The sequence below is a fragment of the Sipha flava genome, unplaced genomic scaffold, assembly GCF_003268045.1.
Source record: "Sipha flava isolate LNK unplaced genomic scaffold, YSA_version1 49429_pilon_pilon, whole genome shotgun sequence".
NCBI lineage: Eukaryota > Metazoa > Arthropoda > Insecta > Hemiptera > Aphididae > Sipha > Sipha flava.
Genome location: NW_020273329.1, coordinates 1 through 54,235, shown reverse-complemented (window position 1 = coordinate 54,235; position 54,235 = coordinate 1). Strand labels below are relative to the sequence as shown.

The following is a 54,235-nucleotide window of genomic DNA, read 5'->3' as shown; positions in this document are numbered from 1 at the left end:
CCTCTTCCAGATGTTGACCCCTTATATATTAATAAAGTTAAAAAAAAATATGAATAAAATGAATAATTATGTATGCATTTTATTTGCTAGTTAATTAACATAAAAAAAAGTTCAGTAGAGCACCAGTTATTTATACTAATTGAGATCAATTTTATATGATTTTATTAAAATAAAATTAGTTAAATTACATATTAACATACTAAATATTCCACTTGTCTTTAAGAATAGCCTAAATTGTATCATATCACACATTTTTTTTAAACAATAAATGTGCATGCTTTATATCAATCAATAATTCGATTTTAGTTGATAAGAGAGAAAGGCAAGAAAATCATTCAGAATTCAAAAACACTAATTGTAAGGGAGTTATTGATTTATTGTATTTTATATTAATACTTGAATATTATATATATAGTATATAGTATATAAACTAAGGACACTAAGGGCATTCCAAGATATGATTTTTTTTTTCTTCATCTACCATAAACACAGTAATGTGGAATTAGATCTATATATTTACTTCCATATGATTAATTAATATAATATTGATTTTAAAAACTTATTGGAATCTGCCCCTTACAATCTAATTTTCTGCTTTTTTACTTAATACCAACACCAATACTTAATATCATAATAGTAAACTTAACATATCAGAAAATTAAACTTAGTTTATTTGTATGTTTCTAATTGATGTGGTTCAATTTTTTAAAACTTTGGAAGCCAAAATAAAAATAGTGGGAAAGACAATTAAAAAAAGACTTTATGATGAACTAAAATCATTAGGGCATGAATTAATTAGATCGATATGTGGGAAATAGATAATTATAAATTTTTAAGTTATCCATATGATAGAGGCAGACAATTATGATGTATAGAAAATATGAAAAATAAAAATTGTTGACTAGTTTACAGGTGGCATCCATACAATATAAGTTATAAACGATTAATTTTTGTTATATCTAGAATTAACCAAATAAACATAAATATTAAGATAAGAAAAATAATTGCAAATGTACTATACACTAAAAATATGCTTGAAGATAAACCATGTTGAGTATACCACTCACTCCAGCTAATTTAATAATTTTATAATTGAAATACAATTAATCTAACATCTACTTACTACAGGAAAATGTAATTCATTAAATCTAAAAATTGCATAATATACACACAATTTACATATATTACATAAATACATAAAATAAAAGCCTATGTGATGATTTAATGTACAGAGGAATATTTTTAATTCTTTGATATTTTCCACCATTATTTTTCTTAAAATGTGTACTATTTTAACTTTTTTTTTTCTTATTACTAATTTTAAGGAAATTTGTTTGTCATAAATAATATCCAAGAACTAATTTTTTATTATAAATCACATATTATATTCGAACTAAGGAGGTTGAAACAGGGAAGAGTAAAGAGTGTTTGCCCAACTACGAAACCAATATAGTTAATACAAGAAGAGAATTACAAAATTAATTTCATAATTACATGGAACACTCGACTGTATAAATAATAGCTACTCTACTGTATTATATAATATACAATGCAATTTTTATTATTATGTAATAGTCAATATCTTGGTAATTATTAGGAGTTTTAAAATAATTTACTTCTAAACTTTCTAGGTTTTACTGTTATATATTGTGTTAAAATTTTGATGTTTTTAACTGCCTCCCTTATTTGATAAAACACTATCACATTTTGATTTTCAAATAGCAACATCTATTTTTAATAATGAAAATTTATAAACTTATTGAAAAAAATAATTTTAATATTTACAGTATTTAATTTAAGTAATTTTTTTGAGACTTATTAAACATATAAATATTCATTCAATTTCTGTTTATAAGCAATTTATCAAACCCAACAATAAAAATTAAATTTTATCTAAATTGAATAGTAAAATTAATATTCAAGCAGTAAGAGTGATTATGAATATGAATGTTGAATGGAAAATAGAAAGAGAAAAACTAAAAAGAGATGATTGGATACAATTGAGAATGATATGAGGGCTGTTGATGTTTGTGTAGGGGATGCAGAAAATCAAGATGAGTGGAGGTTTAAGACAAAGGTGACCAACCCCAAATAGTTGGGAGAAAACATTTATAAGTTTAATTACAGAATACATTTTTAAGTAAATACTAAATAATGAATATTATTTTAAATATAAAACTAATTATTTCAATACAAATTTTTTAGTAATGTTTTTATGTTGTATTTAAGTTAACAATTTAATTAAAAATATACATAAGCACTTCTATCTAATGAGCATTATTATGTATAGGAGTTAGATTTTATACATTGCCAAAAACTGTATTTTTAATTAATTGTATTTGTATAATTTTTAAGTTTAATCTAAAATTAATAAATTGGAATATTATTGATAAATAATAATCGTGGTTAAAATATTTTAATTTTATGTCAGTGGCAATTATTAGAATTAGTATAATAAATTAAAAATAACAGTCAACTCTATGACTTAACAGCTCAATTTGACCAATAATTAATGAAAATTTATATTGTTTGCTATTGGTACATATCTGACAACTTTACAAATTAATATGAAATAAAATAAACATATTTCTATATTATATTTAAATTTTTAAATAAACAGAATCAATTTAGTATAAACATTTTTTATATAAAATAATATAAATAATTATAATTTTTTTTTTTTTTTTTAATTGCATTCTGATAAAAAAAAATGTGCAATCATGTGTAATTTCCTCCACACAAGTTGCTCATTACCAACGATTTCCGACTTGTTGATCGGGCGCATACTAATTTTGTGGTTTTGAGTGGGGGATGTGTGGCGGTGACCAGTTTTGGTCAGAGGAAAGTTTCGTTCATTTAATTTTTATTAATTTATCTAGGGTGGTGAAGAAAATTTTAAGTGTTATTATTTTTTATTAGTTATACCTTACTTAAATCTTGCAAACATTTGCATAACAAAATTTGTTTATAATCTAGTAAAAAATTATTGATAACCAATGTGTTCATTGCCTTTGATAATTTAATACTAAATTACTGTTTATAATTTGGAAGTTTATCAACACATAATAGTTTTGAAATAAAATGCATAAATCATACATTATACAAAAATTATATATCAGAATAAAATATGTAATTATCAATAGAAAGTCGGTTAAGCACAATGAACAAAGAAATCTGAGAGTATAGCCCCTCAGATTGATAAGATAAGGCTCAGTTCCCCAAAGTACTTGTTAAAAAAATTAAAATATAAGTCTGATAAAGGTTATTTGCCTGAGAGCTATCCTAATTCTTTTATTCTTGTTATTTATTTGTGTAATCAAAATAAATTATCTATTTTACCTTTTTTTTTTTAGTATACATAGATTGAATTGTAATTATTTATTTTTTATGAAAAGAATGAGAGAGACATCATAACAATTAAAACAAGAATAATTAAAGCGTTTTCATATTATGATTACATTTATATTCCATTTTGTTCTTTTAGGGCTCATATAATTCTGATTAATAGTCTCCTATTATTTTCCTTAAGTATGGTTTAAATCAGTTCAATAATATGTTTGATACTATTTTATAAGATGTGTTTTATATATATATATAAATGATGATAAATGATAACAAAAATGTTAATTAAAATTATTGTTAAAATGATAATAGATGTTTTATATATATTATTTATATAGTAGAAATTCCTTAGAGTTCAGTAAAAAAAATTGCGAAAAAAATTAAATAAATATTATCCAGATAAAAAAAATAATGTTCAGAATTGTTGTGAAAATTTTAATGTTAATAAATCACAAACAGATTATTCAATTTAATACTATAAACATTAAATTTTTTTTCAATATATTCATAGATTTTTTTTTATTGAAAATAGCTGTTGCCATTTGATAATCAAAACATGATAGTATTTTATCAAATGAGGGTCAAAATTATCAAAATTATAACACATTGTAAAACAGTAAAACCTGGAAAGTTTAAATATAATTATTTTGAAATTCCTTATACTTATCATTATTGACTGGTTTATAACAAAAAAAATTAACCTGTATAAAATATATTTGGAACAAAAATTTTTAAAGTCAGAAAATGTAATCAATAATTTTAATTATTTATGTATTTATGTATCACCTTTGTACTACGACGACCACTAGTACTTTCATTATTAGTACTGTTACGGCCAGGTTTTCCAATTTTTCGTCTCTTTCGTTTAGTATAACTTTCTTCGTAATCATAATCAGAATCTGCATCTGGTTCTTCAAATCCTTCTATTTCTTGCATTTCAAATTCATCATAATACCATTCCTGAAACAAAAATAATTAATATACTACACCATACTTGTATATTATACCAAGTTAAATAATAATTATTTATGTTTATAGTTAATAATTAATTTTTTTTACTTTTAACTATGAATAAATATAAATAAAAATTGGAATAAAAATAAAAATTTTCAGGTATTTCCTTTCAATACATTCATGATAAAAACTATTTGATTCCTTAGTATTTTTATTCATCTTGATCAAGCCTATAAATTAAATTTGTTACCTACATCATCATTATTAAATACTAAGTAATTACTATTTGATCATGAGTATTTATAAAATAATATCAATGTAAAACTTAGTTAATAGGTTAGTACTCACAGGGATGGTTAAGATACTTGAAAAATGTATCTAGATACAAGACACTATTTTTTTTAAAAAAAATTACTATTTAAGTATTAAAATAATTGTATTTCAATAATGTTTATTTTCAATAAAATAAAAAAACAAACATTATGAGGTGCAGTGATAATAATAATAATAATGGTTCGGCCTATTATCTTTTTAAATTATTACTTTATTTTAAAAGTAAAAAATTATTTTGAAAAAATATTAAATTTTGGAACATTTTATCACATAACCTAGAACATGTTGTGTATAAAGCTAGCACAAGAAAACATTCTTTCTATTAGTGCTGAAGAACACAAAATTGTATAGTACCGAATAAATAATTTTTCCTAATTTAGCTTTAAAAACGTCTCTAGTTCTTTAAACTTAATTTAGTGCTTACATTAATCAACCAAGTAAATTACATTATATAAATTTAAAATTTTATTTTATTTTTTCTTAGAAAATAATTTATTTTCATCTGTATCCTTACATACATAAAGAAAATGAAAAAAAATACAAGATACAACACACAAATGTTAAGATACAAGGTACAAAATAAAAATGTATCCAAGATACTGCCGATCCCTGGGTACTCACAGATACTTTAGTATTGGAGCTATTTTGGTTGGTTTGATCATCTTTGGATACTATAGTGTTTGTTCCAAGGCTATCTTTACTATCTTCATTATTTGAAATAGCATTTTGGCTGTCTCCAGTATTCAAATCAATATTAAAAGAATTAGTTCCATCACCTGAATCACCTCCACTTGTTAATCCTTTAAGAAATGAATTTAAGAATTATGTCAATGATTACATGAGTAGGCTAAATCAAAAGTCACAAGTTCCAAAAATCACCTTTTTCAGAAAACAACAAGGAAAGGTACCGTAACATTAAATAAAACTAAAATACATGATTATTGTATAATTTATGTCGAAAAAACACAATTCTTTCATAAAAAATGATTTTTGTTGTTTAAATATATTTTTTTTTGAGTTAAGTTTCAAGTTCTGAAATAAGTGATTTCTGAAACATGTGAATTTTGACTTTAGCCTACTCACATTTAATTTTAATTATAATAGACTTACCAGATTCCTTACGTCTTGTTGAATTAAATAATGAAGAGTTTACTGAACTGTTATTACAAGTATTTAACAAATATTGTCTCCTCTTTTTCTTCCATCTTTTGGAAGGATATGTATAAACTTGTCCATTATTTAGACCAGGCATACGTTGTCTTTCATGCATTAAGAGACTTGAATGGGTTTGGGCTACACCTGAAAATATTTAAATATAAATTCAAGATAAATCAATAACAATGCAATAGTATTGCAGAATAAAAAAATATTTTTAATAAATGATACCTGTTTGTGTATCCAAAAAAGGCATTCTTAATCGTCGCTCTATACATAATCTTGTATTATAATTTACAGAATTTTCAACAGCTTCTCGGTAGGATAGATCATTGATAAAACTAAAATAAAAAAATATAACATTAATAGGAAGTTGAGATTTTAAACTTTTTTTTATTATTACTACAATGGTAAATTTGATGATATCTATATATTACAATTATTACAGGTTTCTATGTAATATATATTTTGGATAAAAAAACAAACATGACAAATATATATTATATAATGGTAATTTAGGGAATGATGTACGGATAGAATACAAAAGTCTTTCAACTGCCAAGTAAAATCTCAATCAACAATTACTATTTTTATGGGGAATGATTCCCAACTCCAATGCCAAAATGACGCCAATAAAACTATATTTGAGTTGAATTCAACACTTAATCAAAACTCTGGAATTTATGATTTGAATGAAAGTATTAAAAAGTTTACCCAAATATAAATTAACAAAAAACATCAACTTCTACTATTTGAGAAAGAGATTGTTTTTTTGGAACATAAAATGGTAGAATAATTTAGTAATACTTAAAAATATGAGAAATATTTTCATAAGAATGACTATGTACTGGTTTATACATTATAGATTAATCAAATAGTATTGTATATATCAGAAATTATCTCAAATGTAAACATATCCATCAAATAGTAACTACCAAAGTAGTTATGCTGTTTTTATTAAAGAGTAGTTAAAATGTAAGCAAAATAGGTAACGATAGCATTCTATATACCGTGATCGAATTATGTATTATAGTATGTTCAACAAGAGAACATGCCTGTTTTGTGCATGTAGAATAATGATCGAACTGTCACCAAGATCTCATTTTCCACTCTTAGCTACCAAATCGTTCTGAATACAACTAATCAGTAAACAACCACTTGATTATATTATTAGGTCAATAATAAATTATTGATAGTCATTATCAAAATGGTTTCAATGGGGAGATGTATAGCTAGAAACGGACAGGGAATGTGCATAAATGAACTAATTTTGGTCGCGCAGCTATGTCACTGGACAAAGTATAGTAAGAATATCTATTTAATCAAAAGCAACTGAAACCATGAAGGTTAATTTCTTCGCTTGAATCCATCGGACTACGTGGAAAAACATAACAAAAAAAAAAAAAAAATGGGAATAAGAGGGAAGATGGCGGAGGGTTAAAGTGTTAAATACTTACCAGGAGACGCTCTTGACGAAATTGGGTTTGATATCGGGGATTGCCATGGTTCGGTGCACTGGCTACAACCGCGCTCGGCGACGGTCGGCAGAAACTCGCGTAGAGCGACGTGATGACGGCAATAACAGTAATGGCCGCGGGACGACGAATTTAATAATTGACGATCCGTGTGTTGTTATGCATACGTTAACTACATGAGAGGACGCGGAATGGCAGCGAGACCAACAATAGACGAGGAGGACAAAAAGAATCGACACAAACACGCACACAAACACACATACACACACGCGCGCGCGCCCACACACACAATTGATATGGAGTGTAAAACGTTACACGGGAACCAGTAGACGCGAACGAACGGAAAACGGGACGACGGGCCGACGGCGGCCGGATGCGCAGCGCGCGGACACAGTGAACATTGGACGGTCCGGTGGTGCCGGATGGAGAGCGACGGTGACGCGCGGCCCGAGTGGTTCGGTGAACGAAAAGTCGATGGGGACGGCGGCGACGCGTCCGCAAACACCGTCGTCGTGCACGAAACGTTTTCCTAGCGCGTCCGCGTCTACGGTTCGGGCGCCGATCGATCGGCGGCGGGGATTGACCGGTGTACCAACCTGACGACAACGGGACGTTCACCGTCAACGGGGACGGCGGGCGTCCTCCAACCAACTCCGAACGGTTTCCTCACGCACACCTCCACGCGCGAAGCTGCTGTAAACTCCTCGAACGTTGCTGCGTGTCAGCGCGCTTAGGTACGTAGCTACACGTACAACGTTTCGTTTAACATCGCCGCCGATGTTCTCAACAGCGCCTACGTTGCGCACGAACATTATTTGAACGGAACGTGCGCTCGTTAACTACACCGGTGGCCACAATCGAATTGTTTTCATAATCCAGTTATGCGTGTCTAATCGAAATATTCTCATAATATCACTGGAAATATTCAATTTATGTAGTATTTGTTGTTACTCGAATAGGTTTATATTATTATAATCGAGATATCAATGGAAATATTCACGCGGAATTTTTAATTCATGTAATGACTCGGAATAATATTAGTTATTAGTCGGGCAGAAGGCTTGTAGCACTTACATATTTGTTTCGCGCAATCACAAAAATAACAGAATACGAAACAAATTCGTAACATACTCGTTTCACAAAGCTAGTCTTGAAATTTTATTTTACATAATAACGCACATTTCGAGTTCTTTTGTTTTAATGGCGTATTATTTATTCCATTTTATACTTTTAGATTTTTATTTCAAATAATTTATCATTTCATCAATACTTTTCTGCCGACGTTCTTGTTTTATCTTATATACGACCAAAATATTGTCGGATTACAAATAATTTTAAATTTTATTATTATAATATGCAGACTTGGGTAGTATTCAGAATATTTTTTAAGCATTTCGAATACTTTTTAAAAACTTTTTTTGAAAGTATTCAACAAAGTATTTTGAATACTTTTAACGAGTATTCTGAATACTGTATTTCGAATACCGTTAAATCATCTCTTTTTTAAATGATATTATTAATTCTCTGTCGTATCTTGTATAAGCTAATATCAGGTATTTATTATTGTTGTACAGTGGCGTATTTGGGGGGGGGGGCGATGAGGGCAATCGCTCCCCTCTCCGAGAATGTTTAGACCAAGACAATTTTTATATAAGTAATGAGTATTTTATTAAGAAACAAAAATTATGATTTAATTTATAGTATTACTACATTTGAAAACGTTTCAAATTTTACACTAATTTAAATAACGCAAAACGCTAAATTTTTCATTAAGTTTTAACTGGCAATAACGGTAAACGGAAATTTTTTTAAACGTTTAAATTTGTATAACGTTTAAACGCTTAAATTGAATAACGTTTAAATTATTAATAGCGTTAAACGCTCAATAGCTTATAACGTTTATATGTCCCATAACGATAAATAATATATATTATTTTGATTGAATATTCAGTCCATACTTAGTGAAAAATTAGATAAAACACAAGCGAAACTTTCAAAACACAGATAAGTGTTAAAAAAGAACTACACAAAAGACCATTCTAAGTAGATCCGGCAATAGATTAAAAAAAAAAAAAACCACAAATATTAAAGATTCACCAGATATAAATATTACTAAAAATTTTACTTGTAAATTTTGAGCCTGAATTAAGGAAAAAATTTGAGTCCCCCCCCCAGAAGTAAGTTTAAATACGCCCCTGTTGTTGTAAACTATAAACTATAACAGTTATGTAAAATAAAAATTCAATAAAATAACATATACCTATTTAGTCTACAATTTCAAATATTTCTGTTGAGTGGACATTTATTATTTTTATAAAATGAAAACTAGAAGTATTTTAAAAGTATTCTGAATACTTTTGAAGTATTCTAAATAATGTATTTGGAGTACAATTTGTATAATGTATTTGAATATATATTCGGAATACTATTTTTTGTAAGTATTCGAATATTTATTCTAAATACTTTTAAAAAGTATTTTACCCAAATCCATATTATTAATATGGTTGTTGACTTTTCGCAGACGCATGTTTTTCCTAGTTAATACATATTCGGGATCGGTGATTAATTTTATTTATAAACATTAAACACGTAAATTAAATCATATATTTTCCGATAGGACGATTCCATAAACGATATCAAAAAATTTCATCGCACTGACTTGTGTTCGTAAATAATTTAATATTATGGTAATTTATTTTTAGTTTTCCTGTCTGCATGCCTGCGTCTATTAGTAATTCATGTCAACTTTTTATCTTCGTGCACTGTTTTAACATTAAAATGTCTAATGATAAGGAGTCATTTAAGGCCTCTTTCACACGAAGCCACCATAGCAGCGCTACCATGGTCGTGCCACCAAAAGATATTAATAATTAAATTGAGGGTTTTACATTTGGTAGCGCCACAGAGTTGACCGCGCCGTTCTAATATTTTCGAGCAACCAGACATGCTTAACGCACGACCAAAATAGTCGCAACACCATTTAAATTATACTGTTTTTAATTTAAAAACGCGTAATCTCTTCATTCGATCAACTGCCAGTGTCGCGTTTGTAGGTGATTACTGACATTTTCAAATTTTTTTTATCATGAATAACTTTGACACAGAAAAGTTCATTATAGAAATTGAAAATCTAATGAAATTAATTGAATTAATTAATTGAAAAAATTAATGTTACGACTAATTTTTCGACAAGTGAAATACATTCCCTCATATTTGTTTATTGACCCATAAAATCTTTTTGAAGCAGTTCCAGTAAACTTTTTGTAGAACGGTCAGATAATAATGGGTATATCCAAAACTTCCTTTTTTTTCCGTTTATGTGTTACTTTATTGCACAAATATGCTACATATGCCAGCTCTTCGACTTCCATTTCGATACTGAACTGAATTTAAATTTTACGATTATAATGACGAATAAAAACTATTGTAAGCGAGTCTGGAAGCATAAATAATGGCGATACTTTTTTGGTGGTGTTGCTATGGTGGTTTCGTATAAAAGAGGCCTAACAGTCGGTTAAAGAGTTATTTAAGAGATATAATTTACAAGCCCTAAAGTATTTATCATTTACTTAAATTAATTTATCAAGTCATAGTAAAAACATGTATTATTATATTATTATAGATATTTTATAAATAATATCTATGCATCACTTTGATATTATCTCGTCAGTACACGAAACGTTTATTTACAGTATGGTATGTTCTTGATAACGAAGTATTATGTAACATTAATAATCAAATCAGTGTTTTCAGTACTATAACTATTATATTTTATGATTCCAACGAACAGCTTCATGGTTTATCTGTACATTACGAAAGCAATGGTATACCGATAAAGCAACAATAGTATAACAATATTAATTATATATTACGCCATACTATCTAATCGGTATACGTGATCCCTAAGCCCATTTCACACGTAGGTACCCGACTACTGTTTAAACGGCATCCAGTTTCATAATGTAGTTCCACACCCATAAGCTACCTATAGTATTTATTTAGTCGCTGTTAGTAAATTTAGCCAGATGAGTGTTAGATTAATTCAAGTGATTAACTACGGAACGTGAACAAGTCGTAGTATTATTTTTATTGTATCGATGTCTAAAAAAAAAAGAAGGGCAAAAAGACTTGAATGAGTTCATCCAATTAACCAAAAATGGAACAAGTGCAAACAGTGGCGGATTACACATTTTTTCGCCACGGGGCAGTTTTTTTTGACGCCCCCCCATTACTCAATTAGTATATATAAAATAAAATATTTCAACTTTAAATGGACAGATCGTCAAACTTTTGACTGCAATTGTGACCTATAAGGATAGTTTTTCTTAAAAAGGTTTTCAAAATACGACTGTCAGTAACTAATAATAAACAATAGAAATATTATACATAATACATTAAACATTTATAAATTTATGTATACATATATATTTTATTAAAACCTTGTACTAGATACATTTTTTTTCTGGCTTTTGTTGAAGCAAACTTGTCAATTATTTCATAAAATTTGATGGTTTTTACGAGCTCTGCTTTAATATGTAATATGGCGTAAGCATTTAGCAACTCTTTATTTAATTTAGATCTTAAATAGTTTTTAATGCGTTTTAACGCAGAAAATGACCTCTCTGTAGAACAGTTACTTGCTGGAATACTTAAAAACATTCTGGTTGCAATTTCTATGTATGGAAAAACCTTTTTAATTTTATTTTCAATAATAAATTGTTGCATTTCAAGTATAGTCATGGGTTCAGTTTTTGATTTTGATATTAAATAGCTTTTAAAATGGAGACATTCATTTGCAAAAAAAACTAGGTAGGACATTTGTATACTTTTTATGCAGATAATTAGCACAATTTGTTAGTTCAACAGAATTTGATTTAATTAAGTTAAACAAAAACCCAAAATTATTATTTATTTCATCGTATGCAATATTTCTTCTTTTTAATTCAGATATTAAGCGATCAACAATTTCTATATAAGTATTTACTCGAAATTTAGTTTTGGAATCTTGAACTATTTCATTTTTGCTTGTTTCATCATGAGCAAGTTTTCTTTTCTTTTTTCTACTTTCATCATACTCTTTAACATTTGATAATAATAATGATTTTTTTTCATATTGTTCAAACATATTTGTACTTCTCAATCAGTGACATAGATACAATTTTTTTCTGGGAGGATGTTCAAGAGTTAGTTTTTAAGTATTCTTAGTATATCTTAAAACGAGGTTATATGTAATAATATTACATTTAAAATGGTATTATTATTATGTCCCGTATTTAATGAAAATTATTTTGTTACTAAATTTTTAATATATACCTAATCATAGTAAAATCAAAATATTTTACTATTATATGTAAATATTAATAAATAATAATTATATATCATTAAAAAACTCTGGGGGGGTGGAAACTCCTTACACCCTCCTCGTAACTACGCCACTGTTCTCAATTGTTTGACATTATTAATCAACGAACTATATAAATTTGACACGGGCATTAAATCTATTGAAATGGATTGAAGTTTCTTGTTTATAAGGTTAAATCGTTCAAGTACATCACCCCAGAATAAAACTAAAATTGCAGTTTCCAAATTGATTAAATGCAGATCGTCCTTTTGCTTCATTTTTGGTTATAGCTTTTTCAGATGTAGACTCTTTAATGTTGATAAGAGATGTTATTATAGAATCCCAATTTTTTACAAGGCTGAAACACATATCATACCTAGCAGACCAACGAGTATCCAATTTTCTTTTAAGAGTGACATTTGTTAATGTGTGAGAAATTAAAGTTGCTCAACGGTTTGTAAAAGAAGAAAAAAATACATAAATATTTTGCATTAGACAAAAAAATGCTGTGGATTCTTGAGAACTATCAGCAGCACACTCACCAACCAGGTTTAAGGAGTGAGCAGAGCAAGGTCCGTATTCTGCCAATGGAGAAACTTCTATAATTCTTGCTTATAGATACCAACGTCGCGCATAATGCGCAAAATAGAAAAATTTCAATATGAGAAAAACGGTATAGACTAGGGATGGACAAAACATTAATGATTGGGGTCAATACATAAACATTTGATTTTGTTAAATCGATATTAATATAGATGTTTCTTTTATAAATTCATACGTGCCAACCACGATTTAAGATGTATAGGTTAGTCAACCTCACCTATAGTAAATGGTTTCCATAATGGTATGCGTCGTATATAACTAAACATCAGTTGTTCAGCATAATGTAATGGGCTTCCATATATCATATAGTATATTGTGCTTATATTCATGTAATAGTTGGTTACCGGTATATTTAAAATACGGGTAATGATAATGTAACATTATATTTTTTTTATAATCTAAATGCCGGTCTACATAACAAGAAACACTATGTAATAAAAATGTATGAATGAAAAAAGGTAATAAAAATAATCAGGAATACTGGGTATTAAAAATGTACTAATTACGAATAACAAGGGCAATTAAGCACTAAAACAACGAAGGCAACAGTCCACGAAACCATAAAGTCATAAACTTATTTCTGGAAATTACCAAAACAACGGGAGCAGTATCTCTATGACGTCAATGGAGCAATATAAAAGAGGGACCGAAACAACCAAAATTCAGATGAGTTCTATTCACGGATCTAAAAGCAACTTTACGTCACTCGGTATCAGAATTTTGTTAACATTTTGAATTATAGAATAAACGTATTAAATGTATTAAAACGTTAAAGTCTCATTTCTCATCAATTAAAAACAAACACATCTTCGACTGCACAATTTGAAATCAGCTCGGTGTCACAAAACAGTTGTGAGGTTGACCGACAGCATTGTCGGTGCTAATAGTTTTAAACAATATATTTTTAAAAGTTGATAATATAAAACAATAATATGGCTGAATAATAATCATGAAGAAGAGGTATATTTAATCTTTAAGATAATAATATTATCATAAAATAAAGTATTTAACTACATTAATGATAGCATGGTTAGGCATATCCATCATTTCAATAACCATATCGATACATTCGTACACGAATCAGCTACACGGTGTATGAGTATCAGAGTTAAGAATTAAAAACTCATTTTTTTTTTTTAAATTTTTTTCCCCACATATTTTATAAGTTAAATTAACATATATACGTACATATTTCTGTATTTTTATATACATAAAATCCGCTTCCTATTTATTACGTATTAGTTTTAATAATATATCATATTAATTTTATACTACTACTCGATTTTCTTCACTGGCAGTGTTTACATGTATTCAATTTTACGTGATTTTTTTTAGTTGCGAAGTTTACATGAACCAATTCCATATAATTAACGATCATATAACAAAAATTAAATTCTGAGATTCTATTTTAGAAATATTCGTCACTTGACAATTTGAGATAAGACAATAGTACGTGTATTAATAGATTGAAAACTAGGAATTCCAAATACGGATATCGAACGCATATTTGATAAACACAACTACATATAGGGGCCAAAAAATTTTGGCCCCCTTTTAGAAATATGTTTGGTTACGTGTCTACCCCTAGGCACGGCCCTGTATGCAGGTACTTAGGTTTAGGAATTTTCCTTTTATAATAATTTTTTTACAACTGATCTCCCTCTCCATACAAAAGATACATATACGCCACTGTAATTACATTGAACATATGTATGTGTAGTATACTATAATACTCGATACTTCTAATTGTATGAGGAGTAAAATATTGAGCATACATCTTGTTATTGCTGATATTATCTATGATACACTCTGTGTGCATGGAGTATAATTATTTATTTTTCATTTTTATTTTTTATTTATTCTTTTACATTCATGGTAGATATTTTGGAATTTCAGTAATATGAAGCAGCTGATTACTTTATCATTGTTTATCACAGGCTACATAGTGTTGTCACTACGTGTTATCAATATATGTATGATTTGCCGTATAAAATTAAAATTGTTTTTAAACTTTTAAATATTTTTAATAATCAATATTTATTCTGTTATTGATGTTTACCATACTCTGATCGTTGATTGCAATCTCAATTCGTTGATTATTAACTTAATAGTTTCGTGAAAATCGAAAACGTATTTAAATCTTCGCAATGGCTATTCACAGGAAAGATTTTATGCTTTTATTAAAACCTTACTACTGGGTTAACATTATTCTTACTTTTTCGTATGTTTTTTGTAAAAAAACAAACTTTATATGTCAATACATTTTTGCACCAACTGAGAAAACTTGCGAATTAGATGTTGTAAGTAACATTTTCGTTAAATAATTAAATATTGATTGCATTTTGTAAATTGTTTTTTCATATCATTCACTTCACTTATTGTTTGCAGAAAGAATTAGAAATATTACTTTTTCTGATGATTGTTGTTATGATACGTACAAGAAAAGCTGGTAGTGTTACTATGTTAGCTTATTTGTCATCCAGTTTCTTGTATACGAAAGGTGCAAATTTGTTATTATGGTTCTATGCAGATGTTCGTTTTGGATTATTATTCACCGCTCTTGTTATTGGTAAGTTTATTCAGTTATTCATTATTTTATTTTCAAAGATTAATTAAATACTATTAGAAATCTATCTTAGTTTATTTTCAAATAAATTACACTAAAATCAAATAATTTTTAGTATATTTATATCTAATATATTTTTATAATTTATGCAGTATGATTTATAAGTTTAATGAATTTAAAGTAATAATAAATTATTTTTGCAATTATGTTATTTGTTAGTTATAATAATTATCAACAAAGATTATCTGATTAATTTCAACAAATTATAAATTATTATTTTAAAGATGAAAAAATTGATAGATATGAGCATTACATAGATTACTTAATTATTTACATAAAACAAATTTATTTTATAAAAACTCAACTTTTTCAAAATTTATTGGTAACAGTCTTAGTCTTAATATTTAAAATTCAATTTTGATTTGGTAAATAATTATATAATTAAATCATAATACACTTCTTATATTTATCTTAAGATAAGTCATACCCGCATGTGTTGTCTCCGTCTGACATACGTACAACATAGCAAATTTGTGTTCAGTGATTCAAATGTAGTGAAGTTAGCTTTAATATTAGAGTAAACTGACTTATAATCAAACTTTAAGGGAAGAATATTATCTGTGTTTTGTTGTTCGGTTTTTTTCCGATATTTTATTTATTAGCATGTTATGAATATGTAAAATATAAAAATTAAAAAAACATCATATTTCAGTACATAATTAAATTATCGGAAATAAATTATCAACAAAACACAGACAATTTTCTTCCATTAAAGTTTGAATATAGGTCAGGTTACTCTAATATTAAAGCCAACATTACTACATTTGAATCAATGAATGCAAATTTGCTATGTTGTATGTATGGCAGGTGGAGACACACATGAGGGTGTGATGTCCTCTTAAATTATTATTATATTGTTTTATATTGATTATTTAACGTACTAATTTTGGTTGTGAAGTACAAAATGAAACATAAATAAATCATAAATAATATATACTTCATAGGTATATTATAGGTATACCAACTGCATCTTTTTACATAATAGTAAAAACCTTTTATAATTACATCAATTACATTCACTTATTAAAAAAATTATTGTTTTATTTATAGTTATAAGCTTATTGATACCAGAACCAACATATTCAGGCCCAGAAAATGTGTTGTACTTTAGATCATTAGCAACACTGGAAGAAGCTTTAAAAGAAAACAAGCAGCACACAGTATGGCTTGTGTGTTTTTATACTGTTTGGAATCCTATGTGTTCTAACTTTGCTCCTATATTTTCACAATTATCTGTCGAGTATATATCAAATTTAATAAAAAACAAAATATATTAGCTTTATATACATTGTGTAGTACATTTATGTACTATTGACTAAATTTTATAATGTTTAAATATTTTGTATGCATTTTAGATATGAAACAAAATATCTTAAATTTGGTAAAATAGATGTAAGCCGATATCCTGATGCTGCTAAGAAGTATAATATTAGTGATGCATCTTTAAGTCGACAGTTACCAACTGTAATTATGTTTCAAAATGGAGTTGAAGTATTTAGAAGACCAACATATGACAGCAAAGGAAAAGTTTATAAGTTTTTTTTCACAGAAGTATGCATTTTTTTTTTTTTTAAGTACATTTAATTGAAAATTAAATAAAAATATTTTATATTGTAGCCTAATTTCAAAGCAGCTTTTGATTTGAACAATGTGTATAATCAATGCAAATTGTCAGAAAAGAAAAGAAATTGTGATCAAGGAGAAAAATCTAAAACACAAAAAAAAGATAAGAATGCGTAAATCACTTTTTGGAGAGAAAGGAATTCTAAAATATTAGTTTTTTGTGTTTGTGTTATGGTTTTATTATCAGTATTGTATGGATGACACTAATGTTAATCTAAGATATGTGAATGAACACATTTTTTTTCAACTACACTTTTTATATGTAAAAGTTATGTATTGAATGTTGTGAGCTGTAATTTTTGAAGCATTTTTTTAATGCAGTCTAAATCTGTATAAATAGATAGCCTGCAAATTAGAATTATTGTTGTCAGGGTTAAAATAATATTCGCCTACTTATTAGTCATAAGCAGGGCTCATAATTTTTAGCACTTACATATTTTTTTTGAGAGGTCCTAGAAATACCTATGTGAGTTATAGATTTGTTTTAGATAACTAAGAAGTTTTTTTTTCTTGAAAAAAGACTTAAAAAAAGCAAAATAGCACTTATACTTTGAAATATGCAAAAATATGCAACATAAAATTTCTTATTTAAGTCTTTTTCAGTTCTGTAGCATTTAAAACATTTTTTCTTAATAATAACAAGTAATTACAGTAGTATTAATTTTTTATATTTGTAATCAACTCATGTTAATTAACTAATTCTTCTTATTTTGGTTTAAATTATATATTTATTTGTATCATACAGTGACACAATCAGAATTCCAATAATTAAAGTTTAAATTTTTTTTTTATATATGATAGGTTTTTTTTTTAATAATAAATAAAAATTGTTTATTTTTCATATTATATTTATTTTGCATATTTTTGTATTTTTAGTGTATATTCAAGCGCTTATATGAATATTTTTAAGAGCATATTATTGAGCTTATAACTACTTTTTTTTAGTGCTATAAGTTATGAGCCCTGGTCATAAGCATTTAATACATTTAAATTATACTAAAAATTAAGTAATAAAAATCTTATTTTAAAATTGATTTATTTTCAACAAACATATTTAAAAGACTTAGAAGATTTTATTTTACTTTTACTTTTACTTTGTGTAAAAGCTATCAAGATTTAAAATCAGTAATTTGAATATTTGAACTTTTTTTTATAAAACAAAAAATTATAAACATTTTAAATAAAAAATATATCTAGTATTCATATTAATAATATTTAATAGGTAATAAAATCTCAAATAATTTGCATAAGACTACATATTATACATATATAATAATAATTATTACTATTATAATAGTTTCTACAAGATATTTATTAACTGTATTTTTTTCATTATGGATTAACAAAATAAATTATTAATATTATTTTTACTTTTTTTATTTGTAGTATATATATATATATTTAGTTTTTTCTTAGGTATATAATGCTAATTTTAATTAAATGTAATTCTTATAATATTATATCCTGTTATGAACACAAATCATTTCAATTTATATAGACATAAGATACAAATTTAAATAAAGGTAAATCTAGAAATAACAAAAATGTTCTACAGTGTCACAAAATCACCATAAATAATATTAGTACTTTATTGAACATATTATTCAGTAATGAAGTTTTCACGTCCACTACCAAAGATCTTTTTAATTGGTTTAATTTATTTTATATTACAACATAAAATAATTAGAACAGATTTGTAAAATTGTATTATTTTGACTTGTTATTAATTACTGACTAAGAATATAATTACAACTATAATTTATTAATACTTATTGTTACTTAACCTAGTTTTAAATAGATTACTTTTTACTTACATTAATTTACTTACTTTTTGTAATTTCATTAAGTTTTAATTCAAATTTAGTTTTAAAATCAGACACACACGTTTCGTTAGCCATTGCTAAAGACGAACTAATATAAGCTCACAAAAATACTAGTTCATATAGTATCAGTACAATATTTTACCATTTAGATAAGGTGTATTTTGTGTACCTTTAATATAACGAGTTGATAAAATACAATAACACCGATAAATTAACAAGATACGCGTGGTCATCTATAATCGTTATAAAATTGTATTTAATGTAAGCAAACATATTTAAGACTCTACGGTTTTGCTCTTACGATAAAATTCTGTATACTGTTTTGGTGGTTTTGCCCAAATGAGGTTGGTCATAACTAGTTTGCTCTGTCAAAAGCCGAAATATGACATTTTGCCCAAGGATTGTGGGCAGTTCGCGTTTTGTCCGGGCATTTCTGAGGTTTGCCCGATTTCGACTTTTGCCCGTAACATATATATATGTATATATAAAATATTACTTTATTTAGTACATTCAATATAATATATATAAAATAAAACAAATTTCATGATATTAATTATATCTATCTATACAAAATATAACTAAACATTTATATTCCATGCTAGATCAACTAAACATTTTATTCTTGAAGGGGTTTAATCTAATATAATAAAACTGAAGAAGGTATGGGCTATGAAGGAGTAATAATTTCTGTATTTGTCCCTTTTTAGATTTAAAACATATTTTTCTACATTTCTCAGTACAACAGTTTATTGTGAATTGAGATGACCATAGCATATTATGCCTCTTTATCATATATTTTGATTTCGTAACCGAGAATAGTTTGTATAAATATTTTAATTTATGAAAAATGCTAAATGTTAAAAGTGATTTTATAAAATGTAAGATATAGTTTAAAAAAATAATAGATCATACCAATTGATATTTTTATTAAAATCACCAACTCTTAAAATTTTAGAGTTGAACATCAAAAAAAAAAAAAAAAAACTGATGTAAAGTCTTTCAATTTTTAAAACAAAAATAACTAGCTTATTTAGAGCCTGTATGCAACTTTCAAATGATTAAATACAAAAATCATATGACAAATATGTTTTTAAAAAATAGAATGATCCAAACAACGTATTGTATAGGTAAAATAAGTATATTATTGTGATGTAGAATGATTATGTCCATTTTTTTCTCAGTTTTACTGTGAATTTTAGAATACTATAATAATGATAAAATATATTTTTTTAAGTTTATGCGTCTTGTAATCAATTTTAGTGGTCGAGATAAGTGAGTCGTTTAAATTTTTTGTCTTACATTTAATGTTTTTACATAAGAAAAAAAGTGGACATACAAATTATTTAAATATAACGTACTCCAGATAATATCATAAATTGCCAATCTTAATGCTAACAATTAAAAAGTATGCACATTACGATTCAATGCGATGATTAATTAGTTTTTATATTCATGTGTATACATCAATCACTAATGTTATGTATGACGATGGATATATTTATGATACTCGAAAATTATATAATATATAATTTGGCAGTACATGTGTTTGGTTCAATGGTAGGAATGTAGGCTCGGCGATGGTCACCTTTCTTCTTCGCCTGAGGGGGGAATCTGTACCCCTCCCCTTTTGTATACGCCCCAGTCATACCTTTTGATCCAGGATCGCGGTACGATAATAAATAAGCAAAAAACGAACACAATCTGGGTAAAGAATGATTGAACGTGTATTACGTATGTATAAAAATATAGATATTACAACAACGGATACGCGCTTTCGGTATACCGAGTATATTCGTCGATCACGATACGATGTGTCGGGACTGGTAAGTTCGTTTTAACGGTACGCAAATTTACGGGAACGACGCGGCGGTCACGCATCACCCTCGCCCTCGCCCTCCTCCATGTTGATCTCCACACCCACCTCCTCGTAGTCCTTCTCCAGGGCGGCCAGGTCCTCGCGCGCCTCCGAGAACTCGCCCTCTTCCATTCCCTCGCCCACGTACCAGTGGACGAACGCGCGCTTCGAGTACATCAGGTCGAACTTGTGGTCGAGCCGGGCCCACGCCTCAGCTATAGCTGTCGTGTTGGACAGCATGCACACGGCCCGCTGCACCTTGGCCAGGTCGCCACCCGGTACCACGGTGGGCGGCTGGTAGTTGATGCCCACCTTGAACCCGGTCGGGCACCAGTCGACGAAAACGATAGTGCGCTTCGTCTTGATAGTGGCGATCGCGGCGTTCACGTCCTTGGGCACCACATCGCCGCGGTACAGCATGCAGCACGCCATGTACTTGCCGTGCCGCGGGTCGCACTTGACCATCTGGTTGGCCGGCTCGAAGCACGCGTTCGTGATCTCGGCCACAGACAGCTGCTCGTGGTACGCTTTCTCCGCGGATATGACCGGTGCGTACGTGGCCAACGGAAAGTGGATCCGCGGGAATGGCACCAGGTTCGTCTGGAACTCGGTCAGGTCGACGTTCAGTGCGCCATCGAACCGCAGCGATGCCGTGATGGACGACACGATCTGCGCCATCAGCCGGTTCAAATTCGTGTACGTGGGCCTCTCGATGTCCAGGTTCCGACGGCATATGTCATAGATCGCCTCGTTGTCCACCATGAACGCGCAGTCCGAGTTCTCCAGCGTAGTGTGCGTGGTCAGGATAGAGTTGTACGGCTCCACAACCGCCGTGGACACCTGTTAGCGAGAGGGACGAATTTTTTTTTATTATTTCCATTTGAAATACTTTTACAGAGGTTGTGTTTATTGCAGCGCGTTTTCCAAAATTCGGTAACATCTCGATTTGTCTTAACGAGACACTATTACGGAGTATATATTTCAACGGTCGTGTTACAAAAGAATCATGAAAGGTACGTGCATGTTTTACAAACATAACGGTATTATCAAATCAGCGCCTACATATTTATACGTGCTCATTACGATGATAGGCGAATGATCTTTACGAGGCAAATATGTAAAAAAAAATCATCATTTATACTCATATACCAATTGGAATGTTTTAATTATAAACACTAGACAAACATTTAATGATTTCAATAGTATGCGCGTCGAAGAAATACTGAGACAAACGAAGTCTTTACGGAACACCTCGCGCTTGTATGAATAATGTGTCGGCGAAAATTAACGATTGTTGGTTCTTCACACTTTTAGTTTAAGCCCGTAATGGGCGCTTTCTGTGCCGTTGATAAAGCAGGGGGAGAGTATTGCCGGCACCGGTTGCACGACTTGTACACCGAACGGACTAATAATGGGTGACACCGCACTCACTTGAGGCGCCGGGTAAACGGCGAATTGCAGTTTGCTCTTTTTCCCGTAGTCCGCGGTCAGCCGTTCCATGAGTAACGAAGCGAATCCGGAACCAGTGCCGCCGCCGAACGAGTGGAATATCAGGAACCCTTGGAGTCCGGTGCACTGGTCCGCGAGCTTTCTGATCCTGTCCAGCACCAGATCGACGATCTCTTTGCCGATGGTGTAGTGGCCACGAGCGTAGTTGTTGGCCGCGTCTTCTTTGCCCGTGACCAGCTGCTCCGGATGAAATAGTTGTCTGTAAGTGCCGGTTCGCACTTCATCTGTAACAAGTAGTGCGGTGTCATTTTTGTTTCGATTTGTTTTGTGATATGGTGAAATTACATACATACAATTTAAACTAACGCATGGGGGTTGAAAATAATCCGTTTTTTACAGACAGTTAATTATATACAATAAGTAAAATCAATGACTGTACATATACATGTGTGTAACATAAAATAAGAAATAAGAATCGCATGATGAAGTAAGTCATCCAGCTGAAATGAAACCATCCATGATTATTTATTTATTTAATCAATATTATTTTAACTAATTCAATAGGCTTTTTGAAACGGCGTGGTGTGTTGTCGGGAAGAGTACGTGATAATAAATGAGAGACTAAAGCGTTAGGACGATGTTGCAGTTTGGAGAAAGAGCTATTATAAAATACATTATAGCAAATTGGCCAACTGTTGCTAATTTTAAATCTATTTGTAAAGTTATTCAAATGTTTATAAAATGATAATTTCCGATGGTTCACTGTACATACTCGTATAATTATTGTTATATACTTTAATAATATTTAAAATGGAGTAAGTTTCCGAATTTCTTTCGAACTTTATGTCTCGGGATTTTTAAACTTAGTAAAGTACTCATATATCAGGGGTGGATCTAGGGGGAGGTTCAGGGGGTCAACTAAACCACAGTTAATATTTTTTTGACATAATTGGCCTCTTGGAAATTTTATTCTCTTTTTAGACCTTGATTTGGATTCTTGAACAGTTGGCCCATTGGAGTTACTTGAAAAAATGAATGCCATGTATATTCAAAATTTAAAATTTTTCAATTCATAATCTATATTTTAAGTTATATCGTTTTAGGAGAAAGTTAAGTAAATCATATATTATTCCGTACGTTTGTTACGCTGATAAAATTAGATTATATTTATTAATCCTAAATAAGTCATTATCGGTGATATCACTAATTCTAAAATGTAATATAAATATACTAATGCACTTTTATGAGCATATTGTGTTTTTTTTCTTTTTTTACAAGGTATTTATTTCTAATTCAGTTTCATCCCTAATAAATGACCTCTTGAAATGACTTGACCCACAGTTCTCCGACTCTGAATCCGCCCCTGTCGTATATCATTGTATTTAAACGACTCAAATAATTTTGTATCGTAAAATTTAACAACAATAACTTATTCCAACCAAATGTTTTGTGTTATGAATAAATGCTAAATGTATTAAGAAAAATACTTACCCACGACAGTCGGTTCGAGATCAACGAACACGGCCCTTGGCACGTGTTTACCGGCGCCGGTTTCGCTGAAGAACGTGTTGAAACTGTCATCGCCGCAACCCACTGACTTGTCGGAAGGCATCTGTCCGTCCGGTTGAATGCCATGTTCCAAGCAGTAAAGCTCCCAACAGGCGTTGCCGATTTGTACTCCAGCTTGACCGATATGTACAGATATACATTCACGCTAATAAAACAAAGCAAATACAATAATTAGCAATGATAATATTGTTATGTCCAACCGTTTGATAGTGACAATAATTATTACATTTCGAAACCATAAGGGAATTCTGAAATTATTATTATCTAATTAGTATTAATATTTAGTTCATTATATAAACACTTACCATATTGAAAATAAATCAGAACGATTTCAATGATATTTCAATAATATAACTGAATACTGAATAGTTAGTATTAACACATATGTGAGATAAATCGGAATATATTTTTAGTCAATGTAAAATATCATTAAACAAAAATGGTTGCCGAGGAAATTATATTATATACCTACGTATATATATACGTATATTACGTATGTATTTTATGTACATATTTGTATATAGAAAGGCGAACAAAATAAAATAGCATTAATGATTTTCATGTAATTAGCTCGTTCTAAATAATTAATAAAAATGTCGAGTAGTGTAATTTATTGAAAGTAATACATTTGTTATAGTAGGTATATAATAGAAAAATTAATAATAATAAAAAATAAAATTGATACTTCAAATTCAATATTCCAGGCTAAGCATTTGTTCATTTATTATATTTATTTAACTATTTTTATACATAAACTATTAGTTTCTTTATTTACATATTAAAAAAATTAGAATACCTATTAAGTTGATAAAAATAAAAATATAAGTTTTTCGAGTATACGATATTAAAATATTACTTTTAAAAAAAATGTAATGCCATTGATTAAATATACAATATATTGTATATTTAATCAATGGTAATGCTCAACAATTTGTTTTCTTTAGGATAATCCATCAGAGCTTCAAACCATAATGATTTTTTGTAGTTAATTATTTTAGTTCATCTACTATTTTATTCGGTTTTAAAAGCTGAATAATATTGATCTTATAGTTTATAGTTTTTTAAAAGCAGTTTTTAAAGTAATAAAACTGGTTAATTTTGTTATTTTAAAAAATATATATTTTTTATAACAATTTTATACCTCAGACAATTCATTGTCATAATTATGAAATAATTAATTAGAAAATTCAACTATCGTGAAATATTCTTAAAATAAGTTCATAATTTATATATTTATAATATATTAATATACAATAAATAATATTATACACATTTTTAAGTTTTTATTACAATATTGAATATAGAAACATACATAATGAACAACATTACTGCAATATTTATTATCGAGTAAGATAAAAAAGAAAAACCATATTAATTCAAAATGCTGAACAAAATTCACAAATATTTGATACAATTTAAGATAACACCATCGTCCATTAAAAACGGTATTGTAACAATAAACAATGTGGTTTCTAGTTGTCATTAATCGTGTTCACATATTATCTACAGTAGTGTGGGGTTACAACCAGTAATCCCACTTAATTGTTCAATTTTTATCTTGCGAATTATTTTATATTTATCTAATAATTTTTACCTGTCTTTGTCAAACAAAACAGGCTGACCAACTTAACAAAATGTATAAAAACTAAAATTAAATATTAATTATATTTCGTAATTAAAAATGTATTTATTTCCGTTCGAGAACGAAAAATATTTTTTCTGGTTAACTACTTCGTTTTGTTCTATAAAATTAGTAATTGTGGTTCCATTTTTGTTTTCGTTCATACACATTTTCCAATAAAACCGGTTATAATAAAAAAAAAAAAAGGTTTAACCGATTTGAAGCCCTGTAATCCAAACAATTCACCATTTTTCACCAAGTAACCTATATTTATGTATATATATATTTAGTAGAAAAAAAGTTGATTTCTAGGACAAAAATAAATATACGAATACTGTACATTTAATATACATTAACGTACATATACATATATGTACATACGTTACATAAACGTATTTTACAGCCGTATAATCTATGTACATCGTACTTTAAACAAATATTGATATATCAGAAATATTTTTTTACTATGGAGAAAAATATTTAAATATTATACTTATATTTTTGTATAAAATTATTTCTATTATAAATCCATATCTTATGCTGTTAATTTTATATAAAACTCATTGAAAGATATTGTTCTCTTTACAGGCTTTTTATCGTATTCTGGGCCATTTAACCAAGAATATAGAACATATTTGATGCAATCGTGGAATCAAAAATTAATTCAAAAGAATATTCTAAAATCTCCTAATTTAAACGTGACAGATGAATTCGCCGATGCCTTAACGATAAGTGAATGGAATCTCCTGGGGCTGCTGAATGACGAACTATCAACTCAAAACGATGTAATTGTTACAAAATCGTCAAAATGTACTATTATGATTCATCTGCAAAACCAAGGGATATCTTGGATTAAAAATAAAGAAGCAATAAACGATATAAGAATTACTTTTTTCGATGATAAATATGTTAGAAATCATCTTGAAAACTGTGTATTAATGGAAAAACCGTTACTAATCCAAGATATATTACAAGATGTAGATCCAGTTATAAATAATATTTTGGAGAAAAACTATTATAAAGTTGGTAGAACTCTGAAAGTGTTATTTGGAGATAAAGAAATTGACGTAAGCGAACATTTTCGTCTATATTTCAGTTCAAAACTTGGTAATCCATCATATCCACCGGAGCTCTATGCTCGATGTGTAGTGATCAACTTTACTGTGACTATGAATGGTTTAGTAGATCAATTATTGAGTAGAGTGATCGAAACTGAGAAAAGAGAATTAGAACAAGAGCGTATAGAATTGATCACAGAAGTGATTTCTCAAAAACAAAAAATGCAAAAGTTAGAACATGATTTTTTAGTAAAATTAACCATTGTAAAAGAATCATTAGTAGACGATGAAACAGTTTTATACACGTTAAATAAAACGAAAGATACGTCTATGAATGTTAGTGAAAAATTAGAGGTGAGACACAAATCAAAATTGGTTTGATGCGTGAAAATTATCGTTCGATAGCAACTCGTGGATCTGTGTTATAATTTTTAATTGTAGAAATTGGAATGGTCAATCCTATGTATCAGAACTCTTTGCAACAGTTGTTAGAACAATTTAATTTGTCGTTATCAGGCCCAAACCTTTTGATTGGATGACCGACATTTGTTGGATGAATTTAACTGCATTACAAGTTCTTCCGCCGTTCGATGAAATATTAACGATGATAGAAAAAAATGGCCCTGCGTGAAAAAATTGGTATGAAAGTAGTAGTCCAGAAATAGAAATAATGTCAAATAATTCGCATACTATTAGTGTGTTCGAAAAATTATTGGTTATAAGAGCGTGGTATCCAGATAGAACTTTAAACCAAGCATTTACTTACGTCGGGGAATCGTTGGAATTACAGTTTGTCGAAACGATGATGTTTGACATCGAAGAAATGTATCTGGAATCCCGAAGTGATACGCCATTGATATGTTTTTTAAGCATGGGTTCATATCCTAGCGATCTTATAGAGAAAACTGCCAAAAAAAATGGAAATCCCATTCAATTCCGTAACTATGGACCAGGGTCAAGAAGTACACGCCGAGAGATTTATAAAGAATTAACGTATAAAGAATCGATGTAAGTAATCGGCGAGATTTAAATTAATTATTCTAGAAAATACTAATATTCTAATATTTATATATGTTCATTTAGGGAGGATGGATATTACTTCAAAATTGCCATTTATGTTTGAAATTTATTTAAGAAACATATGCATTTATATATAATAGTGTTTCACCGTCAAATCAATCGAGCTTTAGGATTTGGATAACTACAGAAGTTCATCCGAAATTCTCGATATCATTTCTACAAATATCTGTGCATTTTACGTACGAGCTACCAGAAAGTATTCATTTACATCCACAAAAAAAATATTATAAATCAATTACACAAATATATTTTATTTATAAGCTGCTAAAAAACTGTTTACTGATAAATAACTATGAACCGAAAGTTAATGAGTATAATTAATATAGTTTCATAGATTTTTAAGGATTACGAGCTGGTTTAATGAGAACATATAACAACATGGGAGAAGAAACGTTGGGTAATTCAAATACACTTTAATACAGATTAATACTTTACATAATTTCTTTTCTTCATTCAGTCGTACAAGATTGTAGAAAATTTGGGCCCATCGGATGGAATATTCCCTATGAGTTCAACACATCGGATTGGTACTCGTCAACTTTGTACTTATAAAATATTGTTGACGATGTGAATGTCAATTCTCAAATTGACTATCAGGTAAACCATAAATTTTATTGAAATTGTATTGTTATTATATGACTGTAGAGGTATTTTTTTTTTTACTTTTAAGTTTTTTTCTCCCATATAAAAAAAAATTGGCATTAAAAATATTACATGTCTTGTACAATAATCATTGTTAAAACGGTATCATAGGTAAATGACAGCCGAAGTACATTATGGTGGCCGTGTAACCGATGACTATGACCGACGATTATTAAACAATTTTATCGAACTTTGGTTTACTGACAGTATTTTTGACGAAGCGTTTTGTTTTTATAAAGGATACAACATATTAAATTATGAAGTATTGTCAAACTATTTGTCAGTAGTCGAAGAAATGCCATTTAAGGATCCACCTCAGTCGTGTGGACTTCATCCAAACACCGACATTACGTAAGTTTAAAACTGTAATATTAATAATAATAATAATAGTTTTATTATTAATGATAAGGTTTATTAGAATTATAATTGAATACATTTACATTTATTGCATAGATATCAAAGTAATATTGCTCAAGAACTGTTTGATACTTTAACATTGATTCAACCAAAGGGATCTAGTGGTGGAAGTGAAGTGACAAGGGAAAAAATGGTCTACAACATGTCTAAAGAATTGTTAGATAAACTTCCGCTTGTTTTTAATATGTTTGGAATCAAAAGAAAAAAAATATTCATAATAATATTTTATATCTTTGGATCAAAGGTTGTATATTTGAATAAAATTTTGGATTGAATATGATGGGTCCTACGCAACCCATGAACATATTCTTAGGCCAAGAAGTCGACCGTAATCAAAAAGTTATTGAAATAGTTAAAAGTACCTTGGAAGACCTTTTATTGGCAATTGACGGAATAATAATAATGAACGAAGTAATTATTAAAATTAATTTATATTTATTTTAAGTAATTAATAGTTATTAATTACTTCAATAGTTTTTGTATGATTACTATAAAACAATCATCGAATATCATACTTCAACCTATGTGACTGAAAAGCTTAATACATAAATTGCATATGTAACATAAAATACATATACATATTATTGTACATTATTTGGTTTTAACCTATTAATTTTAATATATATTTATAATCAATGGCGTACATTTAATTTTGCTCGGGGGGGGGGGGGGGGTTAGTAAAAATAATCGTTATCTTTTTTTTTTCGTTGCACAGGTAAATAACTGATATAAATAGATATTGTTTTATAGAACTTTTTTACCAATTTACAATTTATTTTTACATTACAGTAAAGTAATAGCTATTGGAATATAAAAACAGTATAGTTAACAAAACTTTTCAAACATCTATCAATATAATTATTAATTATCATAATATTTGTATAGTTGTATATTTTAAGTTCAAAGTGTAATAATGAAACTACGAATATATTACACGTCATCAATAATAAAACAATTTTCTTTATTTTTTTTGGCCCTGAGGGGGAGGGAGGATTTGAACCCGGATCATTTTTTTGTCTTATAAATTTTTTTTCTATTTAAAAATTTGACCAAATTAGAGTAAGTCAAAATTTGAACTAAAAAATATTAATCTATCCAAATATGTAAAATAAAATTAGTGTTCCCATTTAAAAAAATATAAGTTGTATTGCGCATACGCACACCATAAATGTTAAAAATTTGAAAATTATGAATATATATGTATTTAAGTACCCCCTAGGCCCTCTAAAATATTCACTTCAATACAAGATCATCTACCTTCGACATTTAATGTTACCTTAAATCGTGATCACACTGTATACAATGTATGTGTATTATACATATTCTAACACGAGATAGATTTCTTATTTTAGTTTTATTGAGACGTTTTCGTGTGTCTCTGAAAATGTATTTGAAATTAATAACAAATTTAAATATTTTAATCGAAATTGAATCAATCTAAAGCCAAAATATATTTTATTATAGAGTAAATACCATAATTAAATGGATGGAGATTAGTTGATTCAAAAAAAATGTACAAAATTATAATAATTCACCCTACTAAAATGTGTATAAATTTACTAATATATATAAAGTTAGATATCTAGATTAAATTCGCTTTCTACTTTAATATAGTAAAGTAATAATAGTAAACAGTATTCTATAAATTATGTCTATAACTTTTTTTTACAGATAAATTAAAAATATGATAGTGTTTATTGAAATTCAGTAAGACAGTACTATTTAATGTTTATAAAGTGCACTACAACGGTTGTTGAAAACGAATACAAATATAGTTTATTTCTTATCATATAAATGCTAGGTACAAATATTCGACATTTTACAACTGAAATTAAATTACACAAAAATCAATGTAACTACAAGAGTAATTTAACACAATAATGTACAGTAAATAATATTTAGTAATTGTTAATTGTTTAAATAAATGTATTTTTCATAAATTATTAAAATAGGGAAATTATACAAATTACAATGTTTAAATTAAAGCTATAACACACAAAATTATAAACAATTCTAGTTAATGTACATAAAAAAAATAATTTTTTTTTAAAGTATCGGTAAACAATATATTTTTTTTATTTAAGATTAATATACATTAATTCTATACACGTAACTGTTGGAATAAAGAAGCTATAAAAAAAATTAGAATGCCACGTTGAAATGCAATATCAAAACTATTTTAATCATAGAAATGGATTCCGCACGTCACGATTATGAATTTTTATATAGTTTCTGCTTTTAACTTACGTACAACAATTAAGCAAAAATATTGAAATATTTTTTACAATATATTTATATTAACCGCAAGTATAAAACGTTTTCGGCGTTGGAGGTTTAACGTGGAATTTTCTATTTACGTCCGTGCTTTATGGATCTGTGTCTAAAAATTAAATCGAATTATTAGTTAGCATCATAGCGAAAATATCCATGTTATATTTCCTATCAAGGTCTGTTAGGCACCTCTAAAATTTCGAGTTTACGAATTTTTTCCAACAGCAAAGAAACGCTTATTTTGTTTTTACTACAAAAATCAATCGTACACGTGTGTAACCAACGTGCCGTATGTATGTATACCGCACCGTACGGCTCGCGGATAGATCTATATTTAACACATTGAACAATAACCGCGTAAAGCGGCTGAGGACTGACTGATCAACAATCCTTAAATGTAAAATAAAATGTAGCGTTTCGAGTTGTGCAACGACAAAAACTGTAGGCGTTGAAAAAAACAAAAGCTAATGAAAAATACTGTTGCAAACGTAACAATTTTCGTTTGACGCGCCCTACGTGTAACGCAGACTATTGTCTCGGGCGCCGGGCTTCGGGTAAGGTAGGCAAGTCGCGACGCCTGTAGTCGTTTAACGTGTGTGTCACGGTATGGGCCACGGGATTGTGACGAGCGCAGTATGTCATGTTTCTCATTTTTTTCGTTGCCGACATCACGTCCGTTCTGTCCAGCCGATGAGACCAGTTGCCGATGATGCCGTCCGAGCTTTCGGAGAACGAGTGCTTGTGGAAGCTCCTGATCTTGTTTACCAGACCGTTCCCCCCCATCAACAGCTTGGCGCGCCTCTCGTCGCGGGACATCGGCGGAGGACGCGCCACGGCGGTCCCCGCACCATACGAGGACGATTTAGATTTGGCGGACGCCTCTGCCAGTTCTAGGGACAGCCTTGCAGCCGATTCCGTGTCGATGGTTATGCTGACCGGGTTCAACGACGACGACCGTAACTGCTGTGAGGTCAACCGCACCGGTGACCGCGGATCGTACACGTTGATGGTGGTCTTGGACACGTCGCACAGGTAGCTTTCGTTCACGTTGACGGTCAGATAGAAGTATTTTACGTCCCGGCCTTTGTGCTTGGTTTGCAGCAGTTCACCTTGGCTCATGTCGTCGATGATTATGAAGTTGGTGGCATTATCGGTGCGGGCAACGGGGCCGAACGCGTCCGCGGTGTTCGGTTGGTTGCAGCGGTCGCGGTGAATCGAGTCCACCCTGTTCACTTCATCGCGTTGAGCGGCCTGATCGCACAAATGTAAACGTATTAGTATTTCGTTCATGTGCAGCACACATGCGAGTGCTTTACTAATACTTACATTCGTACTGAAGTCGAAGTTTGCGAGAAAGTTTTCTATGTCGTCGTAATCCATGTCGTCATCGAAATAAGTGTATGTCGGAGTTGTAAATGTATGTTGACCAATAACGTTATCGTTCACTGCCGACGAATATTCATCGTTTAACACCGACAGATGTCCATCATTTAACTCGGGTAGCGTTCTTAGCTCCCTGTCAACAACAGCGGCCACTTGATCAATTATATCGCTCAACACGCTGATCTCGTAGTCATCGATACCTGCCCAGCACATTGATTTCAACGCCATCGATGCCGATAAAGAATTTTGGGTACACATGTTGTTATCACTGAAAAATTAATAAATATTGTAATCACATACACTTACTTAAAGGATATACAAAAATAAAATATTAAATGCATATACTTAATAAATACAAGATACGTACTAATTTATGAACGAATGAAAAATATGTTAACATTTAGTACCTACTATATGTTTCCATTAATAGTTTTTCATTTTTTTTTTTTTTTTTTTTGTTAAACCTAATATATCCCACACAGCATTTGTCAATCATAACGATTGTATTAATGTTTTACTTTGATTGGAATTAAAATATTTAAAATTAAAACTTTATCCAACGTTATAAAATTATTTAATTTAAGATTCCGAACGGATCTATTTTTATGTTATAATTGAAATATTGAATAAGACTTAATTAATTTTAGATAAAAAATATTTAAATATAATACAAATTTTAAATTGTATAATTCTTAATATTTAACATTTATTAACTTACAAAGATTAATTTTGAAAATCAAACATTAACTTTATATTTATACTAATTGTTTAATTTTAATTTTGTGTTCATTGAAAATCAAATATTTTATATTCAATTTAAATATAATTATACATATCGTATGCGGCGTATATATATATTATACCTCTTTACTGCAGAGCAAGTTTTCGCATTAGCAAGCCTATATTATTACTATAATATTGGAAAGACCATGATATTATCAATATAGTGCTCGGCCTTGGACCGACACATTTATATTTTCGTTCATATATGTTAATTGTATAATGCTTAAAGCAGACAGCAGTACACGCTACACACACACACACAGATACATCGTAATCGCGCATGTCTGTTTAATTCCCTGTATTAAAACCACGTTTAAAGATATATCTTTAATCGTGATTAAAACCATCAAATTATTACATTTCAAAATAATACGATTTATTTCTGCACAATAATCAGTTATACAGTGACGAACTGACGACGCTGTTAAATTTTGTTAGTGTTATATTCAATATTGAATAGACGAAGTCTATTTTTATGTTTTGTCACAAAATTATTATTATTATTTGGAAATTACGTAGTACGATTAATATCGTTGCGTTGGATTACCGATTAGCCGATTAATTGATATAATAAAAAACTATAATAAGATTGTGCTTTTACATCAATACACAATACACATATTACTATATTATCACTCCTACAGTCCTACAAACAGAGCTCTCTGCTCATTATTTTGTAGACCAGTGAATAGTACTGACTTACATGTCACATTATTGTTACACTCGTCAAGTCTCATTGCTCGTCAAATCTCGTCAAAACTCGTCAAATCACAAGCACAGCTACGTAACCACGACGTACACGGGTAAGTATACCTTTATAGTTCTGATATTTAATTTTTCTGGAGTCTGGTTATTATTCTGGAGTATTGATTTATCAATAACTAATAACTAGCTAATCTAATTTTTATAAAATAATTTGTTTATTTTGGTAAAATATTAAAATTAGCCAATCTACGTATTTGTTGAATATTTTTATTTTATTTGTAGGTATAATAGGTAGGTAGTACTTGACTATTTTATAAATTATTATTCATAATTTACTATCAAATATTCTGGTTTTTAATATAATATACTGGTATCTTTATTTATATAAACTATATACCTACCTAATTTATAACATTTTATGTGTAGGTATACATCACATTTAAATTGTTGTACCTATCTGATAATTTAAATTTCTAAAATATTAAATTAATTTTTATAAATATGGCTCATAGACAACATTTTAGCAAGTCAACAAAACGTAGGAGATTTATTGAAGAGGTTTGTGTAGTTGATCTTTTTAGAGATAGTTCCACAGAAAGTCCAATACTTTCAGAAGTTTTATCCATAGCATCTACCTCATCTCACGTTAACATATCATACACAAATGATCATTCACAGTCAATTATACCTAAATCTAGTTCTTGTAATGATACTGATGATTTTTATATTTCTGATGAATATGAATTACTAGATAGTCCATCTGATAGTGATATAGGTAGTACTACTGAAGAAGTATTAGATAATATAGAGTATTCAGGTTTTAATTTTTGTAATAGTGATGCTGAATCAATGTTAAAAGCTTTAGCTCAGTGGGCAGTCAGCCATAATATTACAAATGTTGCCTTATCAGCATTATTAAAGAGCCTAAAATCACATAAATGTTTTGATAAATTTCCAATTGATGCTCATACAATTTTAAAAACTAATTCAAATAATAATTCTACGCATATTCAATTAGTTCAGCCTGGAAATTATTATCATTTTGGATTTTCTAATGAGCTAAACAAAATAATTAAGTTTTTAAATATTTCTGAAGACACAATAAATATCAATATAGGAATTGATGGTTTACCTATTAGCAAAAGTTCGGGGAGCACATTTTGGCCAATCCTTGGTAATATTGATAATGTATCATCATCTACATATGTTTTTTTAATTGGACTGTACTGGGGATTAGAAAAACCTTTGGATAGTAATTCATATTTGAATGATTTGGTAAATGAATTAAAAGAATTGTCAACTATAGGTATATCTACACCTTATGGTAAAAAGTTTGTTACTGTGAATTGCATTTGTTGTGATGTTCCAGCAAAAAGTTTTATTCTAAAAACTAAAGGCCATACAGGGTTTGCCTCATGTTCAAGGTGTTTTATTGATGGTGTTCGTATTGGAAGTAGAACTTGTTTTCCAGGAACACGGTTTATTAAAAAAACACATACAGACTTTATAAATCGTATACACGAAGAACATCATGTAACTGATTCAATTTCAATATTAACCAATGTACCACATATTGACATGGTTTACAACTTCAGTTTAGACTACATGCATCTAGTGTGTTTAGGAGTTGTAAAAAAGCTTATTTTATTATGGTTAGGTAATTTGAAAAATGCTACTTTATCAGTGCGTCTACAATCTAGAAGTGTGCATGTTATTTCTTCTAATCATTTGTCACTTAGACCATTCATTACTAACGATTTTTCAAGATATCCCAGATCCTTTTCTGATGTTTCTAGATGGAAAGCTACTGAATTTAGACTTTTTTTACTTTATACTGGTCCAGTAGCTTTACAAGGTGTTATGAAAGATGAAGTTTTCAAACATTTTTTATGTTTGCATGTATGCTTCAGAATTTTGTTAACTCCAGGTATCAGTATAGAATTAATTGATTTTAGTGAAAAATTAATGATTTACTTTGTTGATAAATATGAAAAATTATATGGAGTAGAATTCAATTCACACAACATACATGGGTTACTTCATATTGTTGACGACTATAGAAAATTTTTCCCCCTTGATAGGTGTTCTTGCTTCCCTTTTGAAAATTACATGAAATTCCTTAAAAAAATGATCAGAAAACACGAAAAACCTCTAGAACAAGTAATTAAACGATATGAAGAAATTTCAGAATTTTGTTGCAAACCCACTCTTATTAAATCAAATAATCAAATACATACAATGAAAGAACATTATGATGGACCTATAGTTGAATACTGTACTGGCTGGTCACAATTTAAATGTATTATGATAAATAACTTAAAAATAGTTACAACATCAAACTCTGATTGCTATATAGGTTACGAACTACAGGGAAAACTAATCATTTGTAAAATTTATATGATAATATATGCAAAAAATCCAATAATAATAATGAGAATATAATATTTATTGTTAAAGTATTTGAAAAAATTGAAATGTTTTTTGATAAACCAATTAATAGTTTTAAATTAGGAATTACTATTGTAGAAAATCTATCAAAAAATTTTGAAATAGTTGATGTTAAAACAAAATTTAAAAAGTATATGATATTGCGTAATAATGAAGGTGTATTAATTGCGTACCCAATTTTACATTGTAATACAAATTAATAAATTAAATGTCAGTTAATTTTTTTTTTTTTTTTATTAATCTAAAACATTGACAACATGGATCTTAGTTAATGAACAAGATGACAATAAGTCATAATATTTTAAATGATTCAGTCAAGATTGTTACTTGTACTTAGTAATCCCTATTTATATATTTTTATTCTACAAATTATTTTGGTTTAACTACCTATTATACATATAATTAATTATACTAAATGTATTTGTTTTTATATTTTTGTAATTTATTTTCTACTTATTGATGAATGATAGTCACATGGATTTTTTTAAAACTATTTTTAAGCTCTTATTTTATTTACTGTTTCCTATGGTATTATATGATTACTAGATAATAAATCTACTTTAATGTAAATGTATAATACAGGCTAAACAAAACTATTTAAAAATTATTATTTTTTCTCATAGACCTAAAATGGATACCTCATATTCAATTGTTCATTTTTTCGACGATGAAACAGTTGAGGCAATCCCATCGTTTTGGATGAAAGGCAAGTTTTGTGCCTGGCCAAAAAATAATCTTTTCGTAAAAAAGTTTATAGAAAAAAAAATTAGAGTAAACGAAAAAGAATTTAAACTTCTAAAAGCTAGAGTACTTACTAAAGGCATAAGTAAGTTAAAATAGTATTTTTTGTGTAAGGAATAGTCTTAAATATATTAAAATATATTTTTAACAATTATGTTATGATTTGTTTTTAAATGTATAGAAACTGTTGAACATGCAAGGAAATTGGCTGAAGAAGCTAGATATAGATCAGATTTTTCTGCTGATGAATCATTTATTGATAAAGCTTCTAATAACCAGTATTCTCCAACATTATCTAATTCTTCTATGCCTCTATTTGAAGGTATTGAATTAGTATTATAGATAATTATTAATTTTTTTTGTGTATAGGAAATGTTATTTTAAGTTTATAGTATTTGTTTTTTTTTTCAAAATTTAAAGTTCTCATGCTGATTTTTGTAATTAATATACAATGCAAATTAGTAGATTTTGAAAATGAAGACCAACATCAATCTCAATACACAAAAAAAGATAAAATTAGTATATCTCAGAAAAAGATACACTGGTCACTTTCTCCTCAGGAAAAAAAGTGCTGGTCATCTCCTAAGAAGAAAAAAGGCTGGTCACCTTCTCCTCAGAAATTGAAACGTAAGTAATTATGTGTAATATTAAAACTATGTATACAGATGAGTAGTTTAATTTATTTAAAAATCATAAAAATAATATATTGTAATGTAAAGCACATCATTATAACATCACATTATTATGTTATAATAATGTATATGATATGTTAAAATGTATAATTTAAATCAAATTTCTATTGATTTAGTGGCAAAAACTCAACCAATTATGTCAAATTCTAAATTGTCATTGAAATCAACATCCCGTGAAGGTAAGTATTTAGTATTGTTTATTTTGAATATAATAGTCATTAAATTCCTACATTTTAAATTCTATGTCTGTAGTGCTTAAAGTTTCAATCAATAAACAGTTTCAACATAACCAAGATGATAACGAACAAACTCCAAGCCGTGTACTAAAAAAAAAAAAATAGTGGTAATTTTTATTTTAAATGTAGTTTAGAAGAAGGGACCAATAATGTTGTTGGTATAATTTATAATTATATATGTTTATTTTTATAGATATTAAAAATCCAGTGTCAAGAAAAATTTTATTTGACAATAAATCAGATGATGATGAAAGTGAAATTTTAAATGATGGTAAGTCAGTTGTACTATTTAGTTTATTTTTTAGTATTTTACAAAAAGTAAACATTCACTATACCTTAAATGATTAAATTTAATTTTGAATATCAAAATTATTTTTATTGATAGTTTTGAAAATGATTTAAATTAAAACATTTTAGTAGACATTGGGCTAATGAAATGAATAATGATATGCTAATTTAAATTAATCAAATTAATTTTAATATTTAATGTTTCAATATTTGTGTTTACAGACACTGAAAATGATAATCTTAACGAACTATTTTTGAATAAAGCAATAGGACACAATAGTAAGATATAGTTTTATTATTTAATTTAACTGTTATATTTGATATTATAATAGACAATTATTTTTACAGCCAATAATGGTACCACAAAAGAAAAAGGTTTGGCTATATGTAGTACTATACCTAATCTAACAGAAATTGATCATAATAATAAAAATGGTATCTAATTTAAAATAAACAATCATAACATTTTTCAATATTATTATTTAAGTTTCATTTTTTCAGATTTATTGCAATCTCAAAATCATATATTAAGACATATAACATTTTTAAAATATGAGTTGAAACAAATTTTAAACAATCAAGCAATAATACTCGATAAATTTGACCATATGGAAAAATATTTTGATCAAAATTCATTGAATAAGAATGTTATAAATATTGATAATGTGGTCGACTTTAGTGACTGTCCTTTACCAATCGATAACATCTATGATTTACAAACATTTGAAGACAAGATAGCTGGTGATCAAAATTATAAAAATCAATTAGTAAGTTAACCCCAACTTATTTCATTATCTATATGGTTTATTGATAAAGATCATAGGCGCAACTAGAGCTCTATTTGTGGGTAGGCTAAATTGATATCAGCAAACCTGTAGGGGCTTTGCCCCTACACTACTAGTATTGATAACATACAACTGGGTGGGCTAAGCCCACCCAAGCCCTCCCTAGTTGCTCCTATGATAAAGATAGATTAAATTGTTAAAATTGTTTTAATTATACATATCCCAGGTCAAAGTAGTTTTTGTCTTAAGTTAATTATAAGTACTACTTGTGCATTGATTATTTAAAATAAAGTTTATAATAACACAATTAATTATTATTTTCAGATCATTGAACTATCTCATATGGGAGGAAAAAATGTAAAATCAGTTGTCAAAAGACTTATGTCAAAACTTTTTTCTGATAGTTTGCTATCAGAGTTCTCCTATACTGGTAAAAAAGGAAAAAAAAAAATTTCAAGTTTATTCATATGTTCTGTTATTTTTGGTGAGTATTCAATAATTATATATTATAATGTTATTGATTATAGTATAATATATATATTTTTCAAATAAAATGACCTCTATTTTGCAATTAAATACAACTCCAGTCATATTAAGAAAGAACTTAGGTGGCAATCAATTTTTATCAGGTGGTTTATTTATGCTATACTAGTTTGCCTGGTGCTCTCACCCACAAAACAAAACAATGCTCCTGCACTCAAATCAGCCAACGAAGTTCTTTCTCAACATGAATTGAAGTATAGTAGTGTATATATGTAGTGTTATTCTACTATCCCTATCAAAGTTGAATTAATTCATAATATAACAAAAATAACTATTTTTATGTTATTTATTTTACTAGAAATATATACATATTAGTGTGTAATTTCTGTTTATTTGATTTTCATATGGTTTTGATATCTAAAAATATATTTACTCTTTTTTAAATTTATTTATGATTTTTACATGAAATAATAGTTTTATATATACAATATGCATGCCTAATTTTTATATTATTATACATTGACTTAAATATATTTTTATATATTTTTAGATGCAATTAAAAAGCAAATTAAATTCAAAACTACTCCACTCAATGAAGTTGAAGATATAATAAAATACATTTTAGCTCAATCTCCATTTAACTTAAAAAGACAACTTAAAAAAAAAAAAACTCTTCCTAATTCCATTTAAAAATTGAATATACGTGCATTTATATAATATTTAATTTATGTGTTTTTAGTATTTTTACTTATAATGATAACATAAAAAATAAGTTATTTATTTAAAAGATTCCTCAAACTGATCAAATTCATTATTTTTGTTTATTCCATTAGAATTTATATTTGAATGTATAGACTATATTTATAAATGTATCTATTGAAAGGTTTGGTATGAAGACAGTATTTAATAGTTTAATAATACAGGTATAGCAATGATTTGCTGTTAAAATTGGATAGATTAAAAAATATAAAAGAGTACCAATATAGATAACATTTTGAATTTGTTTATTTTTGCCAAGAAAATATAAATTGTGAATCTGATGCCTGGTGGGGGAGTATTATTGTATGCATTAAGCTTGTATTTTTCACTCTTGTGGATATTAATATATTTTAAAATAAAATTTTATCCAGGATTAGATTAACTAATAAAATTAAGATACCTAATTTTTTAAAATTGTATTGTAATGTACAATATTATTTATGAGTTATTAAATTACTTCCATAAAAAAGGAAATAATTGAAATAACTTCCAAGAGGGGGTTACAGCCTCCCCCTATTACTATATTTAAGTATATTGTTAAAGAGTGTAAAAATATATACACTTGTATATTATTTATCATATCTTCTATTGGTCGTCTGTATGTCAATAAATAATAATAATATTAGCAAGCAATATTTAATAACATATATTACATTTTAATCATTAATTAATGTATAATTTTGAAACCATCAACATTTATTTAATTTTAATTAAATATTGAGAAATATCAATAAAATATTGATTAAATTTTGTAATTAAAATATTGTAACAACCATTGGTTTTTAAATTGTATACAACGTTGGTTTTTAAACATAATATAAATAATTAAAATTGGTTCAAAAAAAATGTTTTATAGTGGTTAGTTAACATTTAATAACTTATATCAAATGAAATTTAAATGTTGACACAACTAAAAAATTTTTCTTACTTTTAAATTTAAATGTTGATTTAAAGTTAAATAAATATTGCATTGCTGTGTGGGATTGTTTATTTATTTAATAATTTTCTGAGAGCCCTTTGAACACAAAATAAGGAAATGAAAGGAAAAATATCTGTGGGTAGAATATTGCGAAATTTCAAATTGTTTATTATGTATGATATTTTCGAAGTATTAATTTAGTAGTGACGGGTGAAAAAATAATTTTCCGATTAATAGCAACTCATGATTATACGTGGTAGTCAAAAAGATGATCTATATAGGTACATGGTCTTATATTTGCATAAATATTAAATAGTAGATGTCATAGGGATGATGACGGTTAATTAATTTGGGATAAGAGAGATTTCATGGAAATTCTAATGGCATATTTAAGTAATTTATGACGACGAAAAATATTTATAGTTGTGGTTTGTTGCAATAAAATATTATTAGTTAATATTATAATTTAAACACAAGATGATTTTATAAATTAAATTACTATCAATTTCGTATGTATATTTATATTATAGAAAGTAATTTAAATCTTAATTATATTAATACAATATTAATTTAATGCATACATAAAATAGTATTCAACATTGATTGATGAAACCCATCTAGTGCAGTCTAATGGAATAATCTTAATGGGTCATTTTGATGTTTAACGGATTACTCAAGATTTAACGGTTTGTTGATTTAGAATAAATTTATCTTGAATATAACTATATGGTATAAAGAATATTAATGTATTTTATGTTAAGAGCTCATTCACTCATAAAAAGGATATTGAAAAATTAAAATGAAGTCATTTTTTAATCAAGCTACAAAATACATAATTACTTTTTAATTGTAAACTAGTTAATATACATATACAGGTCTGATGAGAAGGGGGAAGTAATGATCCCCCCCGAACTCAAAATTTTTGAGAAGGCCCAGAAATTAGGGTCTACAAATTATTAAAAATTAAACATAATTAATGATAAGAATTTAATGAACACTGCAGAAAAAATTAACATATACCTTAAGATTTACCCCCGGGCCCAGGTTCCTCTATCCACAGCCCTCTACATATAATATTATTTTCGTATTAAATAGAAGTTGAACCAAATATATATGAAGAATCTATGTATAACAATATATTATATAAATTTATATAAATATAGATTTTTAATTATATAATTAATATTATTTCTGAACGAATTTAATTTATTTTATAGTATTACAAGTCAACTTTTATTAAGTCTATCATTCATACGCTAAGTTAATTTGTTATCTGAAATAAACTTCACTGGTTTCCAAATAAACCCAAGGGATCTTAATAAGATAATCGAAAAGTAATTGATTTGATTAGACAGTTTGAGTTTGTTTTTATGCCAATAAAGAATATTATTAATTTCAGTAAAAATGTTTTACTTCTAAAATTATTAAAATATTTTTGGAAGATTTCAATACATGAGAAATATTTTAATGAAAATTACTTCATCATGAATGTGTCGTAATTATTTAATTAAATGTAACATTTTTTAATATTATGGTAATCATAAGCGCCGCCAGGAATTTCGTCAGGGGGTTACTCATGCATTGTGTATAGACTGATTTCTAAATATTGATTAAATTATTTAAGTTAAATACACAGGAATATTTTTTCAAATTGTATGATAATACAAATTTTTTCGTTTTTTTCGACGGCTACAAAGAAATTACTACCTATTAGAAAATCCGACGATAATAACAGTAGCCATAATCCTATATTTTAAGTTTTATTCTTTTTTTTTTTAATCCAGAGGATGAAAGTACAACTCCTTACACCTCTCTTATGGCACCCATGATGGTAATAATATATATTGCTATAATTTTTGAAAACCGAAAAATGAAATATAAGACAACTAATGATTTTTATTTAAGATCAACTGTTAAAAATACACCTATTATAATTTTATTCGTTTATCTTATTATGTATAAAATATTTTTAAAAATAATAATTATTAGAGGGAAATAGGATTATAGGTTATAATAATTTAGAGAGCAGTTATAACATTATCTGAGTTCAACGTTGCACGAAGTAAAATCAAAGATATTGAAGACGTTCTATAAAAATACAGAAAACCGTATAAATTAGAAAATAGATAAATAAGTAATCAACAATGCTATAACAAAAACCCACTAATTGACAAAAAGGTTATAATGTAATATTTGTTAGACTCGTAATAGGCATTATAATTAAAACGTCAAGATATTTAATTTCAAATTAATATATTATTTTAATGATTATATATTATTTTAATGATTATATATTATTATTTATATTACAATTATTGTACCTAATAAAAATATGTGTGTACTTATGATACATCGCTTACATTATAAGCATACACTTATAAAGTTCACCCACACCCGTAATCAAGGCCGTAACTGGAAAAAAATCTCCCGGGGGGGGGGGGGGGAACAATATTATTTATTACAAATTTTTAGTGGTTAAAAAGAATAAAAAATTTTTTCTTTTTTGAAATTTGGGGGGGGGGGGGCCAGGGGTCTGGACCCCCCCAGTTACGGCCTTGCCCGTAATTAAGGTTACTCAAGCGATAACATATTTTCGTAATTTATGGAAGAAATTATTTGGTATTAATGTCGGTTACACACTTATACAACAATTCACATGTAAGTTGCAATGTTAACATATGTGCAAAAAATATAATATTCTTTGTGGACATTTACTGGAACACGTGATGGTAGTTTTCTATCGAACTGCACAAAGGGTGGTCATCATTGATCAGTACAGTAGGGGTGTTAAATAATACTATTGTATCACCTCATTGAAAAATAGGTTTTACCGTCATGTTTAATGCACCCAAAAGGAAATACCCAGAGCATATTATTATTAGTAATAACTTATAACTATAAGTTCTTAATATGTAAACATTTCGAAGTATTAATATCATCAAATGAAAATCTTAGAATAACTTAATAATATTGAATAAAAAAATTGAATATATAAAGAATAATATTGAAAATGAATAAAATTACTTTATGATTACAATAAAATTACTTCTGACGTTAAATTTTAATAAAAATAAAAGTATGATAACTAAATATTATAAAGTGTGATAAAATGGCAACAGTCCATTAAATATATATATATATATATATATATATTACATTTATTTAATATTAGAATACAAGATAATATTGATAAAAAATGTCTTGTTTAAGAATTAAAATTTTGTTTTCATAAATGCGCAATACAATCATTTTTAAATTAAAACTATAAAACATCATTAAAGTCAGTCATAGTAATGTCAATATCAGTACTTACTTAATAGCACTGTTTAACATATATACGAACATTTTAAGATTCTTAAAACTAAAATATTTTATTACAATCGTAAAAAAAAATAAATTAATATTACAATTGCTAATATTATCATTTTTCATGTATATATTATATATTTATATTACCAATATATAATCGCGAATATCTATTATTGGAGAAGCAAAGGTAAATAAAAAAAAATGTAAAATTTCCAAAAATAAATTATAGCAACCAATAATTAATAATAAATTATCTTACCGATTTCTGAAAATAGTTAGATATTATTAACAGCAAAGTTATCAAAAGAAATTAATTTCAATTTTGTAATCTAAAATCCAAGGCAAAAATAAAGTAAACGATTTCAATATGAATGACGAGTTTAAAGGAATATTAAAAAGAAACATGTAATCGACACATTCAGAGTCATGTGCATACTGATAAAATATCCATAGATTTGTTCGACCCTGTCGATAGTGGCGCTGGTAAAGTAATACTAACGAATAGCACTGCGATAAGATAGCAGTTCTGGTGATGGTTCAAGAATGGGAGGGGGTTGCAATGTTTAGTAAAGGAATATGATGCTCAGGGATGCGTAGTGTCAATAATATTTATAATATTCTCGTCATCAACATATGCAGTTGTACACTAATGTTATGTATTTGCTACGAATTAATTATTACATTATATTAACATATAGGTATGTATACAAACAAAAAAATACGAACATGTACAATATAGTGTGGCTTAAATTTCATATATGACTTAAAAATCTAAAATAAAATTCAAATCATGATTAATAAACAGTATAAGTAATCTGTCAAAATACTTGTAATATGAAAATGTAGTTAAAAGTAATTACGATACAATTTATTAATTAGTTATCACAAATAAAAATACATATAATGTAGTGTATAATACTTTTACAAATAGTGAGGTACTTAAACTGCTACTACCTATCAATGGTGCAATTAGTTGCAAAATGCTGTTAGATCCCGAACCACCTGCCCCAGTGCCCTGTATAATAAAAAATAAGAATAAATATTATGATATAATTTTAATTTAAATCTTAATATTTAATTCATATGAAGATGATTATTAAGTAAAATGAAAAAAACTTACTAAATAGTGAGTATAATTAAAACTGAAAAATATGAATATAAAAGAGAAATATCGAACTAACTATATTATATTAAACGACATGATAAGGTTTAATATAAAACTAAAAAGTTCTCGGCAAGAAAATAAAATAAAATATATTAAAATTGTGAATATTTTATTCGTAACACTGATAATACAACTTTATTTCTATAATTATTGTGTATCAAAAATCTGATAGCAATTATTAATTTTATTGATTTTACAAAATATAGTAAGATGAAAGAAGAGTTTATAATGGATTATTACATTTTATGTTTGCATGTTCCATGCAATACTGTACGAAAAAAAAAAAAATTAAAATAAACAGAATAAATGTCAGTTTATGAAAATTAAAAACAAAACAAATTAATTGAAATATTTTATTCATATAATTATATTGTCTAAATAAATAATAAGATAAATTGAACTGATGATAAAAGTAATTGGTATAATTAAATACCCTATCTAAGTATAAAAATGTACAATGGCAAAAAAAAAAAAAATGAATAAAAATCATGTCACTAAATGGGTGGGTAGGTGTTCGAGACATATGGAAACGGCTTGTGTTTATATGTTATCAGATGCCGACGACACGGAGCGGAGTGGTACAAACGGTCGCAAAAGTGGTTGCAACGATCTTAAAAATCCCCTGGACGTCCTTACTACCTGATTGTAAATGAAAATACGGTAGTGATATTCGTAAAGGCCGTATGATATCCGTATAATAGCCAGTAGTTGCTGCATTCATTGTAGACTGTTATTGCTACAGCGTGTTAGAGCATCCATGGCAAGGCCATGGAGCGTGACCGAAATTAATGTATGATACTTTATTATTCTTTTTAGACCTTTTATCCCTTTATCCCCCATCAGAAAACAAATTAATTATCAGTTTTTCTGGCTAGTCTATGTAAGACATGCAACAGTCCCATTAAAATAACCAGTTACGAATGCGGTGATTTTGAGATGTTAGTTAAATTATATTCAGATATATATAATAAATAATTAATACTGCATGTAAAATAATCACTTAGAAGTTATAATTATATATTATTTATTTATTCTTCTGTTCCTATTCAGTTTTTTATATTACGAAAAAAAAACACATAAGAGTATATTATCCATACTTACATTTTCGTTGCAACACCGTCACATACGTAATAAAATAATAAGAATTTATTTTTATTTATGATTTTATACATTTTATATATTTATAATTATAATTAAAAATTATTTTAACACCGTATATTGTTGTAGAATAAACAGTGAGATGTATTGGGAATTAATATTGTACTAATAAAATCGATTATTATTCAATAAACATTTTTAAAATATTTATTAGATATTATATTTATATTTTTTTCAAATCGTAATAATAATAATCATATTCGGTGAGATAGCAAAATTTTTTTTTGATGTTTTTCCATCATCAAAATAAAGGTTTTATATATTTATTTTAAGAATATTATCGAAATGTAATTATGAATAGTCTTAAAATATTTCCTGTCAGTTTCTCATACGAATCAAAGTGTAACAAATTTAATTAAATATACTCGTATATCAACATATATAATAATTGTATAAGGTGTTTACCAAACCTAAAAGACTGTATTAACGAAGGGTTTTTGTTTCTCTTTTTTCTAAACGGCTGACGGATATCCAAATATGAAGATGCGGATACTTTATTAAAAGAGCCAAAATATGTTTAAGGTTTTTTAGTAGATGCTATGTTTTATTTTATATTTAAAAACATGTTTATCGTTTTATTTCATTATAAATCATAATATATTCATAATGGTTCGGGTAAACGTATATAAATATATATATATATATATATATATATATATATATATATATATTCATTTTAAAGATTTTGGAACATACATCTGTACGTAGTTTTCGAAAGGACATCTTAGTTTTCGGCAAATTCTACTTACAATAACACATATCATGATTACCATCCAAGCCACCACGGGTGGTAATTCACCCTTCTCGATATGTAGCTACGTATGGGAAACATATTGCACAGGATTATGTATATATATGTATATATGTATATGTACACATATGTTTGATTATTGTTGCAACAAAATGGTTATTTATATAAAGTGTTGTTGATTCGTTAGTATATTCATGAACTGTAATTGCTTCTCGAAAAGCGTATAAAGATATTGGGTAGTTTTTCTTTTGTGAACTAATCTTTAGAATAATGATAAATGAAAAAAAGTGACAGTATTTATACGTAAGATATTTACATTTTGAATTGGTTAAGCAAAAAATATAATCGCAATTTTTTACGCATGTTTTAATCAATTATTCCTTAACTGAAAGCGAGTTAAGAAAAAAAAAATTATCAACATTGCAATCTATGGATTGTTTAGTTCTTTGTACAATAAACAAAAAATTATATACATTATTATCTTGTAAAGTTACACACTTATTTTGGATATGTATTTAATACATTTTTCAAGTATTTGACGAAATATTCCCTAAAATATTCACCAGAATATTATCAATTGGAAATTTCAATAAATAAACCTAAGCTTTTTCAATCCTTCGTCGTAGCATGTTATGTGTATATCGCATGTGCAGATATGCTTTCATAAACATAAACAAGCTCGTGCATAAACTTCAATGGACTGATATTTTGGTTATAATAATTATAAATTAATTAATTATTAACACAGTGTCATATTGGTACAATATCTACAGAATATGTTGTCGAACACACTATAATTTTTTAAATAATCCGTTGTCGATAATTTAAATATACCTAATCAAAGAACATCGTAAATTAGTAAAGCGTTAATATTGAATATATATATATATTACAAATATGAAGTGCCAGAAAAGTAAATAGGTACATTAGTATACATCGGAAAAGTGCATAAGAACGTAATGTTTTTTAACGGCAAAAGTAAAAAAAAAAAAATCGATAAACATCGTGAAAAAGTCGATGAACCTTAAAATATGGCTTTCGTAAAACTGAAATTGTTACAGTATTTTTACATTAAATGTCGATGTAATATTACATAGTTAGAAAGAATATAATATAATTGTAGTGGTAATAACTATTATACGATCGTTTCGCGAGTTAACTATTCACGGTGACCATACTCTATGGTTATCACTATATGGTTGTCCACGGGCACGCCGTCTACGTATCAGCATCACCACCACGACGTGGATATCGGTGATGACCACCAGGACTGCGACACCGGTGTCGACCACCAAGTAGATGTTGGCGTCGACCACCAAGGTGATGACGACCACACAGACGACGTGGACCATGAAGACAATGACAGCGGCTGTGGTTCCGTTAAATCCGTCCACGGTGACGCGGTGATAACTTGCAAAGGCCCCTGTCGTGGCAACGTCTGTACTAAAGGCGTGGCCGGCGCTTTTTGAATAGGAACATCTAGCGCGGACGCTTGAGCGGACGACGATGGGGACGATGATGAGGACGACGATGGGAACGACGAGGGAGCTGACGATTTGACAAAAGCCTCGAGTTTCATCTATTTGGTAAAATGCACACGGTTTATATTAAACATGTATTAGTGTTATGTATAGTGTTCAAAACAATAAGTTATTTTATTTTCAATTTATTAAAAATAAATCTATATTCTGAGAAGTGTACACAATAAATAATTTTGCTGTTATACGAAGAATATTTTTTACATGAAGACATTAGGAGAAGAAGGTCTACCGACCTCACCTAAATTGTTGTTATTATTTTTTTAACTTTTTGCTTTTTATTTGACCTGCAATATCGTAATATCACAAAATTTAGTAAGTTTTTGGACCAGTCTTTATTCAGATAATGTGAAATGTTCCCATGTGTTGTTATGCAGTACATTTGGTGTATTGGTGAATTATAGGATTTTTATTTTATTTATTAGAAAACGTATTTTATTAATTAAACGTACTATGCCAAATGGAATACATAATAATGATCATATTGGTTGATTACAAAGTAATAATTATTTACACATATATACAATATTAATTATAAGGTTCATTCATTTAGATATAGGGGCATTTTGAACATAATTTAGCACATCGAACCAGATGAACCAGATGTGAGAAGACTAGTGATTCTGAACAATTGATGATTCTATTTAATAATTTAAAAGGAAAATGAAGATCAAGTTTAATTCTCCTTGTCCCAAGAACTTCCATGTTGGTTTTCTAACAGTCATTATAGTTTATCATGGAATTATCTGTAATGATATTTTGCTAGTTCTCTCACAGTTAGTAAATGGTGATCTTTGTGTTAGGTTTGATTTGTGATATGACAAGGTATATTTATGATGATAGCTATATGAGCTTAAAGTTATAAACTGGAAAACTAGCAATAGTCTAATATTTGTTAATTTGGCGTGTCATTATATTCGTATCTCATATGACCAAACTGGTCTGAATATGCATTAAACGTTAAAGATATTACATCTAGGATACTGAATATGAACGAGATACAATAGAATTGCAATAAACCAAGCGAGATTGAGGAAAGGGGTTGTTTGGATTATGTAAGACTTACAAAAAAATTAATTTCTTTGTAATACAAAAAAATATAATAAAATATTTAAGATATTGAATTTTTTTTTTTAACACATGTACGTATATCACGATGTGATAATTATTACGTCCGTCTGAAGTACCTACACTCCACCTATGTCCGGTTTCCTGCGCAAAAAGATTATACTCACAATGTTCGGTGAATGTTTAACCAACATGACTTTATATGAAAGAAATAAACCAGTGAAAATTATAAATTAACATTATATTCTTTGTTTCGCCGACAAAAAAATGATTTGGTTTCTTTGTCGGGGGAGTTGTCATAGAACGGCGTAATGTATAGGCAAGACAAGTGTACAATTGTAAAGAGACTATCAATGTTGTAAAGTATTTTTCAACCGACTAAAATGGCATTAAGTGTTCGTGTAGCTAAGAAAAAACAACACTAATAAATATAGCTAAATTATTAAATTATTAACTTGAATCAGAGTTTTTCATTTAAATCGTGATAATTTTTTGAATTAATACATAATAATATTTTTTAACTAATAATATTTTTCTAACTTGTGGGTGCATTTTCAGTTCCTACGTGTCATAAATCAAAGAGACTTGAAAAGTAAAAATCTAAGAATGATATATTTTACTATAAAATTATGTTTGTTAAGGCATTATTAACTTTTAAACATTTACTTTACATAATAGTATAAAACAAAAATTAGTAAATAGTTAATACTCGTAAATAAGTATAATATAAATTGTATATTATATTTAATTTATTTAATCGAGGTATGATACACGCCAAAATTACATATGTTTTCAATTTGTGTATTTACAAAAACATGAGACAATGCAGTAAAAAATGTGCAGGTTCTAATCCCATTAATTAAATTGGACTAAGGATGTTTGAAGACAATTTGTAAATAAACAACGTGAATCTAATGCTTATGGGTTATTTAATAAACTGTTAAAAAACTAGTTCAATTATGAATTTAATTAATAAACATTTTAAATAATTCACTTGCATTCATAATAATCGATTGTTATATCAGTTGATTATCAAATAGATAATGAACACTCACCATTAAAGCATCCTTGATAGTTTTTAGCAAGCCACACTTTTTACATCTCATTGGTTTATGTTGCTGCTGTAAAATCGGAAAAAAATTAAGCACTACCGTCGTTACATTTTATTCGGTAAATTACTTGTATTTGTAATTTAAAAATGATCATATTAAGACGGAATGAAATAATGTACATACATTTATTTGAAGTATTCTCACCATTTTAAAAAATCTGAGACAATTTAGCTGATTGTGCGGTACAGAAGGCTGTGAACTTTGTTTTGTGATCATTAAACTTAGCTACTTATACGGACTACTATTCTATATGTAATATTTATTATTATTAAATCAGGTAAGTGAAAAAGGATACTGAGTATTAACTAAGGAAAGGAATTCAAAAATACGAGAATACGTAAAATAAAATATAACTACAGTTTACTTATATATAATTCACAATATAATTACTATGCAGAATAATTACTAGACAATAACGATAAAGATTTTTCATTAAAATGTATTAATATATGAAAAAAATAGTGTTTTTGATTTTTGTGTTTTTCGTATGATTATATGAATAATAACAATACATTTATAATATTATTTAAAACTAAAACTACCGCCATTGTGATTTATGAAATAAAAAAAAATATAAATATGTTCAATAATAATTTACTATACACCACTACCGTTATTATAATAAATATTGATGTATGTGTAATAGTGTACAGTCATTGATACACATTACCCTAAGCTACTTTACTAACTACTAAAAAAAAATAAAAAAATGAATTGCTACAAAACTATATAATTAATAAATATTATATAAAAAATATTATGATGATAATAGTATGTATGTTATATACATACATATAATTAAATTTAAATGGTATGACAATGATAATATGGCGTGTTATACGTATACATACACACATGTATATAATATTTTAATATATAAATATGTGTGTGTATATGTATACTTTTATGTAAGCTAAATTTCACTATTTAATATACATTTAAATACATTTACATACGTACATACCTACACATATATCAGTATAAATATGTATGTATTTATGACTAAATATTTTACAACATATACATGGATTGCTAGACGATATTTGACGATGAAAAATTAAAAATATTTCTATGATTTTAAAAGAATTTTACAAAAAAACAAAATTTTAAAATGTTCAATTTTTATATTTTATAAATATGAAGGAAATCAAAATTGTACTATTTTAAGTAATTACATGGTAAACAATCGACATTTTGTATTAATCTTCAATAGTTTAATTTGACATGGGATCGTATTCCTATTGTACCATTTTTATCATTTTACTAGTAAACTAATAGAGTATGATTTATATGCTATTACTTTGATGCATTATGCATGCATGTGATAAAATATATGTAATTTCATAACGAAAATGATCGAACAATTATGACCGATGGAATAATTACTAATTGTAGAATGTAATGTTCCTATTGATTGTATGATAATGAAACTAAATAGAGCAAGTATGGTTTTGTGACGAAAGATGTTTAAAATTATTATCATCATTGCCGTTTATGAAAAACTATCAATGAATCCATCAATAATGTTATAATTTTTTACAAATATGTATATTTAAAAATATAAATGGAAAATACATGCTGTTGAATATTATAAGACATTTATTATGCCGTTCACGTCAGATGAAGCTAGTTGGTCGATTGGCTACACATAGAGCTTTAAGTGGTGTTAATGCTTTTTAACTACTACTATTTACTATTATAGTGAGTATATGTCTTTGCCGTCGTCCTGCCACTAATTGTGATCTACAACCACAATCGGCGACGCAGGTCTCGGGGTCGGTCGTTTAATAACTGTGTGTACGTGACATCTTGTTGGTCATTATATTCTGATGCTGCAAAAGGGAGTCGGAAAAAACCTCCGATTTGACGTCTCCTTACCCCGGTGGGTGAAACAGCTCCAGCACCATTACCACTGTTTCCACCGGCTCCACCACTACTGGAACCACTGCTTGATCCTAAGAGACCCAGAAGATCGGAACCACCACCGGAACCACCATTGGCGCTATCACCACCATCGCCACCAACTCCACTACCCTAAAGAAACGAGAAACAATATCTTATATATTAATAAACAACAGTTTATTTATAAAGTGAAAACCATTGCACCAGAATAATTTTGATATTTATTATAAAACTTATGTTTACATATTTTTTACTAATCGTATTCAACACAGTTGTACAAGTGTTGTATACATGTACTTGCAATAGCACATATCATCAGAGTATAGTCGAACGATACAAAATATATAAAACTTATTATATATTATATAAATAATTTACTCAATTATTTTACTTGCCGCGACCATTGATGAAAATGAAGACGAAGATGCATCAGCTGACGCAGATGAAGCACCAGCAGATGATTGGGACAGAATTTTGGCTAACCAATTGGACAATAATGAATTCTTTGTCTCAGAATTAGGCAAATTATAAGACTTCGAAAAATCCACGTTATCCTCGCTTGATAATATTGTAGTACTAACACTATTGTTATTATTGTTACGATTATCACCACTGTTACTACTACTGGATGATCCAGATAATGGACCGACTAAATTTAAGATAGACCCGGAATCCGATCCTCCACCATTTTCACCACCTCCACTTGATGATCCAGATAACGGACCAACTAAATTCAAGATAGAACCAGAATCTGAACTTCCACTACTATTTCC

At 27.9% G+C, this 54,235-nt stretch overlaps 6 protein-coding genes across 8 annotated transcripts; 2 read left to right on the top strand and 4 right to left on the bottom strand.

The window, feature by feature from the left end:
• Positions 1-4,128: 4,128 nt before the first annotated feature.
• LOC112690199 (zinc finger protein ubi-d4-like) lies at positions 4,129-7,832 on the bottom strand (the record flags this gene model as incomplete). Its single annotated transcript, XM_025564155.1, is given in 5 exon segments — positions 4,129-4,302; positions 5,251-5,429; positions 5,740-5,928; positions 6,016-6,125; positions 7,242-7,832. Coding segments are annotated over 5 exon segments (699 nt in total), but the record flags the coding sequence as incomplete, so codon positions are not given.
• Positions 7,833-15,161: 7,329 nt separating this feature from the next.
• Positions 15,162-18,007, top strand: LOC112690198 (thioredoxin-related transmembrane protein 2 homolog). Its single transcript, XM_025564154.1, has 5 exons — positions 15,162-15,503; positions 15,592-15,772; positions 16,880-17,069; positions 17,185-17,380; positions 17,447-18,007. Exons 1-5 carry the CDS (start codon positions 15,351-15,353, stop codon positions 17,567-17,569), a joined length of 843 nt encoding a protein of 280 aa, XP_025419939.1. The 5' UTR covers positions 15,162-15,350; the 3' UTR covers positions 17,570-18,007.
• A 3,138-nt stretch (positions 18,008-21,145) lies between these two features.
• Positions 21,146-25,465, bottom strand: LOC112690194 (tubulin alpha-3 chain-like). Its single transcript, XM_025564148.1, has 4 exons — positions 25,439-25,465; positions 24,071-24,293; positions 22,562-22,863; positions 21,146-21,970 (listed from the first exon to the last, which is right to left on the bottom strand). The coding sequence occupies exons 1-4, from the start codon at positions 25,460-25,462 to the stop codon at positions 21,146-21,148; spliced, it is 1,374 nt and encodes a 457-aa protein (XP_025419933.1). The 5' UTR covers positions 25,463-25,465.
• A 5,561-nt stretch (positions 25,466-31,026) lies between these two features.
• LOC112690196 lies at positions 31,027-33,544 on the bottom strand. 3 transcript variants are annotated; one of them, XM_025564153.1, is made up of 3 exons: positions 33,484-33,544; positions 32,564-32,888; positions 31,027-32,488 (listed from the first exon to the last, which is right to left on the bottom strand). In XM_025564153.1, exons 2-3 carry the CDS (start codon positions 32,876-32,878, stop codon positions 31,766-31,768), a joined length of 1,038 nt encoding a protein of 345 aa, XP_025419938.1. In that variant the 5' UTR covers positions 32,879-32,888; positions 33,484-33,544; the 3' UTR covers positions 31,027-31,765. The 3 variants fall into 3 exon arrangements, with proteins under 3 accessions (XP_025419938.1, XP_025419936.1, XP_025419937.1); XM_025564151.1 differs by lacking the exon at positions 33,484-33,544 and adding an exon at positions 33,028-33,058; XM_025564152.1 differs by lacking the exon at positions 33,484-33,544 and adding an exon at positions 32,988-33,042.
• Positions 33,545-33,919: 375 nt separating this feature from the next.
• LOC112690195 lies at positions 33,920-40,471 on the top strand. Its single transcript, XM_025564149.1, has 12 exons — positions 33,920-34,206; positions 37,180-37,382; positions 37,479-37,619; positions 37,760-37,924; positions 38,106-38,168; positions 38,242-38,326; positions 38,414-38,496; positions 38,736-38,792; positions 38,862-38,948; positions 39,015-39,280; positions 39,623-39,782; positions 40,332-40,471. The coding sequence occupies exons 2-12, from the start codon at positions 37,187-37,189 to the stop codon at positions 40,469-40,471; spliced, it is 1,443 nt and encodes a 480-aa protein (XP_025419934.1). The 5' UTR covers positions 33,920-34,206; positions 37,180-37,186.
• Positions 40,472-48,754: 8,283 nt separating this feature from the next.
• On the bottom strand, positions 48,755-52,059 carry LOC112690200. The gene is made up of 2 exons (XM_025564156.1): positions 51,504-52,059; positions 48,755-49,421 (listed from the first exon to the last, which is right to left on the bottom strand). Exons 1-2 carry the CDS (start codon positions 51,552-51,554, stop codon positions 49,074-49,076), a joined length of 399 nt encoding a protein of 132 aa, XP_025419941.1. The 5' UTR covers positions 51,555-52,059; the 3' UTR covers positions 48,755-49,073.
• Positions 52,060-54,235: the final 2,176 nt, after the last annotated feature.

Bases quoted from the DNA above. Each gene is read 5' to 3' on its own strand.
- LOC112690200 (XM_025564156.1), bottom strand. From the start codon at position 51,554: ATGAGATGTAAAAAGTGTGGCTTGCTAAAAACTATCAAGGATGCTTTA. The intron at 49,422-51,503 runs GTGAGTGTTCAT...TTTACCAAATAG, and splicing joins CTATCAAGGATGCTTTAATG to ATGAAACTCGAGGCTTTTGT.
- LOC112690194 (XM_025564148.1), bottom strand. From the start codon at position 25,462: ATGTATGTTTCTATATTCAATATT. The intron at 24,294-25,438 runs GTAATAAAAACT...TTGTTTTATTAG, and splicing joins ATGTTTCTATATTCAATATT to CGTGAATGTATATCTGTACA. The intron at 22,864-24,070 runs GTAAGTATTTTT...TACTTGTTACAG, and splicing joins TCTCGAACCGACTGTCGTGG to ATGAAGTGCGAACCGGCACT.
- LOC112690195 (XM_025564149.1), top strand. From the start codon at position 37,187: ATGGATACCTCATATTCAATTGTTCATTTTTTCGACGATGAAACAGTT. The intron at 38,169-38,241 runs GTAAGTATTTAG...CTATGTCTGTAG, and splicing joins GAAATCAACATCCCGTGAAG to TGCTTAAAGTTTCAATCAAT. The intron at 38,497-38,735 runs GTAAGTCAGTTG...TTGTGTTTACAG, and splicing joins AAGTGAAATTTTAAATGATG to ACACTGAAAATGATAATCTT.
- LOC112690198 (XM_025564154.1), top strand. From the start codon at position 15,351: ATGGCTATTCACAGGAAAGATTTTATGCTTTTATTAAAACCTTACTAC. The intron at 15,504-15,591 runs GTAAGTAACATT...TATTGTTTGCAG, and splicing joins AAACTTGCGAATTAGATGTT to AAAGAATTAGAAATATTACT. The intron at 15,773-16,879 runs GTAAGTTTATTC...TTTTATTTATAG, and splicing joins ATTCACCGCTCTTGTTATTG to TTATAAGCTTATTGATACCA.
- LOC112690196 (XM_025564151.1), bottom strand. The intron at 32,489-32,563 runs GTAAGTATTAGT...TTGTGCGATCAG, and splicing joins ACTTCGACTTCAGTACGAAT to GCCGCTCAACGCGATGAAGT.